Raw genomic sequence first — 72,089 nt, 5'->3', positions numbered from 1 at the left:
AAAGAAAAAAAAAAGAGAGAGAGAGTTATGTACTTGTAGCAGTAGGGCTACATATCTCTTCATTTCCAGCAATGAAAAACTTATTATCAAATGTAGTAGGTCTGTCTCTCTTGGTTGGAAACTCCAGCAACTATAGTGAGTTTTGTGTTGAATTATGGAATGTAATCAAGGTAAAGAAAAAATGAAGTGAAATTCATTAGTTATACAGTAGGGGGCAGGGGGTGGGGGCGGGGGTATACTAGGGTTTCTGGTGGTGGAATATGGGCACTGGTGAAGGGATGAGTGTTTGAATATTGTATAACTGACATATAAACCTGAGAACTTTGTAACTTTCCACATGGTGATTTAATAAAAAGTTTAAAAAAAAAAAAACTACCTTACTGGGGCTGGAGCGATAGCACAGCGGGAAGGGCATTTGCCTTGCATGCGGCTGACCTGTGTTCGATTCCCAGTATCCCATATGGTCCCCTGAGCACCGCTAGGGGTAATTCCTGAGTGCAGAGCCAGGAGTAACCCCTGTGCATTGCCAGGTGTGACCCAAAAACCAAAATAAAAATAAAAATAAATAAAAACTACCTTACCAATAAAAGTTACCATTATTTCTCACTTAAAAAAATAAGTATTCAACTTACACACAGAAGGATTTTCCTGTACTTATCCAGATAATTACTGCAACTTTTGACTTCATTTTCCATCAATAGTTTCAAAGAGGAATGATCATGTCTGCACCTGTTCATAATGCAAAAGTATTAAATACTTTTCAGCAATTTGTTAACTACTAAATGCCATCATGCATGTATCAAGAGTGATAACTATATCCCAGTGTAAAAATAGGAGTGACAATAAATGAGAAAAAAAATCTTCACATCCATAAAAATCAAGATAGTAACTCAGACTCCTGTATTTAGTTTTATTACTTAATGTAGAAAACTACTCAAAATTTCAAAGACTCAGTTCTCCAGAGCAAATGGATATAATAGAATGCCTCACTATGTATTTCTTGTGAGTATAATACAATGAAATATATATTAAAACATGAACTCTGTTAGAAGTGTGAAAATGAAGATAAGGCCCAGAACTATTGACAAGAACAGAAACACAATGCATTTAATTATCTTGTATGTTTGATCATGACCATGGATGATACACACTTTATCTAATTTATTTACTCACAAATGTGGAATGTCTTCATAGGAGTGCAGTTATGAAAGCATTTTTACAGTAACGCATATATGTACTGAATAATCTTAGAATAAATTATCACAACTCTCAAGTTGTATGAATCACTTCTACTTAAGGCAGCTTCAATGTGAAAAATGTAAAAACAATGTACCCAGGTGAGGAAATGAAAGATGACTAAGTCTCCATATTAATTTAATAATGAGGATAGCTCACAGACTCTCATTTTCCATTATCTGGAAGCTGCCAGGAGTTATAATATTTTAAAGGAGTTATGCTCCTTTCAAATGAGATTACTTAACTGCAATAATTGACCCTCTATATTTTCAGATGAAACAATTTCTAGTATTGTGTGAAACTTTGGATAATATAGTATATACAGTGCTCTGATAACAGTGATTGTCATTAAGAATAAAATTTTAATGTTCAGGTCATATTAATTAATATATTCATGATAATATTTGAGAAAACTAATCAAGGACACACATGAACTCTGTATGATATATTAGCAACATTTCTACTGAAGCAGAATTACTCTAAAAATAAATTATTATATCAGTTGTTCATTTTTTTCTATAAAAATAGCAATTGTGTTTCCTCAAAAAATTATGAAATGATGATATGGATTAAAATAATAACGTGGTGAAAAAAAATAAGTCCCAATATATTTGATTAGAAAAATGTCACCTCTCAAAAAGTAATCAGATAGTAAAACCTTTACTATTTATACTCCCACATAATTTCCTTCTTTCTAACTTATTTTGATCCAAAAAAACTTATTCTTTGTGTTTCTTATTAAATATATTTCTCCATGGGCATTATATTCTTCTCAGCTTTCAGATAGTTTTTATTTACTCACAATATATTTCTTCTGGTTTAGCTAAATATTTCAACTTTCACAGTCTTATTGATGGAATTTGAAGATTTTTTTCTTTATTCACTTGTATTGTTTTGATGAAAACAGTACTTTTATTTTCTGCTCTCTTAGTTATTTAATTAATTTTAAGGTGAAGATAAAGGCACAAATAATACAAAAACATCTCAGAATTTATGTATTTAAATATATCTGATGAATGCTTAGGGAGAAATATAAAACTTTACGTGATAAAAAAATAGAGAAATTTAATGGACCATTTTATTAAAGATACTGCTTAGTTGTTTCTGTCACTTCTCAATCTTCAAGTTATTTCCTGTGACACTTGAGAGATCTTTTCATAGAAATAGCATTTTCATATCCTATGCGTATATAAAATTTTATAAAATTAAAACCACACTTAAATCAGTTGCTTTCATATTAGCATTTTTACCCACAACCAGAAATCTACAACATCAGAATAAAGAAAGATTTGTATATGCTTGATAAATGAGAATATGATCAATAATAACATGTTACTGTACAGTTAAGACAAAAATAAATTAATATGCTGCATTTAAAAATAACTTGCTTTTAACTTAAATTATTTTTTGAAAATGAAGAAAGATGGTTTACGTCTTTGAAATCTTTTACTTCAATACACCTAATATTAGAATTCTAATAGCTAATATCTATTGAGTGGTTATTATATCTCAATGTCATATTGACCTTTGACATATTAATTACATTTTTAACATTTTAGGCCTGTGAACATTTAATATTACCGTCAAAAGAAGAATCTAGAGCCAGAATGAGTTATGCCCAGTTAAGCGAGAAACCTGTGATTCCATTAAACTTGAAATTAATAGCTTTATGTCCTACATCACAAATTAATATCCTTCCCAAAAATGAAATATGCAAATTACAGATCTCACCATGTGTTAGTTTCTTGAAAATTCTGATAACAGTAATCTTTTTCCTGTGAATGAAGGTCCAATTAGAGACTGATTGAAGTGAGAAGACTGTTTCCAAGTCCTATTTTGATATCTAAGAGCATTTTTGATGAATGAGGCAGAGAATGTTTCCCACTGCTTATGCAGCACAGTCTTGAACATGGTTTTGGGGGGAAAATAAGCTGAAGCTACCTCTTTTATTTCCAACAGAAACTTCAGGCAGATTCCCTGAGAGGTCAGGAACCTATAGAATTGCCTCTCAGGGTTTGTGAATTTCCCAGCAGTATGATTTTCTAAGAGTGTTCATGTTCTTTTTGTCCAAGTGCTTGCAAAACTTTTTATGTCCCTGGCCAATTACGGCTACTTCTTTCTCTCTTTTATTTTTTTCAAAGTTGCTCCTGTGTTTCTATTTCAAGATGCTTCAATCTCATTTTCTTCTCTTCAGGATTAGAACACTGGATATTCAGGAATGGAATAGAATATCTTTGCAGAATAAATATGCAATTTCTGTGTACTTATAAAATGTCAGAGCTGATTGCTTTTAGGGGTAAAGTTCAACAGCAATCTGAAGGGAAAAATAGGGCGGATCAGCATGATAATATGTGCTTATTAAATAATACTATATTTTACATATACAATGCAAAAGTATATAGATTAACCAAATATACACTGTTATTCTTCATTCTAAATCTCAATATTCCAAAACCTTAAAGATAAACATATATCCTATACATGAAAATATTTTTTTTCCTCTTCTCTCATTCCAGTTTGTTTTCACTGGTAGAATGAAATATGGAGTCATTAAAGCTTAAAGGAAAGCTTGGCCTTTGCTCACCAGAGCCCTTTAGAAAATAGTAATTTTAGAAGTCTATCAGGTAGCATATTTTATTCTGTTTTATACTTATTTAACCCTCCAGAAAGATGCAGATTTGGCAAGATTAACATACTAAAAGTCAGAGCATTTTTGCTTTTATTCAAGCAATTAGAGGCAAATGTGATTTCCATTCATTATTGCATGTAGCACTGGAGTGGGCACCAGTAACATCTCCATTGTGAGACTTATTGTTACTGCTTTTGGCATAACAAATATGCCAGGGGTAGTTTGCCAGGCTCTGCTGTGTGGGTGAGATACTCTCAGGAGCTTGCCAGGCTCTCCTACAGGGATGGAGCAATCGCACGGTAGTCGGCCGAGTGCATGGCAAATGCCCTACTCACTGTGCTATTGCTCCAGTCCATTATTGCATGTATGTGTACTTTTATACTTGTGTATCAATCACATTAAATTAGTAGCATCCAAATCCAAAAGAATAGAATTAAACCCTATTAATATCTTCCCCCAACCAATGGACCAGCACTATAATTTTCATCAACAAAAATATTTATTTTCATGTTAAGCTAGGCTTAGATCTATTCTTGATCATCTGGAAATATTATTCTTTTAAGGGTAATGTAATTTATTTGCTTGAAATATACCTCTGTTCATTTTCTAAAATATTCCAACTATTATATCTTAGTAGCACTGTAGCACCGCCGCCCCATTGTTCATCATTTTGCTCAAGTGGGCACCAGTAACATCTCCCTTGTAAGACTTGTGACTGTTTTTGGCATATTGAATATGCAACAGGTAGCTTTCCAGGCTCTGCCATGTGAGCAGGATACTCTCAGTAGCTTGCCGGGCTCTCCAAGAAGGCTATTCTTAGTATTGGAATTTATGTGCACCACTATACTTTGGATGAATGTACTACTTTTATTTTGTTTTGCTACTGATATAATTCAATTTCAGAGTATTATTAAAGCACAACTAATGCAGAATAAGCTCAGAGATTCAGTTTTTTTAAGTATGCCTGATCAATTCTTAGGCATAAATATAAAGCTATTTGTGTTAAAATGCATTCAGAGAAAAGTACCTGAATCACAATTCCCCCAGAATTAATGTTATTTATTGTACAGCCTCAAAAATCTAAAACAACAACGTGGAGAATAATTTTTGGAAGATGCCTGATAAGTGAAAGAATTAGAAAGAAAAAAATAAAAGCAGACTAAGGCAAAGTGATGTATAGGCATTTTTTAAACCTAATTTACGCTTAAATTGAATACTAACATAATGATCTAAAGGTAAATTTAGCATTTGAAATGAATATTTTGATCACTCCAACAAATGTTGTTCTTTTAGTTCCTTCTGATATATACTGAGTTCTTCATGTATCTCAAATATTGTCTTATTGACACTAAACATACAATTTTATAATGCTTCCAAGCTCCTTGAGTTTTTGTTTTTGTTTTTTGTTTTTTTTTTTGCTTTTTTTGGGTCACACCCAGCGATGCTCAGAGGTTACTCCTGGCTTTGCACTCAGGAATTGCTCCTGGCAGTGCTTGGGGGACCATATGGGAAGCCGGGGATCGAACCCAGGTCGGCCGCATGCAAGGCAAACGCCCTACCCACTGTGCTATCACTCTGGCCCCAAGCTCCTTGAGTTTGTAAAGATTATAAAACCTATTTAAATGCAAGAGTCCTGAGACAGAAAGTTTACATGTTTAGGTCAAATGTGTAGAGTTAAGTGATAGACTTGATTCTATTAAACTTGAGAGCTGGATTACACTATTCATGAATTTGAATTTTAACTTAAAATTTTTCCTTAAAATTCAAAAGTAGAACTTATGACTCTTATCATAAGTGAGTTTACAGAAATGTATGGTGCTATCTCTTATTACTGTGAATAAATATATATTCAGAGACTGGCCGATACATGAAGATTAATTCCAAGTTCTGTTTTGACATCTCAGAGACAGAGGAAGGTCATCTCTGAAATTATATTTAAATATCATTTTCATTATTATCATCATCATCATCATCCTCCTCCTCATCATCATCATCCCATTGATCATCGAATTTCTCAAGTGGTCTCAGTAACGTCTCTATTCGTCCTAACTCTGAGATTTTAGAAGCCTCTCTCTACTCGTCCTTCCCAACCATGCCACATTGGAGGCTCTTTCAGGGTCTGGGGAATAAGACCCAGCTTGTTACTGGTTTTGGCATATTAATACACCATTGGGACCTTGCGAGGCTCTCCCATGTGGGCAGAACTCTCTCAGTAGTTTGCCAGGTTAATTGAATATATAATTTACTACTTTTTTTCATCCACAAATTCTGGTTTTACTGAAGTAATTCTAGATATCTCAAAAATTCTGGACTCTTCAGAAAAGAGCATTCAATTTAACATTTATCTGGGAGCTGGAGAGATTATGGAGGTTCAAGGACTTGACTTACATATGGCTGACCCTATATAATCCTTGATAATGAGTATAGAACACTGTAAGGAGAGACCCCCGAGCAGTGAGCCAGGATAAATCCTGTGGATTCCTACGTGTGACTCCAGAACTCACTCTCCATCCAAAAGAAACACTTGAGCCAAAGAGATATTTCAGGGATTCAAGTGCTTGTCCTGATCGTGGTTGGTGCTAGTTTGATCCCCAGTACCATATATGGTACCACCAGGAGTGATTCCTGAGCACAGAGCCAGGAGGCAGCCCTGAGAACCACAAGGTGTGGCCCCAAAACCAAATCAAACAAAAATTTTCAATATTTTCCAAATGTTAATTTCAAGAATTGTACCCATTTTAATCCTTAGGTTCAGTTTTCCTATAATCCTAGTATAAAATTAAATTCTATTGGGCCAGAACAATAACATTTTTTTTTTTTTGCTTTTGGGTCACACCCGGCGATGCACAGCAGTTACTCCTGGCTCTGCACTTAGGAATTAATCCTGGCTGTGCTCAGGGGACCATATGGGATGCTTGGATTCAAACCCGGGTTGGCCGTATGCAAGGCAAATGCCTTATCCTAGGTGCTAGTGCTCTAACCCCCAACAAAAACAAATTTTAATGTTGAAAATGTACTTTTAAAAAACCTTGACTTAATTATTTACATTAAGCGGTAGTTTTAGGTGCATCTTAATAGTCTTAACATCTTATTTCTTAATAATTAAATAATACTAAGAATTACATCTTTAATAATTCTTTACAAGACCAGAAGCTAGAGAAGGTCAATAAGAAACTATTGGATAACTGTTAGAAATTTTTAAAATATGGCACTTTCATTCTTGTCATTCCTCAACTCTCTGTAACTCCTTCTCCCATGTCTAAGGAACACTGCTTTGTAGGACCCATATCATGCTTAGCAATCACATGGATGAAAGAGGGTTTAAAGAACAGAAAGACCTTTAAGAAGACCTAAAAATTAATGCAATCTTTTCTCATAGCAGGCACGCTAGAAACAAAGGTACTTCTCTCCCAAGTCCATTTTGACATTTAGAAAAGGGTTAAAAAATGATCTATCAAGGGGCTGAAGCAACAGCACAGCAGATAGAGCCTTTACCTTGCATGCGGCCAATCTGGGTTTGATTCCCAGCATGCCATATGGTCCCCTGAGCGCTGCCAGAAGATATTCCTGAGTGCATGAGCCAGGAGTAACCCCTGTGCATCATGAGAAAAAAAAATCTATTAATTTAACTTTCTGAAACCCCATGAAACAAGAATTTCTTCTATCTTTTTATTTTTATTATTATGTTTTGCTTTTTGGGTCACACTGGGGTTACTACTCACCTTGCATTATGGAATTACTCCTGGTAGTGCTCAGGGGATGATATGGTATGCTGAGTTGAATGCAGGTCGCCCATGTGCAAGGTAAACACCATACCCACTGTACTATTGCTCTGGCTCCTTATCATTTTAAGGAGAGAATCAAATGTAGACCATCTCCAAAAAGTCTTAGAATTCATAGTACATAAATTTGAACAAAAAAGAAATTGTGCTGGACCAGAGAGAGTACAGCAGCTAAGGCATTTTGCCTTGCACCTGGCTGACCCAGATTCATTCCCCAGCGCTGCATATGGTTCTTCCAGCACACCACCAAGATAGCAGAGCCAGAATTAAGCCTTGAGCATAGCCAGAGTATAGGCCATACCCAGCAGTGATCGGGGTTACTTCTCGGTGTTTTGAGATTGAACCTCTCACTCCTGTGTGCAAAACTTGCATGTTATCCTCTTGAGCTCTCGTCTTCACCCTAATCCATTATTTTCTGAAGTGACTTCTTTTGGGGTAAAAATCGAACCTCAGATTTATTGCAAATATCTCAGGTCTTCTTGAAATTCATTTTCTTGGTGGGAGGAACCTCCCTGAGATTCTTAGCCAACAGGCCAACAGTTCAGTGTAAGGGCCCAGAAATACAGTGCAATGAAGCCTGCAGTGCCAGGGATACCCAGCACACCCCAATGATGCTGAGGGCCCTGGATCTGTGTCCAAAGATGTTGAACCTGAGTAGGGGGTGGGGAGATAGAAAGAGAGAGAGAGAGTGTGTGTTTGTGTGTGTTGAGGTACATCTAGTGGTGAGAGAGAGAGAGAGATAGAGAGAGAGAGAGAGATAGAGTTAGAGAGAGAGAGAGAGAGAGAGTGTTTGTGTGTGTTAAGGTGCATCCAGTGGTACTTGGGGACTGTGTAGTGCTGGGAATTGAACCCACCAGGTTCGGAGCTTGCCAGGTAGGCCATAATTGCTGTACTGTCTCCTGACCCAACCACCCCCATTTTTACCCTAGTTTGGTATCACTTTTTTTTTTCTTTTTGGGTCACACCCAGCGATGCTCAGGGGTTACTCCTGGCTTTGCACTCAGGAATTACTCCTGGCGGTGCTTGGGGGACCATATGGGATGCCGAGGATCGAACCCGGGTCGGCCGAGTGCAAGGCAAACGCCCTACCCACTGTGGTATCGCTCCGGCCCCCGGTATCACTTTTCCCAACCACACCACAGCCCCCAAATATTCTGGTTGTTGGAGAGAACTTTTAATTCACTGTAAACAATATATATTTTTTTTATCTCTGTTCAGATTTCTGTTGAATCAAGCAACAGAGTTCATCTGGTTTAAGGAGGGAAAACTCAGTCTTTCCTGTGCAGTGCTGAAGTGCTTGAAAGGTTCTGTCCACTGGTGCTTATATGTGATATTGTTAAGTACTGAAACCTTTAACTGCTCTAATCTATGAACCTAATGAAATACAGACTGAGTCCAGATAATCCATAATGATGACCTTTTAGACATTGGGTTGTATAACTTTCCATCAGCAAGTACTTGTCTCTTGAACCTTCCATCATTTACGAGTTTATATATGTATATATATATGTATATATATGTATATATATATGTATATATATGTATATATATGTATATAATTACGAGGCTGGAGTGATAGTGCAATAGGTAAGGCATTTGCATTGTACGCAGCTGACCAGGGTTCTATTCTCAGCATTCTGTATGGTCCCCTGAGCACTGACAGGAGTAATTCCTAACTGCGAAGTTAGGAGTAAGCTCTGTGCATCGCCAGGTGTGACCTCCTCCCCAAAAAAAAACACAAATATCAATTTATTTTTTATATTTCTTGCTTGTACAGAAAAAGTAGTAGAATAATAAGAAGTAATTTACAGTAGATTTTATAGCACAGCTAAAATAAGAATATTATTTCAGCAAAAGTGGGGGAAGTTCAATGAAAACATATACAAAGGTTTTGATGCAAACTACTGTGTGATCTATAAATAAGGATTTGACTTTTTGATTATTCTAACTGCATTAATTGAAATCTGTGTTCCTTTTAATTTATGATCAAGAGTAATGGCATCCCTGATGAGGGCCCATTTTTTCTCATCTATGTTATTACTATCAGGTTTCTCCTAGTCCATGTGACCTCTAAATGTATGCTTGTTTTCTATAGTAATGGCTGTGGAAGAGAAGCTTCAGAGAATGATTGCATTCTTGGTTGTACATAATACATAAAGCATAATATTCTGTTGTTATGTATGCATGCCTATCACAGTACTTAGTCTAATGTTCAAAATTTGGGAAACAACCTAAATGCCCCAATACAGATAATCAAATTAAGGTATTGTGAAATATATACACAATTGTAAAGTAACACGCAACCCGGAGATTCTTCTTCCAGCTATTTATTAAGAAACCTTCTCATGCAAACGGAAAAAAGGACGAACGAAGCAGGGACTAAGGACGAACGAAGGAAAAGGAACCAGGGGGAGCCCACTAGCTAGGCAGCTTCCCTCCTTATATGCCTCTCGCTGCTTGTTTTCGCCCACGTGTCTGCATCTGATAGGTTAGTTACAGCTTATGGGCGTGGCAAGACATCCTGTTTCCTTATTAGGAATTGTTTTCGAAGCACACAGGTGTTGTTTACGAAGAGCGGTGCAATTTACAAGCACAGTGCAACTGTTGTTGCAAAGCACGACACACAATGGAATATTGTGCAGCTTTATCATGCAATTTCCTGCAGCATAGATGGACTAGAGGGTATCAGGTTGAGCGAAGTCAGAAGGAAAGAAATAAATACAGTGCATCACTCTATAAGTGGGACTTAAAGAATCACAATAAACTGCAACAAAAACACAGGGGTAACCAGGGTCCACAGAACTGAGTTTGTGGGCTGGAGTAGAGGGTTGAATGAGAGGAGCCTTTGAAACCTTGTGGAGGACAGTGGATACTCTGGTGGTGGCTGTGGTGTTGCAATGATGTACACATGACATGATCATTCACAGCACTGCAAATCACATTAAATCAATTAAAAATGATAAAGTATTTTTATTTTAAACTGAAGAATTAACATCCCATATCTCTGTGGTTTATCCCTGGCTGCACAATAGATCTGAGAGTCGGCCTTTATCCAACACTGAACACGTTTCTTTCCTGTAGCTTTATAGTATAGTTGAAAGTGAGGTCATGTGATGTCTCTCATGTTGAATGGTTCAATTAAAAATTTAGAAACAATTTGTTTTAGGTACCTTGCCAGGAATTTAAGGAATGTGAGGGAGAGTTTGCTTCACATTTCACTAATCCCTAAAGTGTTTGATAAGGTAATTATTTTAATGAAATAGACTTTTTCAATCTATGAAAAAGGAATATGTTTAAATGTCTTATAATTTCTTTTATCTCTCTGAATAGTAATTCATTACTTACTAAATAAGTACTTTACCTCCATTGTTCAAGTTTTACTATGCATTTTGTTTGGCATGGTCATGAATAGGTCTTATATTCTATTTATACTTATATAAATAGATTTCTATTTGTATATGTATAATTTTAATACTTTTATTATATACATATACATATAGCAAAAACTTTATTACAACCCAGGAGATTTTTGTGGCTTATCGAATTCTACTCCTTGAAATATGCTCCAGTTAAAAAAAAATATTTTTATGGATATTGACATTCCTTTGCTATTTCAATAACCAACATCTGTTAGAAACTAAGTGATTTTCATACAATACTAACATGAAAAACTCGTGTTATGATATAGAAAGTGGTATCAGGTTTTGGGATCAGGAAGTGAAGAATGAGGGAGTTCCTATCCACAAAACAAAGAAAACAAGAAAAAATAAAATAGACAAAGAATTTTGCATAGGGCATCAATAAGAAGAAACCAAACCTGAGAAACCAGTGGTCCTCTTTTCTAATCGGATTGTGGTTTAAAGTTCACCAATGACCACTTTAAGATTCCCATTCCAAGAAAAAGATGGAATAGTGACAGAGAGACTTATTGCGAACACGCCTTGCCCTAGGGCATAATTGTTTGACCTGAATAGAGGTCCAAGCAGAGGTACCTCTGCAAATGACAGAGGGCATGAAAGCTGGAGGGAGTGACAGTCAAACTGGGAGTGGAGAAACAGGAGACAATTTAGTATTTCATTTAGTGTTTTTTAAATGTGAACGATGAACAAGCTCAACATTTCTCCTTCATGCTCACATCCCAGTGCAAAGTCCACACCAACAACTCTTGTGGGGACAAAAGGGGAAAAGAAGGGAAGTATCAGTGCATCTGATGCGGAGCAAATCAAGAATCAACCCAGGCCCTTGCATCCAACTGTATTTCACAAGCATCTGTCTGAGGAGAGGAACTGTGCAGAAGTCTGAACTGTCCTCAGTGGTTCCAGTAATACCTGAACAGACCCCTGGAAAAAGGCAGAGAGAGACAGTGAACTAAACCCTAGTAATTAGTCTGAAGTAAAGGAATTCTGAAACGAAAATCTGCCCTTTGTGTACTTAGCTGATGCAGGTATTCAAATACAAGAAAACACTTGAGCAGAGACCAAGTCATTGAGACTATGGAATATTAGACTGCTGATACTTCCCAGGTCATGCAATGCTATATAGTCAGTCATGAGCAAGATATACAGGCACCTTCATAGAGGCCGGTCAGCTTGGGTGACTGGACACTCCAGTTCACCAGTACAGTAGGTGTTGTGTCACTCAGCTGTGGGCCTCCACACTGGATGGCCGACTTGGAAATGGGTTCAAGCCTCCACCTGAACTAGGAAACCTCTGACTGCAAATTTTCAGCAAATACAATAAGACTGATAGAGTACTCACAAAACTTAGCAACAAAACAAACAACCCCATAATAATGTAGATAAGAGATGAACAGAACACTTATATGTGCAATTTAAAATAGTATGGGGATTAAAATATGATCCGTGTTACCTGACCCAAAGAATCTACCCTGAAAACTGAGTGGAGGTTTGTTAAGTGGAGGTGTGGAGAGCATGAAGACAGGGACCTGGAGCAGTGCTGAGGGATGTGGAGTCTCAATGATGGGCGAAAACAACAATATTGCTTTTCTAGAAGATTCTTATTATAGTATTTTAAATCATTTTGCTAAAGCAAAATCACACACATATAAATGATAGTAAATAAATAGCAATCACTAACATATTGCTCTATATTATTACTCTTTATTATTTTTCAATCAGTAGACTCCAAATGCACTGTAGCACGGTAGCACTACCGTCCTGTTTTCACCAATTTGCCTTAGTGGGCACCAGTGATGTCTCATTGTGAGACTTGTTGTTACTGATTTTGGCATATCGAATATGCCACAGGAAGATCAAAACTGGGAGTAATAAGGTTTAGAAGTTAAATCATTTATTTAAATCTTAGCCATGGTAAGTTGTTTTAAAAGATTCTGAAGCCCATTCTAGTTCTGAAGAATAGCAATTTATATCTGTCTTCACAGGCATCACCTTGTAACAGCAGGTATCAGATGCATGATGTCCCTGATCAGGAGAACATCTCATCTAGAAAGGGAAAAGAGGGTGTTATAGGCACTTTAATATCCAAGCTATCCCCAGTAATTTCTGGATAAAACTTTTAAGTGAATTGGGTCATAGAAGGGTTTCTCTGTTTCAAAATGCGGAGTTTTCTGTATGTACAGAACACATAACAAATATGTGTGTGTTTTTATACAATACACCTTTACATCAAAATATTATCACAGATGGGATTTATGAACTGCAGACTGAGAGGGTGCTCTTGGGAAGGTGGGTACCACCGGCCCCGCTTGCCGCTGAGATGGGATTTATGAACTGCAGAATGAGAGGGTGCTCTTGGGAAGGTGGGTGCCACCTGCCCCGCTTGCCGCCGAGATGTAATCCCGGGTTCCGCACGTGTGTGCAGCCCCTACGCCGCTGCATGAGCATGACTCCAGATGCCAGCTAAATTTTTCGGCATGTGCAGCTCCTGGCAGAATGTCTCTCTCGCCTTTTCTTTGCCGAGGGTGAAGGGCGTGGTGACCACCATATTATGAGGACCACAGATGGAGATTACAAGCTTGCAATGATCCAATATCTAGAGAAATCTCCCTGGACTTAGATGCTAAAGTACAGAAATCCAAATCCGCGTGCCTGCGCAACCTCATATCTCTTCACAACAGGTCTGAGTTCTAGTGGGGTACTCCTAACAATAATAGTGAGGTTTGTGTTGAAATATTGAATGTAACCAAAGTAAATAGAAAGTACAATGAAATCTATCAGTTACAAGGCGGGGGGAGGGCGTGGGGGGGCGGGATTAGAGGTATACTGTGTGGGGTTTTTGTTTGTTTGTTTGTTTGTTTTTGGTGGTAGGATATGGGCACTGGTGAAGGGATGTTGTTTCAGCATTGTATAACTGAGACTTAAGACTGAAAGCATTGTAATTTTCCACATGGTGATTCAATAAAATAAAATTCTTAAAAATAAAGAAATATTACACTACTAATAATACTAGTAAGTGAACGATTTTAAAGTTAAATAATGTCTGTAAAATAAATATTGAGAACATTTAAACACTAAACTCTTGCTGTTAGTTTATCTATATTTACCTGTGTAGAAAAATCACCCTTTAAGTGTTATATCACTAAATAACAGATGTAACAAACATCAATCTGGAATTTAAACACAAATACGCAATTTCAATGCCCAGTTCTTTACCCTAGATCCACCCAGAAGGGAACAAGAATTCTCTTTCTAAACAAAGAATTAAGAGTGCAGATGATTTTGTTCTGTTCCTAATGTGCATCCAGAGGTCAAGTACCAAAATTACATAGTAAGAGAGAATATTTAATATAGTTGAATTGAGTCTTTACTGATAACTTGTTAAGTATGTATATATTTGTCCAGTTTGATCCAGTGTAACTTCCTGAGGTACACATGTTTCAAATTTATTGGCATTTCTTTCTTGCTAGTAGAGATGTTTATTTACTACTCACCTGAATGTTTCAATGGGTTATGACAAGAGAGATTATAGATTAATTTTCTACCTGGAAAACAGAAAATTGTTATTTGCATTATTGTAGTGTTGCTAGTTAATGTTACTATTGTCTGTCACTTAGAAAATCTGACATCTTACCCACAGAAAGCTGTTCCTTTAATTCTGCACAGAACTATTGCAACTTCTCAGTTCACTTTCAGACATATTTCAAGAATAGTTGCATCTTCATTTCAAGTGCTCACCTAATGAGAAAAGTAACAAAAAGTTTTTTCATATATGCTTTGCATATAAGCCCTATATTTTAACATATAACAATGATAGTGTTCAAATAAATTTTTATTTATTTAATATGAGCTTAAAAAGCTAAATAAACTTTAAAAAGCTCACAATATTGATAAGACAAATACAAATTCTACTGTTTTCAATTTATTAAGAATGAATATAATCATGTCTGTTATATTTCCAGAATAGGTAGTAATGTCTCCATGATAAAATATGCATCCTACTGCAAGCTGTCACCAAAACTATAGAAGTATAAACAAAATCTATCATCCTTGCAAAAGTAGGAAAGACTTTCAAGCAAGCTTTTGTTATATTTTTTCTTGAACATGAATTCCTCTTTTTATATATTCTCACATCATTTAATTATATTTATTTCAACATAAGCAATTTTGTTTCACTGAAAAATGAAGCAAAACTTTTAAAGATTAAAATTAATGAAACATCATTTGTGTTTTATTTTGACCCGTTTAGCCTCATGTCAAAAGAGAAGGAACAATGAAATGAAAAGGATAACAGTTAAGAACAAAGTAATTTACAGAAACTCAAGCATTGCCATGGACAAAATTTACAAAAAAAAAGGAATGACAATGAAAAATTAACTAATATTGAAAAATCAGTTATTTCAGTATAACAAAATTTTAATATTCATGACATCAGTTTGATACATGTAGTTAAAATAGGGTCTCATCCACTAATAACATAATACATATAAGATCTATGTGAACACAGAAAATTTTATTAATCTCATAATTAATATCACTATCACTATCACTATCATCCTGTTGCTTATAGATTGCTCAAATGGGCACCAGTAACATATTCACTGTGAGACTTGTCAGTGTTTTTGGCATATTGAATACACCATGGGCAGCTTGCCAGTTTCTGCTGTGCAGGCGAGATACTCTCAGTATCTTGCCAGGCTCTCTGAGAGGAATGAAGGAATAGAACTCAAGTCAGTCACATGCAAGGCAAATGCCTTACCCGTTGTGCTATTGCTTCAGCCCAAAGTTAACATAAACATATTAATTAAAATATTATAATTTCCATTTTTTGTATCAATTCTAACATATCTATTAGTAATCATGGGATATTGAAGAAACCTCTTAGTCTTGGTGTCCTCTTCTATACAATAGTAATATACTTAAAGCTTTTCAGACAGAGAGTTAAAAAATATTCTATGGACAGATGAAGTATCAAGTATGCACTTATGAAATATTAATATCAAGATTATTTTTAAAAGTGTATATATATGTATAGTCGCCAGGTGAGACAAAATTTGAATAATTTCTAAGAAAATAATATTCTTAATCACATAACCCATATGTTTTATCACCTAACAGTTCAAAGGAAGGACCTAGAAGGTTTATGAATCATCTAAATGTCTACCCAGTAGACAATTATTTTATTTTGTAAAGTTGAAACGAGCAAGTTTATATAATATTGCATCAGAGACTTTCCACTGAGTTCTTATCCTGACCCTAACCCTAACCATTCCTATTTCATCCATTTTATATCAACTGTAATTCTATAATACTCTAGAGGAAGAAAATAATTCTGCTCACGCTTTTCCTAGGTGGTCTAGGATATTTCCTAATTTAAAAATCACGTTTTTAATACACCAGGAGTGCCTTAAAGGTAACTCAGTCATGACTGAGGCTCCCTGTGACCATTATCTCTGGACTCTGGCCATTTTTTAAGATTATAGAATTGAACTGTTCGCGTCTCTAATAGCCCCACTATTTCCTTCTTCTCCTTAAAAAAAAAATTAATGAATCACTGTGAGGTACAGTTACAAACTTACAAACTTTGGTGCTTACATTTCAGTCACACAATGATTGGGTACCCATCCCTCGACCATTTCTCATTCTCCATCACCAATGTTCCCAGTGTCCCTCCCACTGCCACCCCCATCCAGCACCCCACACTCACCTCTGTGGCAGGCACATTCTCTTTTACTCTATCTCCTGTTGGGTGTTATGTTTTGCCATAAGGTAGTAAGTGGCCATCATGTTCGGTCTATCATCTACTTTCAGCATGAATCTCCCATCCCAAGCAAGTTCTCCAAGCATTTTTAACTTGGTGTTCCTTTCTGTATCTGAGCTGCCTTTTGCCCCAGCATGTGATGCCAGCTTCCAATCCATGGAGCAATCCTCCTGGCTCTTATCTCTACTATCTTTGGGTGTTAGTCTCCCATTCTGTTACTTTATATTCCACAAATGAGTGCAGTTCTTCTATGTCTGTCCCTCTCATTCTAATTCATTTCACTTAGCATGACACTCCCCATATATTTCTAAAAAGTTAATTTACATGAGAATAGCATTCTTATAGCTTCAATTACAGAAAGTAGAATTTAATATGTTAACTTTAATTATGTTATCATACTTGACATAATTAAAGCAGTAACAAAAAGTTTCACAATTGAGCTGTTACTGGTGCCTGCTCAAGCAAATCGATGAATGGGACTACAGAGCTATAGTGCTACTACATTTGTCCTGCACATAGTAGACATATGGATTTGATCCCTGGCCTTCCATATAGTCCCCTGTGCCCCACCAGGGGTGGTATCTGAGAGCAGAGCGAAGGATAAGACCTTCGCACCACTGGGTGTGGCCACTTTCTAAAAAAATCACACAATATATCATTGGGTCTCTTTTATAGAAATTTAGCCTGACTCAAATATATCTAATAATTCAAAATATTCATAATTCTCCATTCTAGTATTTTCTTAAACCAATAATGGAATGTTTCTGAGAAAGTACCTGCAGATTTATTGGGGATTTTAACATGCAAATAAATTTCCTAACCCAACAGCTGCAAATTTTACTGTGAAGAGTATGATGTTTACACTGTCAATCATGATTCAATAATGGAATATGAACTTCACCTACGAAATCATGCAGACAACTGGAGAGATAGTGCAGGAATTGTGGCACTTGTCTTGTCCCTGACCCCTATTTGCTCCTCGGCACTGGATAGGGACCCATGAGCATTTTCAGGAGTAAGCCAGTGCATCAAGCTATGACTAGTCCTTACACACCAGGCATGTTCAGAATCCCACCTCCCTAAGGAAAAAAAAGGAGAAGATGAAGAAATTTCTTACATATTTGAATTATTTTCTCATAATGTAGGTTTAGTATGGTATCATAAGCATATTACATGATATAAATTTAATATCCAGAATGTGGCTATTTATTACACTTATGTGCTATGAGTATAGGTATTTTCACATATAGGAGCATGTATGTTATCACAACAATGTTAGTTTACAAATCCTCATCTCATGCTTGAGCATTTATAAATCACATTGATCTTTAGATTTATGGATATAATTATAGATATCATTATAGTAGATACAATCCTCAACTATCTTCAGATCAACAGATGAGTTATCAAGTGGGCTTGTTATTATAATAAAATCCAAAAAATCTGACATATTAGATGAAAAATACATTATTTATGATGTCTGTAGGTACCCTTTATGCCTGGTGGTACATTAAAAATTGGAAGGAGGAAAAAGGAACTGAGGTTGTACAATTTTTAGAGGCAAGGTGAATTCTGGGCTGGCTCTAGACAACTCCTGAGTTGTAGGAAGGCCTGATGAAAGAGGGTCAGCCACCCATGGAGTAGTTGGGAGCCACCAGAACCATATTCATTGGTGCAAGGGGTCCGATAAGACCATGAAACTTCCCAGCACTATGGTCTACCATTTGAGTCCTATCCCCAACCCTGGGTTCAGCTTTTAGTGAATTTAGGGTGAAGGATGGGGTGTAGGGATTCATAGCTCACTCTTCATTGATGAACACAAAACTTTAGAAGAACTTTACACAAAAGAGAAAAGACAGGACACCAAATGTTGATAGAAACCAACTAAAATTGCTAAACAAAGGAGACTATAACACTGGGGCATTTGTATGTTGTCCTGTTACAGGCAATGAATGTGCTTGTTCAAAATAATTATAGTTGGTGGTTTTTGCAATTAAATTTTTTAAAAAATTTTATTTTCTATTGAATCACCATGTCACCATGAGATACAATTACAAAGCTTTCATGATTGAGTTTCAGTCATACAATGTTCCAACACCTATCCCTCCACCAGTGTACATTTTCCGTCACCAATATCCCCCATATCCCTCCTGCCACCACCACCCTCAGCCTACCTCTATGACAGGTAGGTACTTTTCTTCTCTCTCTCTCTCTCTCTCTCTCTCTCTCTCTCTCTCTCTCTCTCTCTCTCTCGGCATTATTGTTTGCAATACAGGTACTGAGAGGCCATCATGTTTGGTCATTTGCCCACTTACAGCACACATCTCCAACTTGGAGTAAACAACAATGATATATCACCTTATACCACAGAGACTGGCACACATCAAAAAGAATAAGAACAACCGGTGTTGGCATGATTTCCAAGAGAAAGGGAACTTTTTCACTGTCGGTGGGAATGCTGACTGGTCAAGACTTTTGGGAAAACAATATGTGCATTCCTATATATATATATATATATATATGTATATATATGTATATATAAATATAAATGTGTGTGTATATATATATATATATATATATGTAAATTGAGCCTCCATATAAACCAGCAATACCACTTCTAGGAATATACCCCTGCAAAAATACACAGGAGAAATGACGTTTCCACATATATGTTGATTGCAGCACTGTTCACAATAGCCAGAATCTGGAAATAACCTGATTGTCCAAGAACAAATGACTGGTTAAAGAAGTTGTAGTACATCTGTACAACAAAATATGATGCAGCTGTTAGAAAAAAAATCAAGTCAAGAAAGTTGCTTATAAATGGATGAACATGGAGAGTATCATGCTGAGAGAAATAAGACAAGGAGAAGGACAGACATAGAATGACTACACTCATTTGTGGGATGTATATAAAAATCAAAAGAAAAGACACAACACACAGGAAGAGACTAATATCAAAGGACAGAGAGACAAGGATCAGGATGAATGGACCATGATTGAAATCCTGCCTCAAGGGCTGGGGAGAGGGTAGTTCAGACAGAGAAAGAACCATTATGAGAATGGTTTGCAAGGAATTGCTCCAGATTGGAGATATGTGCTCAAGAGAACTATCTTTAAAGCAGATGTATCAGTAATCACAGATGAATATAATTTTTACTATGCCAAAGAAAGTGAATCTGGGGCTGGAGCGATAGCACAGCAAGTAGGGTGTTTGCCTTGCATGAGGCCTTCCTGAGTTTGAATCCCAGCATCCCTTATGGTCCCCTGAGCACCAACAGGAGTGATTCCTGAGTGTAGAGCCAGGAGTAACCCCTATGCATTGCCGGGTGTGACCCCAAAAATTTTAAAAAAAGAAAGAAAGTGAATCTGTCAGGGTGTAAAATTGAGGACCAAAGAAGTAAATAACTCACCCAATTTCACACAGTTTATTAGTAAAATCCAATATTGAAACTGGAATCTAAAGCTCTTTAAATCTGTTGCCAGTGGAGGTTCCCCAGGTGGCTTATGTGGAGTGGGGAGGAGAGAGGTGCCAGGCATGAGAAGAAAATTTGCTACTTTCCTTCTCCCCTCCTCTGACTGATGAAAGTCTGTTCTGAGCCCCTGCACAGCACAGATGTTCAGACCCTACCAGCTCCATCATCTGCAAGCTGCACCTGATTCCACTTGCTCTGCACTGCGTGGAAGATTGATATCAGTGGGCCCCCTGGTGACTTACATGGAGTGGGGAGAAGAAAGATGGTCACTTTCTCTCCATCCGCCTCCACAACCTGGGGCTCACTGGGGAGACCAAGACTAATACAGTCTGCAATGAGCGCCGCCAACTCCACCAGGTGGATTTAAGTCCGCTTGATCTTCTAGGAACAAGAGTTGATCCCCACCACCCAACTTCTCTGGGGGCCACAGGTGGGCTCAGTTTGAAGCGAAGATTTGCTCTTTGCAGAAAAGGAGAGGCCAAACCCAGGCCTTAAGGTTTTCAGGTTTCTTGTCTCACCTCACAGAAAAGAATTTCAGGAATAGACAAGCAGCGAAATAAAATAGATTTTATTTGGAGGTTTTGAAGGGGAGGAGAGAGAGTAAAGTACTCACACACTCAAGGGGAGAAAGTGAAGGCTTACCCAAGACAAAGAAGCCTTGGCATGGCCTTGGAATGGCCTTGAGAATTGCCTTTTATATGCATATTCCTAAGGATGCCTTACTCTGGAGTTTTCTGACAGAGGTATTGGTTGATCAGGTATTCTATCAAGGAAACAGTTTTGAAGTTTCTGGTGAATCCCTTTTTAATTGTGTCATTATCTGTGCTGAAGTTCATCATTTCTGTAGAGGTTCAGCCTCCTCAGGGTCTGTTTTTTTTTTTTTTTTTTTCTGTTTTTCCCTGTTTCCTGCTGAAAGTCTTATCAGGTTCTTGCAACTTCAGTGCCATTTCTTCCCAAGAAATTTTTGCCATTTCCTTTGGAGGGGGCCTTCTGCATCTGCCTATCTATATGAAGAAGACCCCTACCATCTGATTTCTCTGAAAGAGACTTGGACTCAGGCTGGAGCAAGGAAATGCTTTTGGCAGGAAGTATAATGAATTTATTGGGAAGAAAAAGGAGAGAAGAGGACAAGGAGATTAAGGTGTATGCTCAAGACCAAACAGGGGTTTCAGCAGAGCAGAAAGAGCCTGTATACATCCACAGTGAAAGAATCAAAGGACACATCTAAGGAGAGGAGATGCAGGCTTGTGAGTGGACAATAGGTGCTCAGGCAGCATGGGTGCCTGCAACATGCAACCCTGAGGTATTTGATATTCTCTGGTCTTTGATTCAATGATGGATCCTCTCCTCCCAACAGACCCAGGCACTTCCTGTCCTCTCTGGGATACAGGTTCTGTATCTCAATAGTTTTCTAGGCTCCTGATATGGATTCTTTTTTCAAATGTCCCCAAATTTTAGGTTTCTGATCATTCTTTACCAACAAAACTTACCAAGCACCTCTACTACCTTCCTGCTTCCAACAAAACAACTGTGAGTCTCTTTTAATTTTTTGAGCTACATAGCTGGGTTAGAACATTTCCTGGGCTAGGAAATAAGGGTTGCTGCTGAATAATTTCATTAGTTGAAAGCTTTAAACTAACTCCTTACATAAGAAGCAAGGATAATGGCTCTCAATTCTGAACAAAACATTTGCAGAGGGTAGATTTAATAAATAACAATGTTCAAAAGCAAGAAGTTGAGTCAGTAATGTCTTGGAAGTTCCTTTAAGCTCCAAGTGAAATAATCCTAAATGCTAATTAAATTGTTATGATAGGCCTCATGGAATCTGTTTGCAAGAATTTCTGTTTACTTATTTGTCAGATTTTGAGATGGCTAGATAATGGATTATTTTTTGTAGACTGTGATCTCCCTGTCCAAAATAATTTTGATCTTGATCGAGTCCCACAGGATTCACTGAAAATAATAAAATAGACATAGTAGCATGTCCAGGTAACAAGTTAGCCTGGGCTGTGTTAGGGTGGTGCAGACCTCTGCCTGGGGAAGGCATGGAGGAATGAGACCTAGACAACTTTTTCTGCAAACACTAGGGGTTTATTCAAGCCAACATGTTGGGATCCTGCAGTGTGCCTGAGAGCCAATAGGGGCTGAAGGCCCCAAACTCTAAAACAAACAGTTTTTGTACCATTTTGGGGAAAAAAGGGGGGATCATACAAATTGGATCAAGGGAGATCACACATATTAGATCAAAGGGAATCACACATATTGGATCTAAGGGAATCAAACATTTGGATCTAAGGGAATCACACATTTGGATCAAAGGGGATCACACATAGGTCACTTAATTTGCTAATCTCAACATTTGTTAGCTGTTAACTGTTTCTGAGCAAATGTTTGCTTACAGTTCCTAGAGCAGTTTGTTGGCCGCTTTGGTGACTGTTTCCTGTCCAGTGGGAGGTCTCAAAAAATCCAAAGCAGCCAAACAGTTACAAAGGCAAATTCAGCGGTTAGCAGAATCGAGCTTTTAACCCTTAACCTGCCCTCCTCTTCAGGCTGCATCTAGCAAGGTGTGGATTTGGGCTTATTTATTAGTTTCACATCACCTTTCTCCTGTCTCCCATCAGGAGGATCATTCTCTTCAAGTTAACATGCACTTTAGGTATAAATGCTGGTATATTTGTAAAGTTTCAGTCATGGGCCATCAGCAAGTACCTTTACTGCATAGCACTGAAGTCAGGGTAATCTTGTGTCCTAACAGGACATTTCCTGCTTGGATTCACTTTTGCAGCCCTCATTGTCTAAACTGAGCCAAACATGTGTTACTGGGGGGGGGGGGGGGGTTGTCCTGGTCTTGGAATTTTATTAGAGGAATGATTTCCCATTATCTTTGAATGAGGACTCGCCAGTGATTTTACAATAATTTTTCTAGTTTTGTAATTTTCAGTAACTTTGTAATCATTCAGTGTTATAATATTCATAATGTAAGCAATTTTGAGATCTCACAGTAATTCAGACCTGACTTATTGTTTGGAGGGGGTGGAGGCTATTGATTACTGTTTCATTATTTTTTATTTAATTGATAAGCAGTTTTCTATGACGTTATTGAACATCCTTAAATTTGTGCTTGCAAAGGACATTTACCTCAACGATTCTCTTGTTTTGTAAAAGTACACCCATCTTGGAGGCTAAACATAGCTCTGTGCTTGGCATCACTCCTCGCAGTGCTCTGGGGAACATGTGGTGCCAGGAATCAAAACCAGGAGCTTTCATGAAAGGTGCATGTACTCAATCCATTGAGTTATCTCTTTGTTTCCCAAAAAAGCTATTATGTTTGTGTGTGTTTATGTTCTTGGTATCAGGAGTGCTTAGACCTCATAGAAACTATCTTAATGATCTCAAGGATGTTAGGAATATAATCTAAACTGTTCATTTAAAAAGGGAACATGCTAAAGTAATATTTCTGGTGGATAATGAATTTACTCTGGAAAGATAAAAACCGAATAAAATAAAAATAGGAGGCTGGAGAGATAAAGTACTTACTTTGCATGAGGCCAACCTAGGTTCTATTCCTAGCACCAAATATGATCCCCCAAGCCCTGCAGAAGTGAGTTCTGTGCACACAGTCAGGAGTAAGCCAGGTGTGGCCCAAGAGCTAAAAATATACAAAATATAAATAGGAGACATATAATTTTATTTAGTATATATTGAGTATGTTTTAAAATAAAAATATATTAAAGTCATTTATGAGGGAGAAAATATTTTTTCTTTTATCTTTCTTACGTTTTACTTTTATTTAACATAACAAATAAAAGAAAAAGATATAATGTGAAGGAATGAGAACAAAGGAATTAGGAGGAATGAAAACAAGAACTGGAAAAATAGAGAATGAAAAGTATGAACAAAAAAATAAGGGTTTTGTTTTCATTTCAAATTTTAGTAATTTTGATTATAATTTCTGCATTATAAAAGTATCTAGGAAAGGGGCAGAGAGATAATAGAGTGAGTAGAGTGCTTGCCTTAAACATGGTCAATTCTTGGTTCAATCCCTGGCACTCCATATGGTTCCCCAAGTACTGGTAGGAGTGATATTCTAGAATAGAGCCATGAGTAAATCTTGTGCACTGCCAGGGGCAGTCCCTAAACCAAACAATAAAGTATCTAGAAAATAAAAGTTTCAGTTAATACTCTTTTGTTAAGGCATGCAATATAATCATTGGTTGCAGAATGTCCTGACCTCATGCCAGACTGTCTTCACTTGCCACCTTGGAGGGGGATGTGTTGGGATTCCTTTCCCGCCCCAAGCAGAATCCCGGCAGCTGAAAACCTCCAAAACCCAACCACCATCATTCTCAAGGCCACTCTTCAAATGCTCGGATGAGCCTCACCCAAGAGGGGACCAGTAGAAAAACCCAGGTGTGCGGGAACCTGTGACTGAGATCTCCAAGCCTCTTGGATTGGTTCTGGGCCTCCTCCCCCTAGATCCCCAGTTTTCCAGTAGCTTGGCTGTCACACACAAAAACTGCTCTCTGCAATATGTAATCTCATCAATGGCCAAGACCCAGAGACTATAAACTAAAGATCCAGGCAGAAAACCATGCAGAACTTCCTGGACGAGTGACCTCTTACACTCTATCTCACTTACTCATCAAAAATAGCACACATTTGTTTGGTTTTAATATCCTTGCTCGTATTCTCCTATCTATGGGTTTCAAAGGCTCCAGAATGAAATACAATAACCTTCACACACTCCCTTTATTGTGGTGGGAAGGTGCTTGTTGGTAGGTTTGGTGTTTGAATATTATCTGTAATAAACTATTGTGAGTTACTTTTATGAAAATAAAATATATATTAAAATAATTATAATTATCATCAAAATCTAGAAACTAATGTCAAAAATACCTCTATTCAATTTTCAAACTTGGTGTTTTAATTTGTTAATATTAAAAATAGGTTGAATGAACCAGTGAGCTAGTACAGTAAATAAATCAGTTTTGCAAGGTGCCAACCTGGGTTGGATGCTAGGCATCCCAAGTACCACCTCCACTCTCCACCCCCAGTCCAAAGCACCTCCAGGAGTGAGTCCGAGTGCAAAGTTTTAAATATTTTTGAGTAGCAAATAGTTTATACACTGATGCTAAATATGACCTTTACATCTAGTTAAGAGGTATTCATTGTTGACATTTCTTTTTGAAATCTTTTCTACACCGAGACCCACTTTCCCTGATGCTAATTGGTATGAGATACTCATCTTTAGGCAAAACTGAGTTGATACAGTTTTATCTGCCCATAAATTTACCAGGTGCCCAGTTTCTCAAGGACTTTATTAAATAATAAAAGTCATGTGAAATAGAAATTCCTAGTGCTGAGGCTTTTTAACACCTTTACCCAGAATCCTTCCTAAGTCCTAATTATTTTTCTTAGTCACAATGTATAAAACACAATATATAAAACACATTCTTTTGCTCCTGTAATGATTATTATTTATAACTATTCTCTAAATGGTTTCATCTGGTTTTGCAAATGTTTCTTCAAACATGAAAGCAGCCTATTATATAATTTCTATTAAATTATTTTAATTACTGTTAATTATTAAATGATTTAGAAAAGAAACAAATAAAATTTTAATGTATGAATAAAGGTATAAAATATCCAAAGCAGACTTCATAACATATAGAGTAAACAATTTACTTTATCACCAATTTATATCTTTGGTTTATTTTAATAAAATATTCACTACCAAGCAAATTCCATTCACATAGGTTATTTCTAGTTAAAAAAAAGACTTTTTTTTCATATCTTGATTTTTAAGGGCAATTGTTTTATTTTTCACTTGAAACTACAAATAATCTGTTCCATAGTTTCCTCATGGCGTTTTTCACTTCCTTATTCCTAAAAGTGTAAATCAAAGGATTGATAAAGGGAGTAAGGATGGTATAAAATATGGCTACCGTTTTGTCAAAGGAGAAAGCAGATGGAGGCCGTGCATACTCAAATATACACGGGACAAAGAACAGAACCACAACAGCAACATGAGACCCACAGGTGGAGAGGGCTTTCCTCTGTCCTTCAGTGCTGTGGTTTCTCAGGGAGAACAGGATGACCGCATAGGACACAAGCAACATGGAGAAGATCAGGATGCAGATGAGCCCACTGTTGGCCACCACCAAAAGGCTAAACACGTAAGTGTCAGTGCAGGCCAGCTTGAGTAATGGGTACAAGTCACACATGAAATGATCAATGGTATTGGGGCCACAGAAAGGCAGCTGGGTAGTAAAGAGAATTTGAATAATGGAGTGGAGAAAGCCCCCTGTCCAGGCTACCCCCATCAAAATGCCACAGAGCCTTGAGTTCATGATGGATGAGTAGTGCAAGGGTTTGCAGATGGCCACATACCGGTCAAAAGCCATGGCTGTGAGGACAATCACTTCCACTCCAGCAAAGAAATGTTCAGCAAAAAGCTGGGTCATGCAGCCTCCAAAGGAGATGGTTTTCTTCTCATAGAGAGCGTCAATGATCATTTTGGGGGCAATAACAGAGGAGAAGCAGGCATCCAGGAAAGACAGGGACGCCAGGAAGAAGTACATCGGGGAGCCCAGGAGCGCTGGACTGCTCAGGATGGTCACCATTATCAGCAGGTTGCCACCCACAGTTGCAATGTAGATGAACAGAAATAAGACAAATACAACTTTCTGAACATGTGGATTCTGTGAAAGTCCCAGGAGGACAAATTCAGTCACAAAGCTTTGGTTTTGCATGATTTTCAAAGAAGTACTCAAAGCTATCAAAGGGAACATAGGAAATCTGTAATTATAAGAATAAAAAAATCACATCAGACCACATTCCACCAGAATCATGAACTAAAACTAGTTTGTTGGAAAATTATCTTTTGTGATTTTGTATTCACTGAGATTTAAAATTAAAAATTTGGAGGTAGAGGGACATAATGTAAAAAATATGAATAAGTTATAAAATACTATGGGATAAAAAGAACTTTATATCAGGGCTCAGCTACAGCTGTAGAGACTGAGAAATACATTTTATTCTCAATAATATCTGCCTTAGTGAGTTATAACTTATGGAGAACAATTCTGAATACACAGTCCAATCTTGAGAAATGAAGAATAGCAATTTACTTGTCAAGCCACACTTTCTCTAAGTGATTATACATATTCAATATATATAATTTAATATATTAATTACATACATATTTAATATATAGCACAGCAGTAGGGTGTTCGCCTTTAACATGGGAGACCTGTGTTCGATTCTTCTGCCCCCCCTCAGAGATCCCGGCAAGCTACTGAGAGTATCGAGCCTAACCGGCAGAGCCTGGTAAGCTACCCGGGTATATTGAACATGCCTAAAACAGTAACATTAAGTCTCACAATGAGAGGTGTTACTGGTGCCCGCTCGAACAAATTGATCAGCAACAGGATCACAGTGATAATATAAAATTAAATTCAAAATTAATTTAAATTAAAAGAAAATTAAATTAATTTAATTTAAATTATAATAAAAATTAAGTTATAATTTAAAATTATGTACTTATTAGTTTATACATTTCAGTTTAAATTATATGGAAATTTTAATATATGTTAAAATACATATATTTAAGTATTATTTTGCTCTTTTATTTATCATTTTAAAGTAAGAACAGTCACTATTCTCTCTGGAGAAGCCAGTGCTCTGTCTCCTTCACTAGCTTTATATATTTTTTTCTAGACACATTTATCAAATCAAGCTATTTTACTTTAGGGACTGGAATAATATTATAGCGGGTAGGGAGTGTGCCCTGCATGTAGTTGACCCAGGTTCAAACCTTGGCACCCCATAAGGTCCCCTGAGCCAGAGAAGTGTGATCCCTCAGTTGAAAGCTAGAAGGAAGCCCTAAACACATCTGGATGTCACCCCCAAGCAAAACAAATCACAATTAGACTCTTTTACTTCCAAACACTAAGAGAACTGTTCTAATCGCTCAAAAGTATATATCTATTAATGAGTGCTGTTATAAGTTCTAAGTTAAATTAGGCCAGGAAAGCAGTTTTCCAATGAGTATTGCCTAATAAAAGTCTATGTTAGTTCTTACTGTCCCTATTTGATTTGTAGAAGACTCCTTTTTTTGAAACATAAGGCCAATGCTGAATAGAGAGACATTACAACAGGTAGGGCATTTGCCTTCCACAAGGTCCACCCGGGTTTGATATTTGGCATTCCCTTTATGTCTCCAGAGTACCTCCAGGAGTAATTTCTGAGTGCAGAGCCAAAAGTAACCCCTGAGCATTATTTGACATGACACTCCCACAAAAAAATTAAAACAAGGTGAATTGTATAATATATGATGTGTCTGGAATTTAAATAGAGGACCTCTGGCCATAATATCCAAGTCCTCAAAACTGGTCAACTGAGAAAGGAGTAAGGATTTTTTGTTTTGAGCAAAAATTCTAAGCAAGGAGATCTTAGTCCCCAAAGACCAGCAGAGTTTAAAGCCTACTGTTTCCATTTCTCTGTTCAAAATACTCCATGATGAAAGAATGTAGAATTTGAACATAATAGTCCTGTTAATAACAGAACAATTTGCAGAAGCAGATAGAAAGAAATAGAACAACATGTTAACTATAGGTGAAGTCTTAGAACCTTCATTAAGTATTGCCAATTACATGATTTTCTTGCAAAGTATAAGTTGGTTACATATAGCTTACATATACATACATATAGTTTACATATACATATCACAAGATTGTAATTAGTCTACTTTTCAACCTTTTCCTGATTTGAAAAAAAATGCTGCTTTTTTGATTGAATCAAAGGGAGATATACAATTATAAAGTTGTTTATGATTGGGTTTCAGTCATACAATATTCCAACACCCAGTCCTTCACAGTGTAGACTTCCCACCACCAATAACCCAGTTTCCCTCTTGCCCTATCTCCACTCCCACCTGCCTCTATGGAAGGCACTTCTGTCTGTCTATCTGTCTGTCTGTCTGTATGTATATATGTCTTTCCCTTTGGGTATTATGGTTTGCAATAGACACTCTCCCTTTACCTAAATGCTGCTTCTTTTAAAAACTACCTTACCGATAAAAGTTACCATTATTTCTCACTTAAAAAAAAGCAGTCAACTTACACAGAGAAGGATTTTCCTGTACTCATCCAGATAATTACTACAACTTTTGACTTCATTTTCCATCGACAGTTTCAAAGAGGAATGATCATGTCTGCACCTGTTCATTCATAATGCAAAAGTATTAAATACTTTTCAGCAATTTGTTAACTATTAAATGCTATCATGCATGTATCAAGAGTGATAACCATATCCCAGTGTAAAAATAGGAGTGACAGTAAATGAGAAAAAAAAGCTTTACATCCATAAAAATCTAGATAGTAACTCAGACTCCTGTATTTAGTTTTATTACGTAATGTAGAAAACTACTCAAAATCTCAAAGTCTCAGTTCTCCAGAGCAAATGGATATAATAGAATGCCTCGCTATGTATTTCTTGTGAGGATAATACAATGAAATATATATTAAAACATGAACACTGTTAGAAGTGTGAAAATGAAGATAAGGCCCAGAACTATTGACAAGAACAGAAACACAATGCATTTACTTATCTTGTATGTTTGATCATGACCATGGATGATACACACTTTATCTAATGTATTTACTCACAAATGTGGAATGTCTTTGTAGGAGTGCAGTTATGAAAATTTTTTTTAAGTAATGCATATATGTCCTGAATAATCTTAGAATAAATTATCACAACTCTCAACTTGTATGAATCACTTCTACTTAAGGCAGCTTCAATGTGAAAAATGTAAAAACAATGTACCCAGGTGAGGAAATGAAAGATGACTAAGTCTCCATATTAATTTAATAATGAAATAGCTCACAGTCTTTCATTTTCCTTTATTTGGAAGCTGCCAGGAGTTATAATATTTTAAAGGAGGTATGATCTTTTCAAATTAGATTACTTAAATGCAGTCAATCAACACTCTATATTTTCAGATGAAACAATTTCTAATATTATGTGATAACTTTGGATAATATAGCATATACAGTGCTCTGATAACAATGATTATCATTAAGAATAAAATTTCAATGTTTAGGTAATATTCATTAATATATTCATGATAATATTTGAGAAAACTAATCAAGGACACACATAAACTCTCTATGATAAATTAGCAACATTTCTATTAAAGCAGAATGACTCTAAAATAAATTATTATATCAGTTGTTCATTTTTTCCTATAAAAATAACAATTGTTTTACCTCACAAAATGATGAAATGATGATATGGATTTAAATAATAATATGGTGAAAAAGGTAAGTTTTGATTAGAAAAATGTCACCTCACAAACAGTAATCCAATAGTAAAACCCATTACAATTTATACTCCCAAGTAATTTCCTTCATTTTAACTTATTTTGATCCAAAAAACTTGTTCTTTGTGTTTCTTGTTAAGTATATTTCTCCATGGGCATTATATTCTTCTCAGCATTCAGATTGTTTTATTTACTCACAATATATTTCTTCTGGTTTAGCTAAGTATTTCAACTTTCGCAGTCTTATTGATGGAATTTGAAGATTGTTTTCTTTATTCACTTATATTCATTTAATGAAAACAGGACTTTTATTTTCTGCTCTCATAGTTATTTAATTCATCTTAAGGTGAAGATAAAGCCACAACTAATACAAAAACATCTCAGAATTTATGCATTTAAATATACCTGATGAATGCTTAGGAAGAAATATAAAACTTTACATGATAAAAAATAGAGAAATTTAATGGACCATTTTATTAAAGATACTGCTTAGTTGTTTCTGTCACTTCTCAATCTTCAAGTTATTTCCTGTGACATTTGAGAGATCTTTTCATAGAAATAGCATTTTCATATCCTATACTTATATAAAATTTTATAAAATTAAAATCACACTTAAATCAGTATGCTTCCATATTAGTATTTTTACCCACAACCAGAAATCTACCGCATCAGAATAAAGAACGATTTTGTATATGCTTGATAAATGAGAATATGATCAAGAATAACATGTTACTGGATAGCTAAGATAAAAATGAATAAATATGCTGCATTTAAAAATAACTTGCTTTTAACTTAAATTATTTTTTGAAAATGAAGAAAGATGGTTTAAGTCTTTGAAATATTTTACTTCAATACACCTAATATTAGAATTCTAATAGCTAATATCTATTGAGTGTTTATTATATCTTAATGTCATACTGACTTTTGACACATTAATTACATTTCTAACATATTAAGCCTGTGAACATTTAATATTACCGTCAAAAGAAGAATCAAGAGCCAGAATGAGATATGCCCAAGTGTACACAATTAAGCGAGAAAACTGTGATTCCATTAAACTTGGAATAAATAGCTTTATGTCCTACATCACAAATTAATATCCTTCCAAAAAATGAAATATGCAAATTACAGATCTCACCATGTGTTAGTTTCTTGAAAATTCTGATGACAGTAATCTCTTTTCCTTTGAATAAAGGTCCAATTAGAGACTGATTGAAGTGAGAAGACTGTTTCCAAGTCCTATTTTGATATCTAAGAGCATTTTTGATGAATGAGGCAGAGAATGCTTCCCACTGCTTATGCAGCACAGTCTTGAACATGGTTTTGGGGGGAAAATAAACTGAAGCTACCTCTTTTATTTCCAACAGAAACTTCAGGCAGATTCCCTGAGAGAACAGGAACCTATAGAATTGCCTCTCAGGGTTTGTGAATTTCCCAGCAGTATGATTTTCTAAGAGTGTTCATGCTCTTTCTTTCCAAGTGCTTGCAAAACTTTTTATGTCCCTGGCCAATTACGGCTACTCTTTCTCTCTTTTATTTTTTTCAAAGTTGCTCCTGTGCTTCTATTTCAAGATGCTTTAATTTTATTTTCTTCTCTTCAGGATTAGAACACTGGATATTCAGGAATGGAATAGAATATCTTTGCAGAATAAATATGGAATTTCTGTGTACTTATAAAATGCTAGAGCTGATTGCTTTCAGGGATAAAGTTCAACAGCAATCTGAAGGGCAAAATAGGGGGTATTAGCATGGTAATATGTGCTTATTAAAGAATACTATATTTTACATATACAATGTAAAGTTATATAGATTAACCAAATATACACTGCTATTCTCAGTTCCAAATCTCAATATTCCAAATCCTTAAAGATAAACATATATCCTATACATGAAAATAATTTTTCTTTTTCTCTTCTCTCATTCCAGTTTATTTTTATTGGTAGAATGAAATATGGAGTCATTAAAGCTTAAAGGAAAACTTGACCTTAGTTCACCAGAGCCCTTTAGAAAATAGTAATTTTAGAAGTCTATCAGGTAGCACATTTTATTCTGTTTTATATTTATTTAACCCTCCAGAAAGATTCAGATTTGGCAAGATTAAAATATTAAAAGCCAGAGCACTTTTGCTTTTATTCAAGCAATTAGAGGCAAATGTGATTTCCATTTATTATTGCATGTAGCACTGGAGCAGGCACCAGTAACATCTCCATTGTGAGACTTGTTGTTACTGATTTTGGCATAACAAATATGCCAGGGGTAGTTTGCCAGGCTCTGCTGTGTGGGTGGGATATTCTCAGTAGCTTGCCAGGCTCTCTGAGAGGGATGGAGCAATCGAACGCTGGTCGTCCACGTGCAAGACAAATGCACTGCCCACTGTGCTATCGCTCCAGTCCATTATTGCATGTACGTGTACTTTTATACGTGTGCATCAGTCACATAAAATGAGTAGCATCCAAATCCAAAAGAATAGAATTAAACCCTATTAATATCTTCCCCCAACCAATGGACCAGCACTATAATTTTCATCAACAAAAATACTTATTTAAACATTAAGCTAGGCTCAGGTCTATTCTTGATCATCTGGAAATATTATTCTTTTAAGGGTAATATCATTTATTTGCTTGAAATATACCTCTGTTCATTTTCTAAAATATTCCAACTATTATATTCTTAGTAGTGTTGTAACACTGCCGCCCCATTGTTCATCAATTTGCTCGAGCGGGCACTAGTAACATCTCCCTTGTAAGACTTGTGATTGTTTTTGGCATATTGAATATGCCATGAGTAGCTTTCCAGGCTCTGCCATGTGAGCAGGATACTCTCAGCAGCTTGCCGGGCTCTCCAAGAGGGGTATTCTTAATATTATTGGAATTTATGTGCACCTCTATACTTTTTATGAATGCACTACCTTTATTTTGTTTTGCTAGTGATATAATTCACTTTCAGAGTATTTAAACACAACAAATACAAAAACAGCTCAGAGATTCAGTTTCTTTAAGTATGCCTTATCAATTCTGAGGCATAAATATAAAGCCATTTGTGATATAAAATCCATTCAGAAAAAAATACTCACCTCAAAATTTCCCTGAATTAATGTTACTTATTATACAGCCTCAAAAATCTAAAACACCAATGTGGAGAGAAATTTTTGGAGGAAGCCTGATAAATGAAAGAATTAGAAAGAAAATAATCAAAGCCAACTAAGGCAAAGTGATATATATGCTTTTTTAAAAACCTAATTTAGACTTAAATTGAATATGAACATAATGATCTATAGGTAAGTCTAACATTTGAAATGAATATTTTGATCACTCCAACAAATGTTGTTCTTTTAGTTTCTAATATACTGAGTTCTTCATGTATCTCAAATATTGTCTTATTGACACTAGACATACAATTTTATAATGTTTTCAAGCTCCTTGAGTTTGTAAAGATTATAATATCTATTTAAAGGCAAGAGTCCTGAGACAGAAAGTTTACATGCGTAGGTCAATGATGTAGAGTTAAGTGATAGACCTTATTCTATTAAACATGAGAGCTGGATTACACTATTCATAAATTTGAATTTCAAGTTGAAATTTTTCCTTAAAATTCAAAAGTAGAACTTATGAATCTTATCATAAGTGAGTTTATAGAAATGTATGGTGCTATCTCTTATTACTGTGAATAAATATATATTCAGAGACTGGCCAATACACAAAGATTAATTCCAAGTTCTGTTTCAACATCTCAGAGACAGAGAAAAGTCAACTCTGAAATTTCATATATATATGTATATACGTATACATATATATATATAATTATGAGGCCTGAGTGATACTGCAATGGGTAGGGCATTTTACTTGTACACAGCCGACCAGGGTTCGATTCCCAGCATTCGGTATGGTCCCCCGAGCAACGACAGGAGTAATTCCTAAGTGCAAAGCCAGGAGTAAGCCCTGTGCATCGCCAGGTGTGACTCAAAAAAGAAAAAAAAATAGTCCATTTTTGATATTTCTTACTTGTACAGAAAAAGTAGTAGAATCATAAGAAGAAATTTACAGTAGATTGTATAGCACAGCTAAAATAAGAATATTATTTCAGCAAAAGTGGGGGAAGTTCAATGAAAACATACAAAGGAGTTGATGCAAACTACAGTGTGATCTATAAATAATTAAAGATTTGACTTTTTGATTATTCTAACTGCATTTATTGAAATCTGTGTTCCTTTTAATTTGACCATCAAGAGTAATGGCATGGATGATGAGGGCCAAATTTTTCTCATCTAAATTACTACTACGAGGTTTCTCCTAGTCCATGTGACCTCTAAATGTATGCTTGTTTTCTATAGTAAGGGCTGTGGAAGAGAAGCCTCAGAGAATGATTGCATTCTTGGTTGTACATAATACATAAAGCATAATATTTTGTTGCTATGTATGCATGCCTATCACAGTACTTAGTCTAGTAGTCAAAGTTTGGGAAACAACCCAAATGCCCCACTACAGATGATTGGATTAGGGTATTGTGAAATATATGCACAATAGAATATCGTGCAGTTTCATCATGCAATTACCTGCAGCATAGATAGACTAGAGGATATATAGTTGAGAGATGTCAGAAGGAAAGAAATAAATACAGTACATGTGTATTTACTTCTTATTAAGTATGTGGGACTTAAAGAATCACAGTAAACTGCAACAAAAACACAGGGGTAACCAGGGTCCACAGAACGGAGTTTGTGGGCTGGAGTAGAGGGTTGAATGAGAGGAGCCTTTGAAATCTTGTGGAGAAAAGTGGATACTCTGTTGATGTCTGTGGTGTTGCAATGATGTACACATGACATGAACATTCACAACACTGTAAATCACGGTAATTCAATTAAAAATGATCGAGTTTTTTATTTTAAAATGAAGAATTAGCTCCGCTCCTAAAGACTGTGATCCTGAGGTCTCCTAACCCATTTTGGCACTAGAGAGGCTTCTTGCAGCCATATATTTTGACTGTGAACTGAGCTAAAATTTTAGAAACCCAAAACCGCGTGGCCGCTATCGTGGCCGCGCAGACTCAGAGTCTTCACTCTCAACAATGAAGAAAGTATTAGATGATGCCTATTCAGCATGCCTGATTGTTGGGGAAAATTTCCAAACAATAATAGTGAGTTCTGTATGGAAATATGGAATGTACTCAAAGTATATAGAGAATAAAGGGAATATCATTAGCTATTTAGGTGGGGGGTGGGGTGGGAGGGAGGTGTACTGGGGTTCTTGGTGGTGGAACATGTGCACTGGTGAAGGGATGAGGATGTAATCAGTATATGACTGTGACTTAAACCTGAAAGCTTTGCAATTTTTTTTCACGTGATTCAATAAAATATTTTTTATAAATAAAAAATAAAATAAAATGAAGAATTAACATCCCATATCTCTGTGGTTTATCCCTGGGCTATACAATAGATCTGACAGTAGGTCTTTATCCAACATTGAACACGTTTTCTTCCTGTAGCTTTATAGTATAGTTGAAAGTGAGGTAATGTGATGTCTCTCATGTTTAATGGTTCAATTAAAATTTTAGAAAAAAATTATTTTATGTACCTTGCCAGGTATTTAAAGAATGTAATAGAGAGGTTGCTTCACATTCTGCTAATCTCTAAAGTGTTTGATAAGGTAATTATTTTAATGAAATAGACTCTTCCAATCTATGAAAAAGGAATATGTTTAAATGTCCTATAATTTCTTTTATCTCTCTGAATAGTACTTCATTACTTACTAAATAAGTATTTTACCTCCATTGTTCAAATTTTACTATGTATTTTGTTTGACATGGTCATGAATAGGTCTTATTTTTAAATTATATTTATATACATAGATTTGTATAAGTATATGTATAATTTTAATCTTGTTATCATATACTTATACATATAACAAAAACTTCATTACAACTCAGCAGATTTTTGTGACTTCTCAAATTCTACTCCTTGAAAATTGCTCCAAAATAAAAAAAAATATCTTTAAGGATATTGACATTCCTTTGCTATTTCAATAACCAACATTTGTTAGAAACTAAATGATTTTCATACAATGGTATGACATAGAAAGTGGGATCAGGCAGTGAAGAATGAGGGAGTTCCCATCCACAAAACACAGAAAACAAGAAAAAAATAAAATAGACAAAGAATTTTGCATAAAGCCTCATTAAGAAGACACCGAACCTGAGAAACCAGTGGTCCTCTTTTTCCATGGAATGTGGTTTAAAATCCATCAATAACCTCTTTAAGTTTCCCATTCCAGAAAGAAGATGGAATAGTGACAGAGAGACTTATTGCGAACACACCTTGCCCAAGTGCACAACTGTTTGACCTGAATAGAGGTACAAGCAGGGGTACCTCTGCAAATGACAGAGGTCATGAAAGCTGGAGGGAGGGACAGTCCAATTGGGAGTGGAGAAACAGTAGACAATTTAGTATTTCATTTAGGGGTTTTTAAATGTGAACGATGAACAAACTCAACATTTTCCCGTCTCCCTTACATCCCATTACAGAGTCCATATTGACAACTCTTGCGGGGACAAAAGGGAAACTTAAGGAAAGTATCAGTGCATCTGATGGGGAGCAAATCAAGAATCAACACAGTCCCTTGAATACAACTGTATTTCACAACCATCTGTCTGAGGAGAGAAACTGTGCAAAAGCCTGAACTGTTTTCAGTGGTTCCAGTAATACCCAACCAGACACCTGGAAAAAGGCAGAGAGACAGTAAACTAAATCTAGCAACTAGTCTGAAGTAAAGGAAATCTGAATCCAACACCTGTCCTTACTGTACTTAGCTGATGCAAGCACTCAGCACTTGAGCAGAGACCAACTCATTGAGAGTATGGAATATTAGACTGCTGATAATACCCAGGTCATTCAGTGCTATATAGTCAGTCATGAGCAAGATATGCAGGCACCTTTATAGAGGCCGGTCAGCTTGTAGGACTGGACACTCCAGTTCACCAATACAGTAGGTGTTGTGTCACCCAGCTGTGGGCCTCAACACTAGAAGGCCAACTTGGAAATGTGTTCAAGCCTCCACCTAAACTAGGAAACCTCTGACTGCAAATTTTCAGCAAATGCAATAAGACTAATAAAGTACTCACAAAACTTAGCAACAAAACAAACAACCCCATGAAAATGTAGATAAGAGACGAACAGAACTCTTATATGTGCAATTTATAATAGTATGAGGATTAAAATATGATCGGTGTTATCTGACCCTAAGAATCTACTCTGAGAACTGAGTTTGCTAAGTGGAGGTGTGGAGAGCATGAAGACAGGGACCTGGAGCAGTGCTGGGGGATGTGGAGTCTCTGATGATGGACGAGAACAGCAATATGGTTTTTCTAGAAGATTCTTATTATAGTATTTTAAATTATTTTGCTAAAGTAAAATCACAAACATATAAATGGTAATAAATGAATAGCAATCACTAATATATTACGCTGTATTATTACTCTTTATTATTTTTCAATCAGTAGACTCCAAATGCACTGTAGCACTGTAGCACTGCCGTCCTGTTTTCATCAGTTTGCTCTAGTGGGCACCAGTGACGTCTCATTGTGAGACTTGTTACTGATTTTGGCATGTCGAATATGCCACAGGAAGCTTGCCAGGCTCTGCCTTGTGGGCAGGATACTCTTGGTAGCTTGCTGGGCTCTCCGAGAAGGACAGATTAATCAAACCAGGGTCACCACATGCAAGGCAAACACCCTACCCACTGTGCTGTCGCTCCAGCCCAGACACCAAATAGAAGTACAATTTTTTCCTTCATGGGATTGTTAGGAAGAGTTATTTATTAGGACCTCCACAGATGGAAGAGTGAAAATATATTTCTGAAAATCTTATTGATAATTTTAATTGGATAATATGACACTCTGAAAAATAGTCTTTTCACATAGAATAACATATTAAGAAAATTTATTCTTTTTTTTTCTTTAAAGAAATATTTTATTGAACCACTGTGAAAACAAGAAAAGAAATACAAAGCTTTCAGGTTTAAGTCACAGTCAAATACTGATTAAACCACCATCCCTTCACCAGTGCACCCGTTCCACCACCAAGAACCCCAATACACCCCCCTCCCACCCCACCCCCCATCTAAGTAGCTAATGATATTCCCATTATTCTCTATATATATTGAGTACATTCCATATTTCCATACAGAACTCACTATTATTGATTGGAAATTTTCCCCAACAATCAGGCCTGCTGAATAGACATCATCTAATAATTTCTCTTCATTGCTAAGAGTGAAGACTTTGAGTCCGCGCGGCCGCGCGGTTTTGGGTTTCTAATATTTTAGCTCAGTTCACAGTCAAAATGGATGGCTGCAAGAATCCGCTCTGGTGCCAAAATGGGTTAGGAGACCTCAGGATCACAGTCAATAGGCGCGGAGGCTCTGCTTCTCGTGGTGCGGCTCCCGGTTCATCTCTGGGCCGAAAATTTATTCTTTTAAATTTAACTATTTCATTTTTTCGAAACATAAGGTTCTATTTATCAACAGAAACAGTTATTAATCTATTCCAAAGTCTCCTCATGGCACCTTTTACTTCCTTATTTCTGAATGTGTAAATCAAAGGATTGAATAAAGGAATTACGGCATTGTAGAATACCTCCAATATTTTGTCAAAAGATAAATCATCTGGAGGCCGTGCATACTCCATTATACATGGGACAAAGAACACAACTACAACAGCAACATGAGATCCACAGGTGGACAGGGCTTTCCTCTGTCCTTCTGTGCTGTGTTTTCTCAGGGAGAACAGAATGACCCCATAGGACACAAGCAACATGGAGAAGATCAGGATACAAAAGAAACCACTGTTGGTCATCACCAAAAGGCCAAAGACATATGTATCAGTACAGGCAAGCTTCAGTAATGGGTACAAGTCACACATAAAGTTATCCATGACATTGGGGCCACAGAAGGGTAGTTGAATAGTAAAGACAATTTGTGTAATGGAATGCAGAAAGCCGCCGGCCCAGGCCACTCCAATCAGAATGCCACAGAGTCTGGAGTTCATGATGGAGGAATAGTGCAAGGGTTTGCAGATGGCCACATACCGGTCATAGGCCATGGATGTGAGGACAATCACCTCTGCCCCACCTAATAAGTGTGCCGCAAAGATCTGTGTCATACAGCCTCCATAGGAGATGGTTTTCTTCTCAAAGAGACAGTTTATAATCATTTTTGGGGCAGCAACAGAGGAAATACAAGCATCAATGAAGGACAGGAAAGACAGGAAGAAGTACATGGGGCAGCCCAGGAGTGCAGGACTGCTGCGGATGGTCGCCACTATCAGTAGGTTGCAGCTGACAGTTGTGATGTAGACACACAGAAATACAACACATATAATTTTCTGAACTTGTGGATTTTTTGAAAGACCAAGTAAAACAAACTCAGTTACAAAACTTTGGTTTTGCATGCTTTCCCACGACACACTCAGAGAGACCACACTGAGCCCTAAAATCTTCAATATCAAAAATTGAAATGTTACATCAGACACGCTTATTCTCATTGGCATCCACAGGATTGATCACTCATATGCTCCTTTTTATTTCCTTCATCGCTAAAATCACAAAAGCACAATTTGAATGTTGTGCTTACTAAGTAATTAAACTGTTCAGATAGACAATTGGAACTTCTGAGGAGGATCAAAACAGGGAGTAATAAGGTTTGAAGTTAAATAATTTATTTAAATCTTAGCCATGGTAAGTTGTTTTAAAAGATTCTGAAGCCAATTCTAGTTCTGAAGAATAGCAATTTATCTGTCTTCACAGGCATCGCCTTGTGACAGCAGGTGTCAGATGCATGATGCCCCTGATCAGAAGACTGTCTCATCTAGAAAGGGGAAAGAGTGTGTTAGAGGCACTTTAAAATCCAAGCTATTCCCAGTAATTTCTGGATAAAACTTTTAAGTGAATTAGGTCATAGAAGGGTATCTGTGTTTCAAAATGGGGAGCTTTCTCTATGTACAGAACACATAACAAGTATGCATGTGTTACGTATTTTTGTACAATACAGCTTTACATTAAAATATTGCACTACTAATATTACTAGTAAGTGAATGATTTTGAAGTTAAACAATGTCTGTCAAATAAATGTTGAGAACATTTAAACACTAAACTCTTGCTATTAGTTTATCTATATTTACCTGTGTAGGAAAATCACCCTTTAAAGTGTTATATCACCTAAATAAGAGATGTAACAAAGGGCAATCTGGAATTTAAACACAAATACGCAATTTCAATGCCCAGTTCTTTACCCTAGATCCACCCAGAAGGGAACAAGAATTCTCTTTCTAAACAAGGGATTAAAAATGCAGATGACTTTGTTCTGTTCATAATGTGCATCTAGAGGTCAAGTACCAAAATTACATAGTAAGAGAGAATATTGAATATAGTTGAATTGAATCTTTACTGATAACTTGTTAAGTATATATATGTTTGTCCAGTTTGATCCAGTGTAACTTCCTGAGGTACACGTGTTTCAAATTCATTGGCATTTCTTTCTTGCTAGTAGAGGTGTTTATTTACTACTCACCTGAATGTTTCAAGGGTTATGATAAGAGAGATTATAGATTAATTTTCTACCTGGAAAACAGAAAATTGTTATTTGCATTATTGTAGCATTGCTAGTTAACGTTACTATTGTCTCTCACTTAGAAAATCTGACATCTTACCCACAGAATGCTGTTCCTTTAATTCTGCACAGAACTATTGCAACTTCTCAGTTCATTTTCAGACACAATTTCAAGAATAGTTGCATCATCATTTCAAGTGCTCACCTAATGAGGAAAGCATCAAATAGATTTTGAATTTAGCTTGTAAATACAAGACTGTAAATGTATTGAGACAATTTCTGTTAAAGTTTTCATTGTGTTTCACTTCAAGTACTGCACAAGTTAAAATCTGATAAAGGATTTACATTCGGTTATCTGAAACTTCCCATCTCAGACTCATGTTTAATGTGGTGGGTGACTCCATCATCTCCATAGACACCACCAGCAGGAAAGTCTCTCCTTTATGGCTTCTGGGACTCTCGTTAGTTAGTGTGCATACAGTTTTCGTTTTCTATGTCATTGTCATTATCATTGCTATCTTCGTCACTTTCTAACAGGACACCTGTGGCAGCTGAAGCACCTTTAGTCTCGGTCAAGAGGGAAAAAGCCAGTTCCACTGAAAGTGTCTTGCCTCTGGTAGAAGAGCACGTACGCAGCTTTGGACACAATCTGATCTTCAGATGCTGTCGAGACACTACTGTCATCAAAGTAGTACCATTTCCCATCATCTTTATTTTTTGCAAAAGCAGTATAATATCCTCCTCCCATCCCTCCATAGTGGTTGGAAACGGCGATCAGATTATAGCGGCAAGGACCCGCGTTTGGATTAATTAGGAATTCTGACATATCCAAGTCACTTATAGGAAAGTCAACCAAGGTATCCAATTTATCTCTCATGTATTGACTGTAAGAAAATCATTTGAGATGTGCCACAGGTACTGGAGGCAGTGACCAGAAATCTAATTTCTTTGTGGCTTGTTGGTGTTCTTTACAATTTGGACAATACCAGGGATCCTCAGCACCTAGCTTTTCCTTTGTTGTAAAAAGCTCAATGCAATCTTTCAATTTCACAAAGGGTTTTTTGGGAGGCTTATATTCCACACTTTCATGTTTCTCAAAGTCCTCAGCAGCATTTTCATCAGAGTATCTTTTTTTCAAATCAGGATCCCAATCCAAAGCAAGAAAAGATCTTTCATCTAGCCTAAGCTGCCTGTCATCAAATCTTATATGCCGGGTGTCATCTTTGATGTAGTTGGTATCGGTATTGCCTAAATTGTTGAACTGGAATGTAAACAATCTCTTTTTGTGTCCCGTGATTTGACCTTTGCAGTATTTACAAGCTAAATATATATAGGAAATCACAAATAAATCCCTTTTAAGTTTGCTGCTGTTTTGATGAATTATGTTTTCTTTAATTTTTTGGATGTGAGTTAACTGATGACAAATGTTAAATTTGTGGATGTTGGTCTTTTATTTTGCTCTAATATACTGCAAGAAAATTATGGCTGAACTTAGTTTTTGGATAATCTAGATCATGTGCATTAGGCTGCTACATATACTATTATGATATTTAGCTGCGGTATCAATGTGGCATAAATACTGCAGTAGTATCCTTGGAAAACCAAATTTTCAAGTCTATCCCTGGCAATCAATGTAGACCTATTTTTTAAAAATGAATCATGTTACATGGAAGTCTTGAAAAAGTTATTTTCTTTCATAGTATTAAAACTAGAATATTATGTTCATCTAACTGCTCTTGTAGAAAACAGGTTCTAGATCTCACCCTTCATCTAAAGTCATTTTTCAGTTATATGTAAGGGTTTTTTTTTTGAATGTTGATGTTCTTTTTGTTGCATTTAGAATCTGTTCCTCTGCCATTTAAACTTTCTTTTACTTACATTAAAATTCATTTCTTTTAATTTGGTGTTGGCCCAAATTCAAAATTTTTGCTGTCTGTTTTTCTCTACCCCATTTTTTTGTAATTTGGCAACTTCTAACCTATGAATTATTGTAACATAAGGAAAGATTTAATTGTACTTTGTATCAGTAGTAATGATTACATCATGCTTTGAGGTTTTTTTCATATACTGGCCTTTAAATAATTAATGGACAATTGGCTTTGAAGGTAGGTCTGTTAACTCTCTTTGTGTGTTCCCAATGGAATTCACCATAGCCTTGCAGCTTTTCTCAGAAGGTGACTTATTAGAAGAGAAGTATCATCTGCGTGTTCCAGAATCTGAACCTGGACAGTATATAAAGCATAAAAACCTGGAATTTGATTTTAGTTCACCACGTTCAAGGATCCAGGATGCCAAAAATATGTGTGAACATTTGAAACATTTTTCATTTGCTGCTTTTTTCCCTTTGATCTAGTTAAAAGAATGTATTGTCAATTGGCATACAGTACTGCCTTTAATAGAAAATATAAATACTGGGACACATTTCACATATTGACTACCTGAGAAATTGTTTTGTGTCCCACTGTTATTAAAGCAAAAAGTATAATGTTCTTCACTTGAACTAATCAAATACAATAGATTATAAATTGTGTATTGTAAATAAAAGTTCACTCTGTGAGTGCACATTTTGGTAAATATTTATTTATGTTAGCATTTAAAACTTTAAAAAATATGCATTTGACCAGGATAAATGAGGTATGTTGATCATGGCTTTCCTTTATACCTTGATATTAAAGCTGGTTTTTCATCCTGGTAAAAAAAAAGATTTTGCATATATGCTTTGCATATAAGCTCTATATTTTTAACATATAATAATGATAGTGTCCAAATAAATTTTTATTTATTTAATATGAGCTTAAAAAGCTAAATAAGCTTTAAAAAGCTCACAATATTGATAAGACAAATACAAATTCTACTGTTTTCAGTTCATTAAGAATGAATATAATCGTGTCTATTATATTTCTAGAATAGGTAGCATTCCTAAGTAATGTCTGCATGATAACATATGCTTCCTACTACAAACTGTCACCAAAACATTAGAAGTATAAACAAAATCTATCATTCTTACAAAAGTAGGAAAGACTTTCAAGCAAGCTTTTGTTATATTTTTTCTTGAACATGAATTCCTCTTTTTCTTCATTCTCACATCACTTAGGTAAATTTATTTCAACCTAAGCAATTTTGTTTCATTGAAAAATGAAGCAAAACTTTTAAAGATTAAAATTATAGACATATCATTCGTGTTTTATTTTGACCCATTTAACCTCATGTCAAAAGAGAAGGAACAATGCAATGAAAAGGTTAACAGTTAAGTACAAAGTAATTTACAGAAATTCAAGCATTGCCATGGACAAAATTTACAAAAAAAATGAATGATAGTGAAAAATTAACTGAAGTTGAAAAATCAGTTATCTCAGTATAACAAGATTTTAAGATTCATGACATCAGTTTGATACACGTAGTTAAAATAGGGTCTCATCCATTAATAAAATAATACATACAGGATCTATGTAGATACATAGAAAATTTTATTTATCTAAAATTAATATCACTATCACTATCAATATCATCCTGTTGCCTATCGATTTGCTCAAGTGGGTACCAGTAATGTCTTCATTGTGAGACTTGTTACTGATTTTGGCATATTGTATATGCCACAGGCAGCTTGCCAAGTTCTGCTATGCAGGCGAGATACTCTCAGTAGCTTGCCAGGCTCTATGAGAGGAAAGGAGGAATTGAATGCTAATCGACCACATGCAAGGCAAATGCCCTACCCATTGTGCTATGGCTTCAGCCCAAAGTTAATATAAATATATTAATTAAAATATTATAATTTCCATTTTTGGTATCAATTCTAACATATCTGTTAATAATCATGGGTTATTGAGGAAACCTCTTAGTCTAGTCTTGGTGTCCTCTTCTATAAAATAGTAACATATTTAAAGCTTTTCAGATGAAGAGTTAAAAAATATTCTATGGACAGATGAAGTATCAAGTATTCACTTGTGAAATATTAATATCAACATTATTTTAAAAAGTGTATACGTATGTATAGTCACCAGGTGAGACAAATTTGAATAATTTCTAAAAAAATAGTATTCTTAATCACATAACCCATATGTTCTATCACCTAACTGTTCAAAGGAAGGACCTAGAAGGTTATGAATCATCTGAATGTCTACCCAGTAGACAATTATTTTATTTTGTAAATCTGAAATGAGCAAGTTTATATAATATAATATTGTGTCACTTTCCACTGAATTCTTATCCTAACCCTAACCATTCCTATTTCATCCCTTTGATACCAACTGCAATTCTAGATACTCTAGAGGAAGAAAATAATTCTGCTCACGCTTTTCCTAGGTGGTCTAGGATATTTCCTAATTCAAAAATCACATTTTAATACACCAGGAGTGCCTTAAAGGTAACTCACGCATGACTCAGGGTCCCTTTGGCCATTATCTCTGGACTCCGGCCATTTTTTAAAATCATAGAATTGAACTGTTTGCTTCTCTAATTATCAGCACGGGAGTTTTGACCTGCTCTGTTTCCGACCTGGGCCGGTTCACCCCTCCTTAAGCAACCTGGTGGTCATCCGCTCCCAGAGGGTCACCATATTGATGCTGAACTTGGTGCAGACACCCAATAAGCATAGAGCACTACAGCCCAGAACTCCTGAACTTAAGAGATCCTCTGGCCTCAGCCTCTCAAGTAGCTGGGACTACAGGCTCACATAGCCCCACACTTTTCTTCTTCTCCTTTATAAAAAAAAAAAAATGAATCACCATGAGGTACAGTTACAGACTTATAAACTTTCGTTCTTACATTTCAGTCACACAATGATAGGGTACCCATCCCTCTTCCATTGCTCATTCTCCATCACCAATGTTCCCAGTATCCCTCACTCTGCCACCCCTATCCCACACCCCACCCCCACCTCTGTGGTAGGCACATTCCCTTTTACTCTCTCTCTCCTGTGGGTGTTGTGGTTTGTCATAAGTGGCCATCATGTTTGGTCTATAGTCTACTTTGAGCTCGCATCTCCCATCCCAAACAAGCCCTCCAAGCATCCTTTACTTGGTGTTCTCTTCTCTATCTGAGCTGCCTTTTGCCCCAGCATGTGAGGCCAGCTTCCAAGCCACAGAGCAATCCTCCTGGCTCTTATTTCTACTATCTTTGCGTGTTAGTCTACCATTCTGTTACTTTATATTCCACAAATGAGTGCAGTCCTTCTATATCTTTCCCTCTCTTTATAATTCATTTCACTTAGCATTACACTCTCCATGTTTTTCTTAAAAATTAATTCACACAAGAATATCATTCTTATAGCTTCAATTACAGAAAGTAGAATTTAATATGTTAACTTTAAATATGTTAACTTTAAATATTTTAAAAACAGTAACAAGTCTCACAAAACAGATGGTACTGGTGCCTGCTTAAGCAAATTAATGAATGGGACTATAGTGCTACAGTAAACCAACTTTAAATATATACAACAGTCAAAGATACATGTAAAACTAAGTTGTTATAACTAATTTATTCATAATTACATATCAAACTGTAAGTTTAAGTGCATTTACTTGTATTTTTACACTCCTATGTCAGTCACATTAAATCAGCAACATCTAAAATAATAGAACAAAAACCCATTAATACAATTTCTCAAAACGTTTTATGCAATTTTTGTATCTTGAAGCATCATTAAAATTTGCATCAACAAAATTATTTTTTATTCTCATGTCTAGCTAGATTTATGCCATTACTCTATTGTCTGGGAATTCTACTACTTGCGTTTTCCATACTATTTTATTTTCTTATAATATAGCTCTGCTCATTACTTAAATTTTTCAATTACTCTGTACTTGGTTTAAATGGAATGTGAAAATGATTTATTTTTTAATATCTGTCTCTATATTTTGAAAATCCACTGGCTCTATTTTGTTTGAGAAACTCAAGCAAAGTGGTACAAATGCTGCATTTCTCCTAATGTTTTATTTAACTTGAAAATGAGCACAACGAAACAAAAGTAGATTTAATTCTTGAAATAACAAGTATTTGAATCATTCCACCAATTATTTTACTTCTGTTTGGTATTTATTGAGTAATTTATCTCAAATGTTAACTTATTGACACCAAGGCATACAATTTTATAATGTTTCCAAATTTCTTGAGCCTGTAAACATTATAGTCCCTATTAAAAATGAGGAGTATTTGGATACAAAGCTTATGTGATTAGTCCAAGTGTGCATAGCTAAATGATCACCTAAGATGCAATATGCACTGGAGAGCTGGATTATACCATTTATAATTTTAAACCATGCATACAATTTGAATTTATTCCTTAAAACACAAGAGTGAAAATTTATTACTCTTACCATCTATCATTTTATTGAAAGATCTGGTGCGGGTAATCTCTAATTCTCTGTGAATAAGTGTATGAGCAGAGACTGGCCAGCAACTGAAGATTGATTCCAAGTTCTGTTTCCATATCTCAGATACTGAGGAAGAGCATCTCTAGATGAGGATGCAGAGAATGTCTCCTACTGCTTGTGCAGCACTGTCTTCAACATGGTTAAGGGAAGGGGTAAATAAGAAAGCGGAGTTTCCTCATTGAATAATTTCCCATTGGAATTAAGGGACGTTTTCTGGAGACCGCATGAAACTATAGAACTGTCCTTCTGTTCTCCCAAGGGTTGGGACTCTCCCAGCTGTATGATTTTAAGACTGTTAACTCTGCTTTAATTTTCTCAAGTGTTAGCAAAATCTTTATGTCCCTGCCCAATTAGATTTTTCTACCTTTTTTTATTATATGCTCCAGTGTACTACTCGAAGATTCTCCCATCCATCCAGGAATGGAATACTATGTATACAGAGATGAAATAAAATCTCTATTTTTGTAAAGGACATGAATATTCTTTCGGTCAGAGGCACAGAGACCAGATACATGAGAGGAATGTAAAGAGCACAGAGGGCAGAGGCATCTTCCTCTACCCAGCAACCGCCACGCTCCAGGCTGCTTTCCAGACACTCGGGCCGAACCTCATGCATGAGTGAAGCCCCACAGAACCAGGTAAAGCAGAACTGTGTGCAATTGGACTCCAGGCTGAAGGAGACCAGCGAAAATCATCCTCTATCTGCCTCCTCCAATCTCTGGCGCCCTCCTCAGGGATAAAACCCAGATGACCCAACCTACGGGAGCCAGACAAATACCTCACTGGCAGACCTCTACTACCTCCACTACCCAGCCACCGCCATGCTCCAGGCCGCTTTCTGGACGGTGCGCCACTTTGCAGCCACGTGACACAGCATAACACACTTAATACCCATTTTCTATAATTTTTGCACCATATGTGATAGGCTACATATATGGTACGAACCATAGGAACACCTGAAAGGGCAATTGGAGTCCGCCCTAAAGGCCTCCATCCCTCTTAGAGAGCAAGGCAAGCTACCAGGAGTACTTCGCCCACACAGCTGAGCCTGGCAAGCTACCCGTGGCATATTTGATATGCCAAAAACAGTAAAAACAATGGGCCTCATCCACCTGACACCCAAGAGACCCCAATATGGCAGCATTAAGAAAGATTAGCAAGGAGAGGCTGATAAAATCTCAGGGACAAATTAAACTGCCAGAACTAAGAAAGATTAAAAAGACTGTCTGTGCTTTCAAAGCACATACTCTGGCATCAGAAGCATCCATTGAGGACCTGATGGTGCAAGCACAGAAGATCAAGTACGGCATCATTGGTCTGAACGAAACGAGATGGCATCAATCACATCACTCCATTTTCGACATTAGAAAAGAACAGTTTCTTGGAACATGTGACAACTGAGGTGTTGGTGGTTCTGGTGTCCTTGTCAACAGGAAGTTCTCCATGAGCATTGATTCATTCGAATGCCTAAAAACCCAAACCATATGATTACGCTTAGATGTGGCTCACTGGCGGCAGTTTCTATCTTCATCGTCTACGCACTAACATCTAAGTACGATTAAGAAGAAATTTAGAAGTTGTATGTGAGGCTAGAGAAGTTCAATAAAGGAGACCACACCTTCTAAAAGATCATTGTTGGTAATTTTAAAGCCAAGATAGGACCGAGAAGGTCACCTGAAGTACTCCACATTGGGACCCATGGCCTAGAATGGAACAAACAGGGTGAGAGACGGTCTGTGTTCATCATGTCGACCAAGACTATCCATGGTAACTCACAGTTCCAGAAGGCCGAACCTGAACGTTGGACATGGGAGTCTCCCGGTGGACAGTTCCACAATGACATTGGCCACATGCAATTCAATCAAAGGTTTTGTCTGACTGATGTTGTTGTTGTCCCAAAATTCCAAACGGGATCAGACCACTGTCCCCTTCATACAGAATACTACTTCATAGAGTGGGGAGAAAGGTCTGCAAAGTTTAAGTTTAAGAAGAGAACTCTGAGAATGACCACCAACTGGGAGGTCTTTGGCAATATTGCAGCAATGTGGGAAGATGCCGTCATTGACTACATCGACGAGAAATAAGATCAACTGGTTCAGTACCTCCGTGACTGCGCAAAAAATGCTGAGAGTGGGAAAGCCACAAACAGACACCTGTCTTTGGAAACTCTTGGGCTTATTCACCAATGTGGTTTGGCACGAGCCTCAGGCTACCGCAAGCTAACGTCCAAGCTCACAAGGCTTTCAGAGAAGTGATAAAGGGAAACCTCAGAGAGAATAGCAGCAGTGTTGGCCGATGTGGCAGAAGCCAGGAAAAGTGTTCGCAATGTTTGCCTGTCCTTCGCCATCTCAGGACCAAGATGACTGCCCTCCGATGTCCTGATGGATCTATGACATCTTCCAGAAGAGCAATGGAGAGGATTATTCACAACTTCTACTCAGGTCTCTTCGATAGTAACATCTACCTGCCCAGATAGCAAATTCTGCAGGATGGATATGTCGTTACAAACGTGCTCCCTTCCGAAATCCAACATGCCATTTCGTCGGTAAAGATGTGTACAGCACCCAGTCCAGAAAAGGTCAGAAGAATCTGAAGAATCTGCCGCCAGTACTCATCAATTCACTGGCTCAGCTCTTCACACACTACCTGTCCATATGCAAGGTTTTGTCCCAATGGAAAACCAGCAGGACTATTTTGTTGTACAAGAAGGGAGAGATCCAGGACATCGGCAACTATCGCCCAACCTGGCCATTGTCCGTTGTCTACAAGTTGTTCACTGGAGTCGTCCTGAATAGATTAGGCAGAACACTAGGCAAAGGACAACCATGTGAGCAAGATGGGTTCTGAAAAGGATTTAGCATGACTGACCATATCCACACAGTGAGCAAGCTCATCAAAGTTTCTCGAGAGTTCAAGATGCTGCTCTGTCTAACTTTCATCATTTTAAAGAAGGCCTTCGATTCTGTTGAGACTGAAGTGGTCATCGAAGATCTAGGTAAACAAGGCCTTCAAACTCAGTACATCAAGAATAATTCTTTGTGCTCTTTGCATAGACACCTAGGAGTGGGATGACAGGTCGTATAGAATTTCTATTTTTGCTTTTTGATAAGTGTGCATAGCGTTTCTGTGAAGCTTGAACCTCAAACAATACCATTGACAGTAAATGAATTCTCATTTTTACTATATACTATCATTAATGGGATCCAGATCTTTTGATACAACCATTCTTAGTTGTTTTAGTTTATCTTTCCTAAATAACCAATCATAATGAACATTTTGTTTGCAGAGGCATGAGCTGGAATTTCTCAGTGACCACAGAGAGGGCCTGGGGAACATTTTATAATACCTACTCCACTGAGCCCTTTGGATCCATGTTCAAGAGAGATTATGTAGTTCTCAAATCCTGCAATACAGGAGGTTATTCACCATCCACTGTAGTGTTTGATCATCTACAGGGTAACCCTATAAATCTCTAGGGTTAAAATCAATGATGATAGTTTAGCTTTTTTTGCTTTTGCTTTCATTCACTGAGCTAAGTAGGATTCTATGTTTTTCCCACCTAATTTGTTGTGCTTCTGAAATTAGCACTGAAATTTGGAGATGTCAGGAACTATGGAACTCACGATGATTCAGCAGCATGGCATCAGAGCTGGGTCATTTATATGCTGGTAGAAGTGCGTATGGGTGTAGTGCTAAACCTTCCAATAGGACCAGGAATTGACCTGCTGACCGGCCACCAAGAAGACTTGAGATCTGGGCCTGGACACCAGGCCTACGTGGTTTGGCTTCATGCAGTGTCTCACCTTACTAGCAGTATCTCACCTCACCTTACATGTGTTGATGTCAAATTACCAGATGACCTATAAACTAATCAGGATTTGAATTTTTATTTTTTTAACTTAATTATTTGATATCTATGTTCTTTTTTAATTTGAGGGCTAAAAGAAATAAGCATCAATGACCAGGGGCTTTTTCTGCACATTTTACTTAGTCCTATGTGTTTCCTTGTCCACTGGATACTAATTATCCAACTTCTTTTAATTTGTGCTTCTCATTACTTTATCAATCTTTATATCAGATTTATTCTTTTAACAAAAGTATTCTTACCACTACTGGGAAATAGAATGTTTCATATCTCTGTTGGATATCACCTATCTTAAATAGATATAAATATAAAAATATATATCTCATATATATATCATTAAGGCTAAATTTAAGCAATTAAACATGAGTGCAAAAAGTTAAAAATCAATTCAGTATTATTTCTATTTGCCGCTATTTGCATTTTTCTTTATCCCCAGGCTTTCCTTCTAAATATAATCCAATTTAAACTAGTGCTCATTCAACTGTCTTACTGACATCTAGGTCACAAGCCAGAATATTTTTGCTCCACTATATACAGAACTAAAAACTGAGAAATTTTATGAAATGAGAACAAAAAAATTTCAGAAAAATTACGCATAGTTTAAGTGAATTTAAACCTTGTGTAATATGCTCATACTGAGCCCGACAAATTGTTATTATATGGTTTTTATCCACTAGTATATAGAACATGTTCCCAGATCTGTAGGAAAATGATATTTATTGCTGTGTTAAAAGGTACTCATCATCCTCATCATACAGGAACTTCAGTTCTGCTCACAAAGTCCCTGTATTTGTGCTACATTGTTTAAATTGCCCATTGTTCATTACACTTGTTTTTATGTGTTTACATATGAGACCTCTCTGAATCAGTTTTTTAATCTCTCTGACAGATTCTATATGATACAATCCATTCAATTTCCATTTAAATTATAGAAATTAGCAAGATTTCAATTTTCTTATACCTAAGTACTATTCCACTGTGTATAACTAGTACGATTTCTTTTCAAATACTCTTACCTAAGTAACATTTTTACGTAGATAAATGCTTCAATTTCCTTATTTTCTTAGAAAAATATTTTTATCTATTTTTAATTAAAGAACTGTAATTTACAAAGATATTGATAGTTGAGTTTTAGGCATTACATTTTTCAAACCATTCCCACCACGATTGTCAACTCCCCTCCATTATGTGATCCGATATAAGCAATATATAATCATTTACGACTATTGACAATATTTGTTAGTGCTTGTACTTCTATTGAAAGTCTCCCATCACTATAGTGCCGACTTGCTTCCACCACTGTCCCTAAGATTACTTAGCCTTTCCTTTGGCAGTTACTTGTGAGTTCTTTTGACAATATTTGACTTTATTTCCATTAGTCATTGTTCCGATGTACTATCCGATATCCAACCTTTGTCTAAGGATTTTTAACTTCCCTGTTCAAAGATTTCAAAGCCTAAGATTAATGAAAAGCATTACAGATTATTTCTATTTTGGTGTATTTTTATTTATCTCAATGAAGTAGACAATTAACACATAAAATTAACACATAAGTATAGATGTTTATAAACGATGTAAAAGTAAAAGTATTTTATTCAAGTCATCATCATTGGTGAAATTTGTGACCTGAGATTGAATCCAGATCCCCCGTATGCAACATAAACACCATACCCGCTGTACTATTGCTCTGGCTCCTTATCATTTTAGGGAGAAAATAAAATGTAGACTGTCTCCAAAAAGTCTTAGAACTTATAGTACATAAACTTGAACAAAAAGAAGTTGTACTGGATCAGAGAGAGTACAGCAGCTAAGGCATTTTGCCTTGCACCTGGCTGACCCAGGTTTGATCCCCAGCGCTGCATATGGTTCCTCCAGCACACCACCAAGATAGCAGAGCCTGAATTAAGCCTTGAGCAGAGCCAGAGTATAGGCCATACCCAGCAGTGATTGGGGTTACTTCTCACTGTGTTGAGATTGAACCTCTCATTCCTGCGTGCAAAACTTGCATGCCATCCTATTGAGCTCTTGTCTTTACCCAATTCATTATTTTCTGAAGTAACTTCTTTTGAGGTAAAAATCGAACCTTAGATTCATTGCACATATCTCAGATCTTCTTGAAATTCATTTTCTTGTGGGAGGAACCTCCCTGAGATTCTTAGCCAACATGCCAAGAGTTCAGTGCAAGGGCCCAGAAATACAGTGCAATGAAGCATGCAGTGCCAGGGATACCCAGGACACCCCAGTGATGCTAAGGGCCCTGGATCTGTGTCCAAAGATTTTGAATCTGAGTACGGGGGAGAGAGAGAGAGAGAGACAGACAAATACAGAGACAGAGAGACAGAGAGAGTGTGTTTGTGTGTGTTGAAGTGCATCCAGTGCTAAGAGAGAGAGAGAGAGACAGAGAGAGAGAGAGAGAGAGAGAGAGAGAGAGAGAGAGAGAGAGAGAGAGAGAGAGAGAGAGAGAGAGAGAGGTTTTGTTAAGGTGCATTGAGTGGTGGTACTTGAGGACTGTGTAGTGCTGGGAATTGAACCAGGTTTGGAGCTTGCCAGGTAGGCCATAATTTCTGTAATGTCTCCTGACCCAACTATCACCACTTTTACCCTAGTTTGGTACCACTTTTCCCAACCACACCTCAGCCCAAAATATTCTGGTTGTTGGAGAGAACTTTTGATTCACTGTAAATAATATATTTTATCTCTGTTCAGATTTCTGTTGAATCAAGCAACAGAATCATCTGGTTTAAGGAGGGAAACCTCAGTCTTTCCTGTGCAGTGCTGAAGTGCTTGAAAGGGGCTGTCCATTGGTGCTTATATGTGATATTGCTAAGTACTGAAACCTAGAGCAACCTTCAATTGCTCTTACCTATGAATGTAATGAAACACAGAACTGAGTCCAGATAATCCATAATGATGACCTTTTAGACATTGGGTTGAATATCTTTCCATCAGCAAGTACTTGTCTCCTGAACCTTCCATCATTTATGAGCTTATATATGGATGTATATGGATATATATGGATATAATTAAGAGGCTGGAGTAATAGTGCAATAGGTAGGGCATTTGCGTTGTACGGAGCTCACCAGGGTTCTATTCTCAGCATTCTGCATGGTCCCCCGAACACCGACAGGAGTAATTCCTAAATGCAAATCTAGGAGTAAGCCCTGTGCATCGCCAGGTGTGACCCCAAAAAGCAAAATAATAATAATAATAATTTATTTTTGATTTTTCTAGCTCGTACAGAAAATGTAGTAGAATCATAAGAAGTAATTTACAGTAGATTGTATAGCACAGCTAAAATAAAAATATTATTTCAGCAAAAGTGGGGGAAGTTCAATGAAAACATGTATAAAAGTTTGATGCAAACTACTATGTGATCTATAAATAATTAAGGATTTGACTTTTTGATTATTCTAATTGCATTAATTGAAATCTGTGTTGTTCGTGGCCCGTGTCGCGATTTCCCTTCGCCAGCAAAGAGTGAGACGACACGGGTTGAGGATCCTTCTGCAGCCGTTTTATTCAGTTAACTCCCGAAGAGAAAGAACCACAACCCGGGTAATGGCAGTCCTTATATAGCCTGGTTGCCCCGCCTCTGACGTGGTGCTCATCTCTATTGGCTCTCGCCAATCACCCCATATAGGGTGGCGCTCATTCTATTGGCCCTCGCCAATCACCCCATATGAGGTGGCGCTCTATTGGCTCTCGCCAATCACCCCATATGAGGTGGCGCTCTATCATGGCCGCCACGCATGCGCAATGCGGTCGTTGCGCATGCGCAATGCGGTTGTTGCGCATGCGCGATATGGTTGTTTACCACATTGGGACACCGGATGTCGGCCAGTCATGCGCATACGCACATGCGCAATGTGCTCTGGCTCCCTACACTGTGTTCCTTTTAATTTATGATCAAGAGTAATGGCATCCCTGATGAGGGCCCAAATTTTCTCACCTAAGTTATTACTACTAGGTTTCTCCTAGTCCATGTGACCTCTAAATGTATGCTTGTTTTCTATAGTAATGGCTGTGAAAGAGAAGCTTCAGAGAATGATTGCGTTCTTGGTTGTACATAATACATAAAGCACAATATTCTGTTGTTATGTATGTATGCCTATCACAGTACTTACTCTAATAGTCAAAATTAGGGAAACAACCCAAATGCCCCAATACAGATAATCGAATTAATGTATTGTGAAATATATACACAATGGAAAATCAGCTTTATCATGCAATTTCCTGCAGCATAGATGTCCTAGAAGGTACCAGGTTGAGAGAAGTCAGAAAGAAATAAATAAATACAGTACATCTCTTTAATATGTGGGCCTTAAAGAATCACAATAAACTGCAACAAAAACACAGGGATAACCAGGGTCCACAGAACTGAGTTTGTGGGCTGGAGTAGAGGGTTGAATGAGAGGAGCCTTTGAAACCTTGTGGAGAAAAGTGGATACTCTGGTAGTACCTGTGGTGTTGCAATGATGTACACATGAAATGATCATTCACAGCACTGTAAATCACATTAATTCAATTAAAAATCATAGTTATTTTTATTTTAAAATGGAGCATTAACATCCCATATTTCTGTGGTTTATTCCTGGGCTGCACAATAGATCTGAGAGTTGGTCTTTATCCAACACGGAACATGTTTGCTTTTTGTAGCTTTATAATATAGTTGAAACTGAGATAATGTGATGCCTCTCATGTTGAATTTTAGAAATTAAATTTTAGAAATTAAATTTTAGAAATTAAATTTTAATTTAGAAATTAAAATTTTAGAAACAATTTGTTTTAGGTAACTTGCCAGGAATTTAAAGAATGTTAGGGGGATTTTGCTTCATATTTCACTAATCCCTAAAGCGTTTGATAAGGTAACTATTTTAATGAAATAGATATTTCCAATCTATGAAAAAGGAATATGTTTAAATGTCCTATAATTTCTTTTATCTCTCTGAATAGTAATTCATTCCTTACTAAATAAGAATTTTACCTCCATTGTTCAAGTTTTACTCTGTATTTTGTTTGACATGGTCATGAATAGGTCTTATATTTTATTTATATTTATATAAATAGATTTCTATATGTTTATGTACAATTTTAATATTTCTATTATGTAACTATACATATAACAAAAACTTTACTACAACCCACCAGATTTTTGTGGCTTCTTAAATTCTCCTCCTTGAAATCTGTCTCAATTTAAAAAAAATATTTTTATGGATATTGACATTCCTTTGCTATTTCAATAACCAACATTTGTTAGAAACTAAATGATTTTCATACAATTTTTACATGAAAAACTCATGGTATTACATAGAAAGTGGAATCATGTTTTGGGATCAGGAAGTGAAGAATGAGGGAGTTCCCATCCACAAAACACAGAAAATAGAAATAATAAAATAGACAAAGAATTTTGCATAGGGCATCATAAAGAAGTAACCAAACCTGAGGAACTAGTGGTCCTCTTTTCCAATGGAATGTGGTTTAAAGTTCACACACAACCGCTTTAAGATTCCATTTCAGGAAATAGATGGAATAGTGACAGAGAGACTTATTGTGAACACGCCTTGCCCAAATGCACAATTGTTTGACCTGAATAGAGGTACAAACAGAGGTACCTCTGTAAATGACAGAGGTCATTAAAGCTGGAGGGAGTGATAGTCAAACTGGGAGTGGAGAAACAGGAGACAATTTAGTATTTCATTTAGTGTTTTTTATATGTGAACGATGAACAAACTCAACATTTCTCCTTCTCCCTCACATCCCAGTGCAAAGTCCACACCGACAACTCTCGTGGGGCTAAAAGGGAAACTGAAGGTAAGTATCAGTACATCTGATGTGGAGCAAATCAAGAATAAACACAGTCCCTTGCATCCAACTTTATTTCACAACCATCTGTCTGAGGAGAGGAACTGTGCAGAAGCCTGAACTGTCCTAAGTGGTTCCAGTAATACCCAACCAGACCCATGGAAAACGGCAGAGAGAGACAGTGAACTAAACCCTAGGAATTAATCTGAAGTAAAGGAAATCTGAAAGCAACACCTGTCCTTACTGTACTTAGCTGATGCAAGTACTCAACACTTGAACAGAGACCAAGTCATTGAGACTATGCAATATTAGACTGCTGATACTTCCCAGGTCATGCAATGCTATATAGGCAGTCATGAGCAAGATATGCAGGCACCTTCATAGAGGCTAGTCAGCTCGGGTGACTGGACACTCCAGTTCACCAATAGAGTAGGTGTTGTGTCACCCACCTGTGGGCCTCCACACTAGATGGCCGACTTGGAAATGTGTTCAAGCATCCTCCTGAATTAGGAAAACTCTGACTGCAAATTTTCAGCAAATGCAATAAGACTAATAGAGTATTCACAAAACGTAGCAACAAAACAAAGAACTCCATAATAATGTAGATAAGAGACGAACAGAACTCTGATATGTGCAATTAAAAATAGTATGGGGATTAAAATATGATTGATGTTACCTGACCCTAAGTATCTACCTGGAGAACTGAGTTTGCTAAGTGGAGGTGTGGAGAGCATGAAGACAGGGAGCTGGAGCAGTGCTGAGGGATGTGGAGTCTCTGATGATGGGCGAGAACAGCAGTATTGTTTTTCTAGAAGATTCTTATTTTGTATTTTATATTATTTTGCTAAAGTAAAATCTACACATACATATTATAATAAATGAATTGCAATCACCAATATATTACTTTATATTATTACTCTTTATTATTTTTTATTCCGTAGACTCCAAATGAACTGTAGCACTGTAGCACTGCCTTTCTGTTTTCATCAATTTTCTCTAGTGGGCACCAGTGACACCTCTTATGAGACTTGTTGTTACTAATTTTTGCATATCAAATATGCCACAGGAAGCTTGCCAGGCTCTTGCTTTTGGGCAAGATTCTCTTGGTAGCTTCCTGGGCTCTCCGAGAGGGACAGAGGAATCGAACCAGGGTCACCACATGCAAGGCAAACACCCTACCCACTGTGCTGTCACTCGAGCCCAGACACCAAATAGAAGTACAATTTTTTCCTTCATGGGATTGTTAGGAAGAGTTACTTATTAGGATATCCACAAGATGGAAGAGTGAAAATATATTTTCTGAAAATCTTATTGATAATTTTAATTGGATAATATGACATTCTGAAAAATAGTCTTTTCACATAGAATAACATATTAAGAAAATTTATTCTTTTAAATTTAACTATTTCATTTTTTCGAAACATAAGGTTCTATTTATCAACAGAAACAGTTATTAATCTATTCCAAAGTCTCCTCATGGCACCTTTTACTTCCTTATTTCTGAATGTGTAAATCAAAGGATTGAATAAAGGAGTTAGGGCATTGTAGAATACCTCCAATATTTTGTCAAAAGATAAATCATCTGGAGGCCGTGCATACTCCATTATACATGGGACAAAGAACAAAACTACAACAGCAACATGAGATCCACAGGTGGACAGGGCTTTCCTCTGTCCTTCTGTGCTGTGTTTTCTCAGGGAGAACAGAATGACCCCATAGGACACAAGCAACATGGAGAAGATCAGGATACAAAAGAAACCACTGTTGGTCATCACCAAAAGGCCAAAGACATAAGTATCAGTACAGGCAAGCTTCAGTAATGGGTACAAGTCACACATAAAGTTATTCATGACATTGGGGCCACAGAAGGGTAGTTGAATAGTAAAGACAAGTTGTGTAATGGAATGCAGAAAGCCGCCGGCCCAGGCCACTCCAATCAGAATGCCACAGAGTCTGGAGTTCATGATGGAGGAATAGTGCAAGGGTTTGCAGATGGCCACATACCGGTCATAGGCCATGGATGTGAGGACAATCACCTCTGCCCCACCTAATAAGTGTGCCGCAAAGATCTGTGTCATACAGCCTCCATAGGAGATGGTTTTCTTCTCAAAGAGACAGTTTATAATCATTTTTGGGGCAGCAACAGAGGAAATACAAGCATCAATGAAGGACAGGAAAGAGAGGAAGAAGTACATGGGGCAGCCCAGGAGTGCAGGACTGCTGCAGATGGTCGCCACTATCAGCAGGTTGCAGCTGACAGTTGTGATGTAGACACACAGAAATACAACACATATAATTTTCTGAACTTGTGGATTCTTTGAAAGACCAAGAAAAACAAACTCAGTTACAAAACTTTGGTTTTGCATGCTTTCCCAGGACACACTCAGAGCGACCTCACTGAGCCCTAAAATCTGCAACATCAAAAATTGAAATGTTACATCAGACACGTTTATTCTCATTGGCATCCACAGGATTGATCACTCATATGCTCCTTTTTATTTCCTTCATCGCTAAAATCACAAAAGCATAATTTGAATGTTGTGCTTACTAAGTAATAAAATTGTTCAGATAGACAATTGGAACTTACTTCTGAGGAGATCAAAACAGGGAGTAATAAGGTTTAGAAGGTAAATAACTTATTCAAATCTTAGCCATGGTAAGTTGTTTTAAATGATTCAAGCCAATTCTAGTTCTGAAGAATAGCAATTTATCTGTCTTCACAGGCATCACCTTGTGACATCAGGTATCAGATGATGATGCCCCTGATCAGGAGAATGTCTCATTTAGAAAGGGGAAAGAGTGTGTTAGAGGCGCTTTAAAATCCAAGCTATTCCCAGTAATTTCCGGATAAAACTTTTAAGTGAATTAGGTCATATAAGGGTATCTCTGTTTCAAAATGGTGAGCTTTCTGTATGTACAGAACACAGAACAAGTATGCATGTGTTACGTATTTTTGTACAATACAGCTTTACATTAAAATATTACACGACTAATATTACTAGTAAGTGAATGATTTTGAAGTTAAACAATGTCTGTCAAATAAATGTTGAGAACATTTAAACACTAAACTCTTGCTGTTAGTTTATCTATATTTACCTGTGTAGGAAAATCACCCTTTAAAGTGTTATATCAACTAAATAACAGATGTAACAAAGGGCAATCTGGAATTTAAACACAAATATGCAATTTCAATACCCAGTACTTTACCCTAGATCAACCCAGTTGGGAAGAAGAATTCTCTTTCTAAACAAGGAATTAAAAGTGCAGATGACTTTGTTCTGTTCATAATGTGCATCCAGAGGTCAAGCACCAAATTTACATAGTATGAGAGAATATTGAATATAGTTGAATTGAATCTTTACTGATAACTTGTAAAGTACATATATGTATATATATATATATATATATATATATATATATATGTTTGTCCAGTTTGATCCAGTGTAACTTCCTGAGGTACACGTGTTTCAAATTTATTGGCATTTCTTTCTTTCTAGTAGATATGTTTAAATACTCACCAGAATTTTTCAAGGGTTATGACAAGAGAGATTATAGTTTAATTTTCTACCTGGAAAACACAAAATTGTTATTTGCATTATTGTAGCATTGCTAGTTAACGTAACTATTGTCTCTCACTTATAAAATCTGACATCTTACCCACAGAAAGCTGTTCCTTTAATTCTGCACAGAACTATTGCAACTTCTCAGTTCATTTTCAGACACAATTTCAAGAATAGTTGCATCCTCATTTCATGTGCTCACCTAATGAGGCAAGCATCAAAAAGATTTTGCTTTGCATATATGCTTTGAATATAAGCTCTATATTTTTAACATATAACAATGATAGTGTTCAAATAAATTTTTATTTATTTAATATGAGCTTAAAAAGCTAAATAAGCTTTAAAAAGCTCACAATATTGATAAGACAAATACAAATTCTACTGTTTTTAGTTCATTAAGAATGAATATAATCAAGTCTATTATATTTCCAGAATAGGTAGCATTCCTAAGTAATGTCTGCATGATAAAATATGCGTCCTACTACAAACTGTCACCAAAACAATAGAAGTATAAAAAAAACTATCATTCTTGCAAAAATAGGAAAGACTTTCAAGCAAGCTTTTGTTATATTTTTTCTTGAACATGAATTCCTATTTTTCTCCATTCTCACATCACTTAGGTAAATTTATTTCAACCTAAGCAATTTTGTTTCACTGAAAAATGAAGCAAAACTTTTAAAGATTAAAATTAGAGACATATCATTCCTGTTTTATTTTGACCCGTTTAGCCTCATGTCAAAAGAGAAGGAACAATGAAATGAAAAGGATAACAGTTAAGAACAAAGTAATTTACAGAAATTCAAGCATTGCCATGGACAAAATTTACAAAAACAAGGAATGGTAGTGAAAAATTAACTGAAGTTGAAAAATCAGCTATTTCAATATAACAAAATTTTAAGATTTATGACATCAGTTTGATACACGTAGTTAAAATAGGGTCTCATTCACTAATAAAATAATACATACAGGGTCTATGTAGACACATAGAAAATTTTATTTATCTAAAATTAATGTCACTATCACTATCAATATCATCCTGTTGCCTATCAATTTGCTCAAGTGGGCACCAGTAATGTCTTCATTGTGAGACTTGTTACTGATTTTGGCATATTATATATGCCACGGGCAGCTTGCCAGGTTCTGCTATGCAGGCGAGATACTCAGTAGCTTGCCAGGCTCTATGAGAGGAAAGGAGGAATTGAATGCAAATCAACCACATGCAAGGCAAATGCCCTACCCATAGTGCTATGGCTTCAGCCCAAATTTAATATAAACATATTGATTAAAATATTACAATTTCCATTTTTGGTATCAATTCTAACATATCTGTTAATAATCATGGGTTATTGAGGAAACCTCTTTGTCTTGGTGTACTCTTCTATAAAATAGTAACATATTTAAGCTTTTCAGATGAAGAGTTAAAAAATATTCTATGGACAGATGAAGTATCAAGAATGCACTTGTAAAATATTGATATCAACATTATTTTTAAAAGTGTATACATATGTATAGTCACCAGGTGAGACAAAATTTGAATAATTTCTAAGAAAATAGTATTCTTAATCACATAACCCATATGTTCTATCACCTAACTGTTCAAAGGAAGGACCTAGAAGATTATGAATCATCTGAATGTCTACCCAGTAGACAATTATTTTATTTTGTAAATCTGAAACGAGCAAGTTTATATCATACAATATTGTGTAAGAGACTTTCCACTGAATTCTTATCCTAACCCTAACCATTCCTATTTCATCCCTTTGATACCAACTGCAATTCTAGATACTCTAGAGGAAGAAAATAATTCTGCTCACGCTTTTCCTAGGTGGTCTAGGATATTTCCTAATTCAAAAATCACATTTTAATACACCAGGAGTGCCTTAAAGGTAACTCATGCATGACTCAGGGTCCCTTTGGCCATTATCTCTGGACTCCGGCCATTTTTTAAAATCATAGAATTGAACTGTTTGCTTCTCTAATGATCAGCACGGGAGTTTTGACCTGCTCTGTTTCCGACCTGGGCCGGTTCACCCCTTCTTAAGCAACCTGGTGGTCCTCCGCTCCCAGAGGGTCACCATATTGATGCTGAACTTGGTGCAGACACCCCATAAGCATAGCGCACTACAGCCCAGAACTCCTGGACTCAAGAGATCCTCTGGCCTCAGCCTCTCAAGTAGCTGGGACTACAGGCTCACATAGCCCCACACTTTTCTTCTTCTCCTTTATAAAAAAAAAAATAATGAATCACCATGAGGTACAGTTACAGACTTACAAACTTTCGTTCTTACATTTCAGTCACACAATGATAGGGTACACATCCCTTTGCCATTGCTCATTCTCCATCACCAATGTTCCCAGTATCCCTCCCACTGCCACCCCCGTCCCACACCCCACCCCCACCTCTGTGGTAGGCACATTCCCTTTTACTCTCTCTCTCCTGTGGGTGTTGTGGTTTGTCATAAGTGGCCATCATGTTTGGTCTATAGTCTAATTTGAGCACGCATCTCCCATCCCAAACAAGCCCTCCAAGCATCCTTTACTTGGTGTTCCCTTCTCTATCTGAGCTGCCTTTTGCCCCAGCATGTGAGGCCAGCTTCCAAGCCACAGAGCAATCCTCCTGGCCCTTATCTCTACTATCTTTGCGTGTTAGTCTACCATTCTGTTACTTTACATTCCACAAATGAGTGCAGTCCTTCTATATCTTTCCCTCTCTTTCTAATTCATTTCACTTAGCATAACACTCTCCACGTTTTTCTTAAAAATTAATTCACACAAGAATATCATTCTTATAGCTTCAATTACAGAAAGTAGAATTTAATATGTTAACTTTAAATATGTTAAATTTAAATACTTTAAAAACAGTAACAAGTCTCACAACACAGATGGTACTGGTGCCTGCTTAAGCAAATTAATGAATGGGACTATAGTGCTACAGTAAACCAACTTTAAATATATACAACAGTCAAAGATACATGGAAAACTAAGTTATTATAACTAATTTATTCATAATTACATATCAAACTGTAAGTTTAAGTGCATTTACTTGTATTTTTACACTCATATGTCAGTCACATTAAATCAGCAACATCTAAAATAATAAAACAAAAACCCATTAATATAATTCCTCAAAACGTTTTATACAATTCTTGTATCTTGAAGCATCATTTAAATTTGCATCAACAAAATTATTTTTTATTCTCATGTCTAGCTAGATTTATGCCATTACTCTATTGTCTGGGAATTCTACTACTTGCGTTTTCCATACTATTTTATTTTCTTATAATATAGCTCTGCTCATTACTTAAATTTTTCAATTACTCTGTACTTGGTTTAAATGGAATGTGAAAATGATTTATTTTTTAATATCTGTCTCTATATTTTGAAAATCCACTGGCTCTATTTTGTTTCTCTCGTGATTTTATTTACTTTAAGAATGTGATAAAGACATAGCTAATGCCAAGAGAGCTCAGATTTCAGATAGCAACATATACCTGATCAATGATAAGGCACAAATGTAAAAGCTATATGTAACATTAAATGTATAGAGATAATATTATATGCACATTTGTTTTCCATTGGAAGATTGTATATGACATATAACTTCTTATTGCATGTCATGAACTTCCTGGTCTTATTTCCTATATCTTTTTATAAAGGTATATTCTCTATCAAAAATTATTTTAAATGATAAACAGTGACTCACAATGTACTGTTATTTTTCACTATTATAAAGCCTCTAAAATCTAAAACGTGGAAAGTGAGGAGATATTCTTTGCACGCATGATAAATGAGAAAATTATAAATAATAAATATCAAAGAGAAACTCAAGCAAAGTGGTACAAATGCTGCATTTCTCCTAATGTTTTATTTAACTTGAAAATGAGCACAATGAAATAAAGGTAAATTTAATTCTTGAAATAACAAGTATTTGAATCATTCCACCAATTATTTTACTTCTGTTTGGTATTTATTGAGTAATTTATCTCAAATGTTAACTTATTGACACCAAGGCATACAATTTTATAATGTTTCCAAATTTCTTGAGTCTGTAAACATTATAGTCCCTATTAAAAATGAGGAGTATTGGGATACAAAGCTTATGTGATTAGTCCAAGTGTGCACAGCTAAATGATCACCTAACTTGCTATATACACTTGAGAGCTGGATTATACCATTTATAATTTTAAACCATGCATACAATTTGAAATTCTTCCTTAAAACACAAGAGTGAAAATTTATTACTCTTACCATCTGTCAGTTTATTGAAAGATCTGGTGCGGGTAATCTCTAATTCTCTGTGAATAAGTGTATGAGCAGAGACTGGCCAGCAACTGAAGATTGATTCCAAGTTCTGTTTCTACAGCTCAGATACTGAGGAAGAGCATCTCTAGATGAGGATGCAGAGAATGTCTCCTACTGCTTGTGCAGCACTGACTTCAACATGGTTAAGGGAAGGGGTAAATAAGAAAGCGGAGTTTCCTCCTTGAATAATTTCCCATTGGAATTAAGGGATGTTTTCTGGAGACCGCAAGAAAATATAGAACTGTCCTTCTGTTCTCCCAAGGGTTGGGACTCTCCCAGCTGTATGATTTTAAGACTGTTAACTCTGCTTTAATTTTCTCAAGTGCTAGCAAAATCTTTATGTCCCTGCCCAATTAGATTTTTCTATCTTTTTTTATTATATGCTCCAGTGTACTACTCGAAGATTCTCCCATCCATCCAGGAATGGAATACTATGTATACAGAGATGAAATAAAATCTCTATTTTTGTAAAGGACATGAATATTCTTTCGCTCAGAGGCACAGAGACAAGATACATGAGAGGAATGTAAAGAGCACAGAGGGCAGAGGCATCTTCCTCTACCCAGCAACCGCCACGCTCCAGGCTGCTTTCCAGACACTCGGGCCGAACCTCATGCATGAGTGAAGCCCCACAGAACCAGGTAAAGCAGAACTGTGTGCAATTGGACTCCAGGCTGAAGGAGACCAGCGAAAAACATCCTCTATCTGCCTCCTCCAATCTCTGGCGCCCTCCTCAGGGATAAAACCCAGATGACCCAACCTACGGGAGCCAGACAAATACCTCACTGGCAGACCTCTACTACCTCCACTACCCAGCCACCGCCATGCTCCAGGCCGCTTTCTGGACGGTGCGCCACTTTGCAGCCACGTGACACAGCATAACACACTTAATACCCATTTTCTATAATTTTTGCACCATATGTGATAGGCTACATATATGGTACGAACCATAGGAACACCTGAAAGGGCAATTGGAGTCCGCCCTAAAGGCCTCCATCCCTCTTAGAGAGCAAGGCAAGCTACCAGGAGTACTCCGCCCACACAGCTGAGCCTGGCAAGCTACCCGTGGCATATTTGATATGCCAAAAACAGTAAAAACAATGGGCCTCATCCACCTGACACCGAAGAGCCCCCAATATGGCAGCATTAAGAAAGATGAGCAAGGAGAGGCTGATAAAATCTCAGGGACAAATTAAACTGCCAGAACGAAGAAAGATTAAAAAGACTGTCTGTGCTTTCAAAGCACATACTCTGGCATCAGAAGCATCCATTGAGGACCTGATGGTGCAAGCACAGAAGATCAAGTACGGCATCATTGGTCTGAACGAAACGAGATGGCATCAATCACATCACTCCATTTTCGACATTAGAAAAGAACAGTTTCTTGGAACATGTGACAACCGAGGTGTTGGTGGTTCTGGTGTCCTTGTCAACAGGAACTTGCCATGAGCATTGATTCATTCAAATGCCTAACAACCCAAATCATATGATTACGCTTAGATGTGGCTCACTGGCGGCAGTTTCTATCTTCATAGTACACTAACACACTAACATCTAAGTACGATTAAGAAGAAATTTAGAAGTTGTATGTGAGGCTAGAGAAGTTCAATAAAGAAGACCACACCTTCTAAAAGATCATTGTTGGTAATTTTAATGCCAAGATAGGATAGAGAGGTTGCATGAAGAACTCCACATTGAGACCCATGGCCTAGAATGGAACAAACAGGATGAGAGACGGTCTGTGTTCATCATGTCGACCAAGATGGTAACTCACAGTTCCAGAAGGCCGAATCTAAACGTTGGACATGGGAGTCTCCCGGTGGACAGTTCCACAATGACATTGGCCACATGCAATTCAATCGGTTTTGCCTGACTGATGTTGCTGTTGTCCCAAAATTCCAAAGGGGATCAGACCACTGTCCCCTTCATACAGAATACTACTTCATAGAGTGGGGAGAAAGGTCTGCAAAGTTTAAGTTTAAGAAGAGAACTCTGAGAATGACCACCAACTGGGAGGTCTTTGGCAATATTGCAGCAATGTGGAAGATGCCATCATTGACAACATCGACGAGAAATAAGATCAACTGGTTCAGTACCTCCATGACTGCGCAAAAAATGCTGAGAGTGGGAAAGCCACAAACAGACACCTGTCTTTGGAAACTCTTGGGCTTATTCACCAATGTGGTTTGGCACGAGCCTCAGGCTACTGCAAGCTAACGTCCAAGCTCACAAGGCTTTCAGAGAAGTGATAAAGGGAAACCTCAGAGAGAATAGCAGCAATGTTGGCCGATGTGGCAGAAGCCAGGAAAAGTGTTCGCAATGTTTGCCTGTCCTTCGCCATCTCAGGACCAAGATGACTGCCCTCCGATGTCCTGATGGATCTATGACATCTTCCAGAAGAGCAATGGGGAGGATTATTCACAACTTCTACTCAGATCTCTTCGATAGTAACATCTACCTGCCCAGATAGCAAATTCTGCAGGATGGATATGTCGTTACAAACGTGCTCCCTTCCAAAATCCAACAAGCCATTTCTTCGGTAAAGATGTGTACAGCACCCAGTCCAGAAACGGTCAGAAGAATCTGAAGAATCTGCCACCAGTACTCATCAATTCACTGGCTCAGCTCTTCACACACTACCTGTCCATATGCAAGGTTTTGTCCCAATGGAAAACCAGCAGGACTATTTTGTTGTACAAGAAGGGAGAGATCCAGGACATCGGCAGCTATCGCCCAACCTGGCCATTGTCCGTTGTCTACAAGTTGTTCACTGGAGTCGTCCTGAATAGATTAGGCAGAACACTAGGCAAAGGACAACCATGTGAGCAAGCTGGGTTCTGAAAAGGATTTAGCATGACTGACCATATCCACACAGTGAGCAAGCTCATCAAATTTTTTCGAGAGTTCAAGATGCCGCTCTGTCTAATGTTCAACATTTTAAAGAAGGCCTTCGATTCTGTTGAGACTGAAGTGGTCATCGAAGCTCTAGGCAAACAAGGCCTTCAAACAACAAGAATAATTCTTTGTGCTCTTTGCATAGACACCTAGGAGTGGGATGACAGGTCGTATAGAATTTCTATTTTTGCTTTTTGATAAGTGTGCATAGCGTTTCTGTGAAGCTTGAACCTCAAACAATACCATTGACAGTAAATGAATTTTCATGTTTACTATATACTATCATTAATGGGCTCCAGATCTTTTGATACAACCATTCTTAGTTGTTTTAGTTTATCTTCATAAATAACCAATCATAATGAACATTTGGTTTGCAGAGGCATGAGCTGGAATCTCTCAGTGACCACAGAGAGGGCCTGGGGAACTTTTTATAAAACCTACTCCACTGAGCCCTTTGGATCCATGTTCAAGAGAGATTATGTAGTTCTCAAATCCTGCAATACAGGAGGTTATTCACCATCCACTGTAGTGTTTGATCATCTACAGGGTAACCCTATAAATCTCTAGGGTTAAAATCAATGATGATAGTTGAGCTTTCTTTGCTTTTGCTTTCATTCACTGAGCTAAGTAGGATTCTATGTTTTTCCCACCTAATTTGTTGTGCTTCTGAAATTAGCACTGAAATTTGGAGATGTCAGGAACTATGGAACTCACGATGATTCAGCAGCATGGCGTCAGAGCTGGGTCATTTATATGCTGGTAGAAGTGCGTATGGGTGTAGTGCTAAACCTTCCAATAGGACCAGGAATCGACCTGCTGACTGGCCACCAAGAAGATTTGAGATCTGGGCCTGGACACCAGGCCTACGTGGTTTGGCTTGATGCAGTGTCTCACCTTACTAGCAGTATCTCACCTCACCTTACATGTGTTGATGTCAAATTACCAGATGACCTATAAACTAATCAGGATTTGAATTTTTATTTTCCTAACTTAATTATTTGATATCTATGTTCTTTTTTAATTTGAGGGCTAAAAGAAATAAGCATCAGTGACCAGGGGCTTTTTCTGCACACTTTACTTAGTCCTATGTGTTTCCTTGTCCACTGGATACTAATTATCCAACTTCTTTTAATTTGTGCTTTTCATTACTTTATCAATCTTTATATCAGATTTATTCTTTTAACTAAAGTATTCTTACCACTACTGGGAAATAAAATGTTTCATATCTCTGTTGGATATCACCTATCTTAAATATATATAAATATAAAATATATATCTCATATATATATCATTAAGGCTAAATTTAAGCAATTAAACATGAGTGCAAAAAGTTAAAAATCAATTCAGTATTATTTCTATTTGCTGCTATTTGCATTTTTCTTTATCCCCAGGCTTTCCTTCTAAATATAATCCAATTTAAACTTGTGCTCATTCAACTGTCTTACTGACACTTAGGTCACAAGCCAGAATATTTTTGCTCCACTATATACAGAACTAAAAACTGAGAAATTTTATGAAATGAGAATAAAAAATTTCAGAAAAATTACACATAGTTTAAGTGAATTTAAACCTTGTGTAATATGCTCATACTGAGCCCGACAAATTGTTATTATATGGTTTTTATCCACTAGTATATAGAACATGTTCCCAGATCTGTAGGAAAATGATATTTATTGCTGTGTTAAAAGGTACTCATCATCCTCATCATACAGGAACTTCAGTTCTGCTCACAAAGTCCCTGTATTTGTGCTACATTGTTTTAATTGCCCATTGTTCATTGCACTTGTTTTTATGTGTATCACATGAGACCTCTCTGAATCAGTTTTTTCATCTCTCTGATAGATTCTATATAATACAATCCATTCGATTTCCATTTAAATTATAGAAAATAGCTAGATTTCAATTTTCTTATACCTAAGTACTATTCCACTGTGTATAACTAGTACAATTTCTTTTCAAATTCTCTTACCTAAGTAACATTTTTATGTAGATAAATGCTTCAATTTCCTTATTTTCTTTAAAAATATTTTTTATCTATTTTTAATTAAAGAACTGTAATTTACAAAGATATTGATAGTTGAGTTTTAGGCATTACATTTTTCAAACCATTCCCACCACGATTGTCAACTCCCCTCCACTATGTGTTCCCATATTAGCAATATATAATCATTTACAACTATTGACAGTATTTGTTAGTGCTTGTACTTCTGTTGAAAGTATCCTATCACTACAGTGCCAACTTGCTTCCACCACTGTCCCTAAGATTATTTAGACTTTCCTTTGGCAGTTACTTGTGAGTTCTTTTGACAATATTTGACTTTATTTCCATTAGTCATTGTTCCGATGTACTATCTCTGACTTTTGTCTAAGGATTTTTAACTTCCCTGTGCAAAGATTTCAAAGCATAAGATTAATGAAAATCATCATAGATTATTTCTATTTTGGTGTATTTTTATTTTTGTATCTCAATGAAGTAGACAATTAACACATAACATTAACACATAAGTATAGATATTTATAAACGATGTAAAAGTAAAAGTATTTTATTCAAGTCATCATCATTGGTGAAATTTGTGACCTGAGATTGAATCCAGATCGCCCGTATGCAACGTAAACACCATACCCGCTGTACTATTGCTCTGGCTCCTTATCATTTTAAGGAGAGAATAAAATGTAGACCGTCTCCAAAAAGTCTTAGAATTTATAGTACATAAACTTGAACAAAAAAAGTTGTACTGGATCAGAGAGAGTACAGCAGCTAAGGCATTTTGCCTTGCACCTGGCTGACCCAGGTTTGATCCCCAGTGCTGCATATGGTTCCTCCAGCACACCACCAAGATAGCAGAGCCAGAATTAAGCCTTGAGCAGAGCCAGAGTACAGGCCATACCCAGCAGTGATTGGGGTTACTTCTCACTGTTTTGAGATTGAACCTCTCATTCCTGCGTGCAAAACTTGCATGCCATCCTATTGAGCTCTTGTCTTTACCCTAATTCATTATTTTCTGAAGTAACTTCTTTTGAGGTAAAAATCGAACCTTAGATTCATTGCACATATCTCAGATCTTCTTGAAATTCATTTTCTTGTGGGAGGAACCTCCCTGAGATTCTTAGCCAACAGGCCAAGAGTTCAGTGCAAGGGCCCCAAGATGCAGTGCAATGAAGCCTGCAGTGCCAGGGATACCCAGGACATCCCAATGATGCTGAGGGCCCTGGATCTATGTCCAAAGATCTTGAATCTGGGTAGGGGGGAGAGAGAGAGAGACAGACAGACAGACAGATACAGAGACAGAGAGACAGAGAGAGTGTGTTTGTGTGTGTTGAAGTGCATCCAGTGCTAAGAGAGAGAGAGAGAGAGAGAGAGAGAGAGAGAGGGTTTGTTAAGGTGCATTCAGTGGTGGTACTTGAGGACTGTGTAGTTGGGAATTGAACCAGGTTCGGAGCTTGCCAGGTAGGCCATAATTGCTGTACTGTCTCCTGACCCAACCACCACCATTTTTACCCTAGTTTGGTACCACTTTTCCCAACCACACCCCAGCCCCCAAATATTCTGGTTGTTGGAGAGAACTTTTAATTCACTGTAAATAATATATATTTATCTCTGTTCAGATTTCTGTTGAATCAAGCAACAGAATCATCTGGTTTAAGGAGGGAAACCTCAGTCTTTCCTGTGCAGTGCTGAAGTGCTTGAAAGGGTCTGCCCATTGGTGCTTATATGTGATATTGCTAAGTACTGAAACCTAGAACAATCTTTAACTGCTGTAATCTATGAAAGTAATGAAACACAGAACTGAGTCCAGATAATCCATAATGATGACCATTTAGACATTGGGTTGTATTACTTCCCGTCAGCAAGTGCTGTCTCCTGAACCTTCCATATTTTATGAGCTTATATATGTATATAATTACGAGACTGGAAGGATAGTGCAATAGGTAGGGCACAGCTGACCAGGGTTTTATTCCTAGCATTCTGTATGGTCCCCCGAGCACAGACAGAAATAAATCCTAAGTGCAAAGCTAGGAATAAGCGGTGTGCATCGCCAGGTGTGACCCCAAAAAAGCAAAAAAAATAATAACT

The 72,089-nt window shown here is 36.8% G+C and overlaps 3 protein-coding genes across 3 annotated transcripts; all 3 read right to left on the bottom strand.

The window, feature by feature from the left end:
- Positions 1-26,116: 26,116 nt before the first annotated feature.
- LOC101540792 (olfactory receptor 4C15-like) lies at positions 26,117-27,061 on the bottom strand. The gene has a single exon (XM_004621598.2). The coding sequence runs from the start codon at positions 27,050-27,052 to the stop codon at positions 26,117-26,119; it is 936 nt and encodes a 311-aa protein (XP_004621655.2). The 5' UTR covers positions 27,053-27,061.
- Positions 27,062-39,126: 12,065 nt separating this feature from the next.
- On the bottom strand, positions 39,127-40,062 carry LOC101540530 (olfactory receptor 4C15-like). Its single transcript, XM_004621597.2, has one exon. It carries the CDS (start codon positions 40,060-40,062, stop codon positions 39,127-39,129), a length of 936 nt encoding a protein of 311 aa, XP_004621654.2.
- A 2,052-nt stretch (positions 40,063-42,114) lies between these two features.
- On the bottom strand, positions 42,115-67,460 carry LOC101540273 (olfactory receptor 4C15-like). Its single transcript, XM_004621596.2, has 3 exons — positions 67,380-67,460; positions 58,741-59,668; positions 42,115-42,539 (listed from the first exon to the last, which is right to left on the bottom strand). Exons 1-3 carry the CDS (start codon positions 67,458-67,460, stop codon positions 42,115-42,117), a joined length of 1,434 nt encoding a protein of 477 aa, XP_004621653.2.
- Positions 67,461-72,089: the final 4,629 nt, after the last annotated feature.

Source organism: Sorex araneus, chromosome 6 (genome assembly GCF_027595985.1).
Source record: "Sorex araneus isolate mSorAra2 chromosome 6, mSorAra2.pri, whole genome shotgun sequence".
Classification (NCBI taxonomy): Eukaryota; Metazoa; Chordata; class Mammalia; order Eulipotyphla; family Soricidae; genus Sorex; species Sorex araneus.
Note: the sequence above shows the minus strand (reverse complement) of the source record. Positions and strands in the feature narration are given on the sequence as shown.

Bases quoted from the DNA above. Each gene is read 5' to 3' on its own strand.
- LOC101540792 (XM_004621598.2), bottom strand. From the start codon at position 27,052: ATGCAAAACCAAAGCTTTGTGACTGAATTTGTCCTCCTGGGACTTTCA.
- LOC101540530 (XM_004621597.2), bottom strand. From the start codon at position 40,062: ATGCAAAACCAAAGTTTTGTAACTGAGTTTGTTTTACTTGGTCTTTCA.
- LOC101540273 (XM_004621596.2), bottom strand. From the start codon at position 67,460: ATGGCGAAGGACAGGCAAACATTGCGAACACTTTTCCTGGCTTCTGCC. The intron at 59,669-67,379 runs GTTTCCCTTTAT...TTGATGTTGCAG, and splicing joins TTGCTGCTATTCTCTCTGAG to ATTTTAGGGCTCAGTGAGGT. The intron at 42,540-58,740 runs GTGCCATGAGGA...ATATATATTTAG, and splicing joins CAGAAATAAGGAAGTAAAAG to CTTGTAAATACTGCAAAGGT.